A 66198-nucleotide genomic window follows, 5' to 3' on the forward strand; every position below is an offset into this window, starting at 1 on the left:
TGCTATAGAGGAAAATGATGTGGAACATGTTCTATAAAAGTGATGTGGTGAAGAAGCTGCCTCAACTAAAAGGCCTGGAGGAACCACACAGAGAGAACAACTCCTCATCTTCCCTGTAACTTCAGGGCTGGAATGTAGAGTAGGCCTAGTTGTAGAGAATGAGAGTGGATGTTCTTCTGTTTTGTGGGTCCAGGCTTTTCAAGCTGGATCTAAGGGTCCTGTGTTCTGACTGGGTTCTAATCTAACTTGTATCTGTCATTTGAATGTTAATTAAAGCATTTTGAATTATATTATTATGTATTTGATTTTGTTTAGAGTTACTTTCAATGTGTTTAGGAAAAAATGTGCTTAATTGACCAATCCCCACTTCTAAATGTTACAACATGTGTTGTTATGCTGGTTTCAGAGTGGAAAAAGTAAGTGGATCACTTTACCTCGAGCTGGTTCACTTTACCCCCTTGATTTCTCTGGTCTGTCTCACTTTACCCTGAAGCTGGGGTAAACTGAGACACAAGACCACTTTTTAAAAAACAATTACATTTTCACTGCCCTTCATCCTGAATTAATGGAAAATGTGTACATTTTACTGATATCATATATCATGTCATATCATTTTAGCTCGCTGAGAGGGCAGCAAATGTAAAAAATGTCTCACTTTACCCCACTCTCCCCTACAATTGTTTTAACTGTCAGCTGACAGAGTGTGTGTGTCTGAATTACCTGAATTTACCAGTATTCATGAGCACCTTTTTTAACCTGTTTTAATTCTTTCAGAACCGAGGGGATTTGCAGTGATCTGTTAAAGTAAGCAGTTTTTGAATTACCGTAACTCACAATGGTTTGCATTATTGACAAAATTGCATATGATGTAACAAAAATATAAATATAACAATGTCAACAACACAACATACAATGGGAAATGAAGTCAGTTAATAGTAATTAGTGAGCAAATAAGTAAACAACTTTTTTCGTTTGCACCACGTTCCCCTTTTTGTACCTCGTTTGAGTTTGTGTGTTTGAGTTTGTGATTTTGCATCATTTCTGTACTTGAAGCTGTTTTTCTTGAACTGGAGACGTATTAGGTCGTTGCCATCCGTTTGGCCCTTGTCGCCACCGTAGTATAGAAATGTTTCAATTAATCACGACATTCTTCTTTTGTCGTCCACCCAAATACCTAAAGATATAAAAATCCTAGTAACAGAATATGAAAAGATTAAAGAAAAAGACTAGTGCAAATATCTTAATGGACATGAGTGTACACAATTAAATGAAATGTGAACAGAAACAGAAACATTGTGTGAGATGATCTCGTCCATGATTTTAGTCCATGATTATAGACTCCTGTCTATAATATATACTTAGTTTAATGTCAGGGAGGAAAAGGGATTTCTTCATCAGGTCACTAGATTTCATACTCCAGCACATCAGGCCTGAGGGTAGGAGTGTGAACAGTCTGTTTGGGGGGTGGGTGGGGTCCTTGGTGGTCCTGTGGAGTCTCCTGTGGAGTCTTGGTGATCTTCTCAGCAGTCTTCATCGCTCTCTGCAGGCGTTTGCAGTCCTTAGTGCTGCTGTAGAACACGGTGATGCAGCTTGTTAAGATGCTCTGAACGATGCAGCTGTGAAGTTGCTGAGGATCTAAGGCGTCATGATGAACTTCCTCAAGGGTCCTCAAGAATTAGAGTCGCTGTTGAGCCTTCTTGACCCAGCTGTGTGGTATTCAGTGTCCAGGTGAGGTCTTCAATGATGTGGACCCTGGTAGGCAAAGTTCCTTTTTGTGAACAGCAGTGATCAGGGCTCCTCTCCTTCCTCATGGAAATTATCATTCCCTCAGTCTTGTCTGTGTTGTGGGTTGGTCGTGGGTGTACAATATTGGACAAACACAAGTGCTGATGTACCCAGTCACATACTCGCGTAGTCCTGTGTGCTAACAGAAGAGTCTTCCACTGTGGCTGCAGTTTTAAAAAAATCCAGTCTGTCCTAGAAAAACAGTCCTGCAGGGTGCTCCGGGAAAGATTAAACTTATTGGTCTGTAGGCTGGTACAGTAACAAAGAGATGTGGCCCAAGTGTCTGAAATGTCTGAAGTGGGGGGGGGGAGTGGGGGGCAGCCCTGTATGCAGCCGTATGTTACTGTGGACATGTTTCTAAGGTGTTATTCTTGGAAACATGTCCACTTGTTGGTAGTATTTGGGGAAATTTGAGTCTGTAGCCTGCCCTGATTGAAGTCCCCCTTAGTGGATAATAACGTCATCAGGATGAGCTGTTCTAAGGCGCTGATGACACATCACTAAAGTAGTGGACTGACCAACCACTGACATTAACATCGGGAGCCATGCTGCTAGTGTGGAGAAAAGAAAAGAGAAGAAGAGACAGTCATGTAGATCTGAACAATAGAAAAAACACATCAAGGAGCTGAAATATGATCCCACTTCCTCTTTTGACTCCTTCCCCTCAGCTGACTCTCTCAACGGCACACAGGTTTTTGTATTAGTCTTTTTCACTGTGTAGCAGCTACTACATCTTTGGCTCTGGAACTAAACTCATTGTAACAGGTAAGAATAAACATTTCTTTTCCTTCACTTGTTTTATTGTAGAAGCTGAAACGTGTTTAAAGTCAGTTTGTGCTGCTTCAGGTTTTACATGTTAGTTTTTTCCTCATTATTAGAGAATTCATCCTGCAGCCATTGTTACATAAGAAAAGCTCAATCACTTCTGAAAACATGTTGAAATCTCACTCAACAACTAAAGTTATTCTTTATTTCTGTAAATATTAGTGACGTTACAAACATTTAGGATTTGATCGTCTCAGTAATTCTGTTAAAAAACAAGATGATATTTGATGTTCAACTATTTCAGATTGTTTTGAAGTGTCTATCGATTGAACTGGATCATTTTGAAAGTTAGAACCTTGTCAGATCTAATCTCTGTCAGTTAATATTTATATGATGTAAATGTGTCTTTAATTGATGATGTTTTAATAGAAAATGAATAAAAACATTAAGTGAATGTGATGTTAGAATAAATAGAATTAACTCAAAAAAATGTGTTTATTACTATCATCAGCATAAAGTATTTAACTTTTTGACATGACTGACACAAACTTGTATATTGATGAGTTTTATTAGTGATTAAAGTCTGTGCTCTTAAATGTGTAATATTCAATACATGTTGTAAACACTGAAATGACAAACGTACAACTGGAAACAGAATTCAGGGATTTTAAAATTATTTTACTTTATTTTATTGAAAATATTAGAAAGACATGAAACATATTTAGGAGAAGTTGCTTTAAATTTCATGTCACAGCTAATTAGGTTAATTAGAAGTAAATGGTGGTGGAGGAGAGAGGCTTCATGACTATGTAAACGACTTTTGGACCAAATAATATTTCTCAACGTGAAGCTGAAATTAATTTGTGTATTTCATGGTCTACAGTTCATAATATCATAAAATAAAAAGCAGTGTTGAATGTTGAATGTTTGTGAACAAACCATTAACACTGAACCTTATGTAGAGGTTTTGGTGAAACAAATGTGGCTATACAGATGATGTCTTATTCTGAAAGGCCTTTCTAATTAATGAAATAAAATAAAATAAAATACAATAAAATAAAATAAAAAAAAAAAAAAAAAATTTAAAAAATATTTCACGTTGTAAACTACAATAACTCTAATTGATAAAAGACGACGTACTGAAACACAGTCGACATGCTTCCTAACTTCTTTGAAACAAATGGAAAATGCGCAAATAATGTCATTTGATTAAGATAAAATAAGATGATCCTTTATTTATTCCACCGTGGGGAAATTTTCAGTGTTGCAGCAGTAGACGTTTGGGGGACAGAGCAAGAGGGAAATATAAAGAAGTAAAAAAATGTTAAATAAATACAAATAATTATTAACTTAAATGCAATAGAAATCCTATTTACATATGTATGTATGTATATTATATATGAAAAAATAAATGATATACAAACACAAGTTGTTCCAAATGTATTAAGGATATTCCAGGTTGTGTTGTGATTGTCCAGTGTGTGTTTGTTCTACTGGGAGCAGGTTTGATTATACAACTGATGATTGATCAACTACTGTATTCTGTTCTGAATTATTTATTTATTTTATGTAAAATCAGTTATTTTAGAAACAGAAATTTACATGAAGACATATCATAATATATGATGAATATGTACACTGATCAGCCATAACATTATGACCGTTGAAGTGGTTAGACGACTGGGTTCAGAGCATGTCCAGAACTGCAGCTCTTGTGGGGTTTTCCTGGTCTAAAGTGATCAGTATCTATCAAAAGTGGTGTAAGGAAGGACAAGAACCAGAGACAGGGTGGTCTTGGGCAGCAGAGGATCATTGGACCCTTGTGGTCCGATCCAACAGACGAGCTACTGTAGCTCAGACTGCTGGAAACATTCATGCTGGTTGATGTTTGTTGTGTATTGATGAGTAGTTTAGTGATCAGAGTCCATGTAGTTTCCAGGATCAGGCTGAATCCAGACCAGTGGCTGTAAGCTGCTGTTGACTGTTGTCAATGTGTGTGTCCCTGTTTAAACTTCAGATGAGCAGGTAGTGAAGCCGTGTGTGAGCGTTTTTTTTACCCAGCAGCATCCAGACCCAACCAGGAGGGGAAGAGCTCCTGCTGTGTCTGGCCTCATCCATGTTTCCTCCTGGGGGTCCAGTTCTCCTGGAAAAGACAGAAGAAGGGCGGCTTCTGGAGGATCTGACTCGGGCTCAGGGAGATCAGCTGGAGCTCAGAGAGTCAGGACACAGAGCCTCATCAGACTGGTGGATAGAAATGATCTGCACACATACAAATACATCTGCTCCGTCAAGCACGAGGGAGGCTTTAGTGGAGGCACACGGGAAAGAAAGAGTGGAGGACAGAGTGGAGGCCAAGCACTACAAGGTAATGAAGGCTTGGTGACTGTGTCCAGCAGTGGTTCAGCTTCATGTGGAGCGCTGTCAAAGAGATCAGAGGAGCAGAGGGGCTGACATTTGTCACTGCAAGTCCAAACATTTGGGCTCCTTTTCTGTTTCAGGGGTTCCAGCTCCAGCAGCCTCCTGTCCTCCAGAGAGAGAGCCAGCAGACCTGGCAGCTCTGCAGCAAAAATCACTGTAAGATCACCTGCTGCCTCTCTGCATGGACAGCTCCAATGTCCAATGAGGACACTAGAACAACTTTACAGGGTCAATCTGCACTTGCACTAATTCATATCTGTGTGTGTGTGTGTGGTGTGTCAGTGTCCCTTTCCCGTCTCAGTGCAGGGTGAAGTTTCTTGTCTGCTGTACACAGTGCTGATAGTGAAGAGTCTGGTGTACTGCTGTGGACTCTCTCTGCTGACGAGCCCCACAAACAAGGGACCCTCCACCAGCTCCACACATGTGACTGACTGTTTTTCTGCTCCTTTTTTTCTCTCCATCACATCTCATCACTTCATCTCATTCTTCACTTTCATCAGTTTTCAGTAAATGTTGTTGAAATGTTCTTCTTTGTAATCTGTATCTGTTCATTCAGGTGTTGATTGTCGTCCTGTAAATAGAACCCCAAAATATTCACATAGAAATCTGCTCTTATGACATGTTCATTCTCTAGTCGTTTTAGTTTATTTCCACTTTTAACTGTGACTTGTATAATAATGAAAAATGAAGCTGAATATCATCAGTTTCCAGCTGTTTCTTCTTGTGTTTCTTCTTCCTAATAAAAATTTAAACTCCACCAGTCTGCTCTTTTGTTTCACTGGATCACACTCAATAAACACATTTTTATTCTTTTTATGTGTCTTAATAAAGCAAGTCAAATACTTTAGCTTGTACATTAGTGACTGTTGGATGTGATGTCTATGAACCCTGTGATAAGGGAAACCAGACTGCACTGATAAAAGATGAAGCTTGAATTTAATTTCCATGAGAAATGTTGGGGCAGTGTGGTTAATAAGGTGAACTCTGGTGAATTACAACTGATTGGGACATTCAGACTCTTTTGTCAACTACAACTCATGGAAATAATGAGACTTGAGGTGAACCAACATGGACGCCTGCTTCACAACAACAGCATGGACTTGTTTATATCGTGGGTTTGTGTCTCTGTCTCAGTGACGTTTGTGGGTTTGGTTTGATTAATGATAAAGAACAGGAAGCATCATTGTTTCATATAGAAGTTGAAAATCTTCTCATTGGATCAATTTAAACTCTTTGCAGGCAGAGTTCAACTTCTTTAAAGTTATATTCATCAGAGATAGAAAGACTTTAAAGACAACACAACAAAGTAATTAGTTTCATTTAATTGGAAAAACAATTTAACATAAAAAGAGCTGGTTCTAATTTTTAATAATGCACATGAATGTGTTTCTTGTCTCTCAGTTGAACAACACAGGTGCTTCCTGGAACGAATCTTTAACCAGAGCTGGTGGTTGAAACTGTCATTAAAGTGAAAAGCCACAGCCAACGGTGTGGAGGCTGCAGAGCACAAACCCACACAAACCCGTCTGCTGCAGGAAGGAAGTCTGATTGGCTGTCAGCAGTTTGTTTTCTGTGCTAATAACCACTGAGAACAGATTCATATCTGCTTCTGTACACACTCACTGCCTCCCCTCCCTTTCTCTTGTTTACTGTAAACCTTTTGTTCCTATCCACCTTTTTTCCTGTCAACATAATGAATCATTAAACAAGAAAAATAAATTTATTTTATAGTTGTGTTTTAATAGTACAGAATAATGGACAAACATTGTATTTGTATAAGAAAAAGAAACAGAAATCAAACATGTCTTTTATTTAAATTTCCCGGGAAAATCTAAAAGGAAAATAATTCTTTACATGGTTAAATATTTAAAAGTGACAATTAAAAGTTTTGATAAAGAAACTCTGATAAATCTTTTTTACTCAACATTACAATCAAAATATCACGACTAACATTTACTGAAAACTGATGAAAAGTGATGAATTGAGATGAAGTGGATGAGATTGTGATGGAGAGAAAAGAGGAGCAGAAAACAGTCAGTCAGCATGTGTGGAGCTGGTGGACGGTCCCTTGTTTGTGAGGCTCGTCAGCAGAGAGAGTCCACAGCAGTACACCAGACTCTTCACTATCAGCACTGTGTACAGCAGACAGAGCAGCTTCACCCTGCACTGAGACTGGAAGGACACTGACACACACACACACACACACACACATATGAATTAGTGCAAGTGTCAGATTGATCCTGTAAAGTTGTTCTAGTGTCCTCATTGGACATTTAGAGCTGTCCCTGCAGGAGGCAGCAGGTGATCTTACAGTGATGTTGCTGCAGAGCTGCCAGGTCTGCTGGCTCTCTCTCTGGAGGACAGGAGGCTGTGGAGCTGGAACCCCTGAAACAGAAAAGGAGTCAATGTTTGGAGCTGCCAGTGACAATGTCAGTCCTCTGCTCCTCTGATCTCTTTGACAGCGTCTCCACATGAAGCTGAACCACTGCTGGACACAGTCACCAAGCCTTCATTACCTTGTAGTGCTTGGGCCTCCACTCTGTCCTCCACTCTGTCCTCCACTCTGTCTTCCATAGTGGCGTTCACTGTGCCCCCCTCATGCTTGATGTAGCATTGGTATCTATATATGTACAGATCATTTCTATCCACCAGTCTGATGGAGGCTCTGCGTCCTGACTCTCTGAGCTCCAGTGATCTCCCTGAGCAGAGGTCAGATCCTCCAGAGAGCCGCCCTTCTTCTGTCTTTTCCAGGAGAACTGGACCACAGGAGGAAACATGGATGAGGCCAGACACAGCAGGGAGCTCTTCCCCTCCTGGTTGGGTCTGGATGCTGCTGGGTACACGCTCACCACTGGTTTCACTACCTGCTCATCTGAAGTTTGACAGCACACACACATTGACACAGTCAACAGCAGCTTACAGCACTGGTCTGGATTCAGCCTTTATCCTGGAAACTACATGGACTCTGATCACTAAAATACTCATCAAAACACAACAAACATCAACCAGCATTAATGTTTCCAGCAGTCTGAGCTACAGTAGCTCGTCTGTTGGATCGGGCCACAAGGGTCAATGATCCTCTGCTGCCCCCTGACCACCTGTCTCTGGTTCTTGTCCTTCCTTAGACCACTTTTGATAGATACTGATCACTTTAGACCAGGAAAACCCCACAAGAGCTGCAGTTCTGGAGATGCTCTGAACCCAGTCGTTTAACCACTTCAACGGTCATAATGTTATGGCTGAGCAGTGTACATATTCAGTATATGTCATGATATGTCTTCATGTAAATTTCTAAAATAACCGATGTTACATCATATTAATTAATTCATTAACACAATCACAACACAAACTGGAACATCCTTAATATATCCTTTATTATATGCAAGATACAAATATACACAAGTTAATAGGATTTCTATTGCATTTAATTTTTTTATTTATTTAATATTTCGTTTCGTCTTTTTATTTCCTCTGTGCTCTGTCCTCAATCTGTCTACTGCTGCAACGCTGCAAATTTCCCCACGGTGGAATAAATAAAGGATTATCTTATTTTATCTTAATCAAATGACATTATTTGCTCATTTTCCATGTGATTCAAAGAAGTTAGGAAACATGTCGACTGTGTCTCAGTACGTCGTCTTTTATCAATTAGAGTTATTGTAGTTTACAACGTGAAATATTTTCCTATTTTATTTTATATTATTTTATTTTATTTTATTTTATTTTATTTTATTTTATTTCATTAATTACAAAGGCTTTTCAGAATAGTCGTCATCTTTATAGCCACATTTGTTTCTCCAAAACCTCTACATAAGGTTCAGCGTTAATGGTTCGTTCACAAATGTGTAAGTTAATGAAGATCACCAACATTCAACACTGCTTTTTATTTTTTGATATTAGAACTGTAGACCATGAAATACACAAATTATTTTCTTCTTCACATTGAGAAATATTATTTGGTCCAAAAGTCGTTCACAGAGTCATGAAGCCTCTCTCCTCCACCACCATTTATTTCTAATTAACCTAATTAGCTGTGACATGAAATTAAAGCAACTTGTCCTAAATAGTTTTCATGTCTTTGTAATATTTTCAATAAAATAAAATAAGCAAATAATTACAAATCCCTGAATTCTGTTTCCAGTTGTACGTTTGTCATTTCAGTGATTACTACATGTATTGAATATTACACATTTAAGAGCACAGACTTTAATCACTAATAAAACTCATCAATATACAAGTTTGTGTCAGTCATGTTCAAATGTTTAAATACTTTATGCTGATGATAGTAATAAAACATTGTTTGAGTTAATTCTATTTATTCTAACATCACATTCACTTAATGTTTTTATTCTTTTTCAATTAAAACATCATCAATTAAAGACACATTTACATCATATAAATATTAACTGACAGAGATTAGATCTGACAAGGTTCTAACTTTTAGAAATGATCCAGTTCAATCGATAGACACTTCAAAACAATCTGAAATAGTGGAACATCTAATATCATCTTGTTTACACAAAATTACTGAGACGATCAAATCCTAAATGTTTGTAACGTCACTAATATTTACAGAAATAAAGAATAACTTTAGTTGTTGAGTGAGATTTCAACATGTTTTCAGAAGTGATTGAGCTTTTCTTATGTAACAATGGCTGCAGGATGAATTCTCTAATAATGAGGAAAAAACTAACATGTAAAGCCTGAAGCAGCACAAACTGACTTTAAACACGTTTCAGCTTCTACAATAAAACAAGTGAAGGAAAAGAAATGTTTGTTCTTACCTGTTACAATGAGTTTAGTTCCAGAGCCAAACATACGGTAGTTGCTCCACAGTGAAAAAGACTAATACAAAAACCTGTGTGCCGTTGAGAGAGTCAGCTGAGGTGAAGGAGTCAAAAGAGGAAGTGGGATCATATTTCAGCTCCTTGATGTGTTTCTCTATTGTTCAGATCTACATGACTGTCTCTACTTCTCTTTTCTTTTCTCCACACTAGCAGCATGGCTCTGATGTTAATGTCAGTGGTTGGTCAGTCCGCTACTTTAGTCCTCATGGACTGGATCTGGACTCAAGGATGGATGATGGATTGACATCAACCTTTCTACACATTCTTGGTCCCCAGAAAATCAACTTCATTAAAAACTTTGTTGATTCTCACTTTTTATGTAGCGCCATCAGCAGGTCAACATCTGTGGTTAGGACTGAAACATCTAAATAACTGTTGACATATTGTCATTTAAACTGGTTCATGTTCCCCTGAGGATGAACAGCATGGTCTGGCACTCTGCTATGAAAAGTAAAAAAATGGATGTAAAACGATTTGTTCCTTTTTCTGTTACATTAAAGCAATCGAGTCACTTCTCTCATCTGTTGTGATGTTGTTGTCTAAATTTAGTCAACGCTGCTAAAGTGTGTTGATGCTTTGAAGCTGTGCTTAATAACTCATTCCCACTAATGTTTCTTGAGGCTGACATCAGTTGGGTTTCTCCTCATCTTTCTGTCACCAGTTCCCACACTCAGCATGTTAAACTGATTGGACAGGGACAATATAAGTACTAAAGAGCTGCATCAGTGGACGAAAATTAAAAGAAAAAACAAACAAACAAATGACAAATATCATAAGACAACAACGCAAAGTAACAACAACAAAACACATTTTTATGTTCAAAGGGAATAGGAAGTTTTTGAGGGAGAGAGAGTTTTGGTAAGTTTTTATTTTATGTTCATTCAAGTGTTGTTTTTCTTTTTCTTGTACAACTGAGAGAAGTGACCGGAGTCAAATCCCTTGAATGTGTTCACATACCTGGTCAGTAAAACTGATTCTGATTCTGATCAATGAAGTTATTCTTATTCTTAGTTACTCTTATTTCTTAATTTACTCTCAACTTAACACTAAGTTCAGAGAACTGTAGAGGGCTGCTGTGGTTGATGAGCAAAAAAAAAAAAAAAAATCACCTTTAGGAATAAAAAGAGCAATCAATTGTATTTGCTTCAATATTTTTATGCAAGTACAGAACTGTGTGTGCTTTGCAAAAACTCAACATTTAAGATCTCTGTGAGATAATTAATGAACAACAGTGACAACTTCAATGCATGTGTTGTTATTTATCCCCTCAGTTAAGTGCTGTGTATTGTTTTTCACTGAGTGTGAGTTTGTTCTGAAACTGTGCATCATGGGTATATGTGTGGTTTTTATCTCATATCCAGTTCATAATGACCAATGATAGATTTCCAGCTCCTCCATCCTCCTGATAACCAGAACTTTCTCCTGAGGCACGTTCAGTTATATAAATATTTTACAGTTAGATGTCTATGTCCTAAAAAGATATAATATTCTTGATCTTGGTAGCTATCAAATCTTCATGGCTACCTGTCTCATCTTCAATGAATTTATCCAGAGAAACAACATTGAAGGATGAAGAATGAGAGCTCTAACTAGAGGTGACTGTAATATACCGAGGCGTAAAACAAAATTTTCCCAAACGGTTTTATCTGTAAGAGGTACACAAAGCTGGAACAAGTTACCACCACACATCGAGAACAGCAACAACTACTTACTTTTTAAAAGTGTTAGCTTTAACACTGGTTAAACACTAACCAGACATGTCCTCACATAGCCTAAAAGTTTCCTTAATCTGATGCATGCTCTCTGGATTCATGAACCAAGTCTGTTCCTTTCAGTGTGTTTCCACGTTTAAGTAGCGATGTCTTGTGTTTCCTGTTAGTAAAACACAAGTTATAATAATAATAATAGAACACGTATGTGAAACCAAGTGTTTGGGTGTGACAATTGATGACAAACTCAGTTGCCAGACAAATATCCTTTCTTCTACATGTTACTGTTCACTCATTCTGCCGTACATGGCTTTTTGTGTGGAGGTGTGGGGGAACACTTCAATAACAAAAAATGATCTGATAACCAATCAAAAAGGGCCACAAGAATGGTAAACCATTCACAATACCATGACTAAAAAAAAAAGTCTTTATTAAATTAAGAACCTTAAATTTAATGATATTGTTGAGATGAGAGCCACCTTATAATGTTCAAGGCACAAAAAATCTACTCCCCTGCTGCATTCAGAAACTTCGAAACATATGTTTAAATAAATATAAATCTTTTTTTGTATATATACACAATCATTTTCTACAATTGTATGTCATCTTGGTATGTTATTGTAATGAATCATGTATTTGATCCATGTGGAGCTTTGATTGATTGCAGTACCATCTGTTTTTGTCTTCTTTTTCTTTTATGTGGGTGAACCTGGGCTCTGGTTTACTGCTCTCTTCCTGTCACAAACACTGTTTGACATCTGTTCATCTGTTGGTTTTCGTTCAGGCTGCTCACATCATTTCTCACTGTGGGTACGACTTCTATAACAGGAGCAGTAGTAGGAGGCTGAATGATCAATTTTAACTTTCTTTCTCTCCAACTCCCAGCTGTTCTGATTATTTACTCTGCAGCCCCTGCAGCCCACAGATGAGCCGGCTGCTGATGATTGACAGCTTAGATCAAGCTGCTGTGTCCTGCGTTGTTAATGTGTGTTGATATTGTGAAGCTGAGCTGAAGTTAAATGAACTTATTCCCACTAACTAGCATATTTCCTGGATAATATTTCCTGGAGTTGACATCTGTTGGGTTTCTCCTCATCATTTCCAGGTCCCACGCTCAACATGTTAAACTGAATGGACAAGGAGAGAGTATTAAACAGCTGCATCATGTCATTTCAGTGAAGTGGTTACTAAGTTTCAGACCCCAATGTTCACAAACACTAATTCAGGCCTGCACCATTTGATTTGAATGGTTTGAGTAAATGTGTGTTTATGTTAAAATATTTTATTTTTCTATTTCAAAAGCACCCTCAAAGGTTTATATCTTTTCTGAAAATGTAATGTTGTACCTTTGTGTTAATTACTCTGTGTTTTTAATTGTATTTGTAAGTTGTGCTGTGGGACCCAAAAGGTTTGAATCAGAAGGACAATGTCACGTGACTGATCCATGTTGCGTTCCATTGTGCCTCCAACTGTTTTGAAGCATCAAAGTTCTTTTTGTTTCAGTAAAACACACGTCAGTATGCAATAATCATCTTATCCTTTTTCTAAAATTGAATAATAAACAAAATACAACCATTACACAATATTTGTATTTTATTTAGTATGAATATTCAATCAATATAAGGCTTCCCAATTGCTACCAAACAAATTCCCCTCTCAACACGATACAAAAATGAAAACCTGAGGAAGCAAACAACAAGAAACCACAGAAAAAAAGAAATGAATGATACATTCGAAAAGGAGATGACGCATCTTATTCAGTTCTTCCCCAATTCTGTTTTGTTCTCTCTTTGTTGGTTTTTGTCTTTGTGATACTTTTTACTTTAACTCAAAGTTTTTATTGAGGTCAAGACCTGCACGACTGTCCATCAGTCTGCTCTCAACGCTTCGGTACCGCTGGTTTCCTCAACGATACCACTGTGGAGATCGAGCTCACCAGGACAGCGTTTGGTCAACCGATCCAGTTGTTTGGAGCGGCATCCAAGGAACTTCCATAAGCAGATCATCACCTTCATATTTGAGAAGTGTTGATGATCGTGTCATAACTAAAGAAACTCATCTAAATCTAAATTATTCATTTAAGAAATCAGGTTGCGTTTGCCTCCTCATTTTCGTTCATACTTCTGACTTTCGTAAAATTCATACATTTCCTTATTCTCATCATATTCCATTACTCTGTTATATTATTCATCATATTGTTTATTATTCACTCTTCACCTTTGTAAATAAATCACATATTTCACTTACGTTGTTGTCAGAAGGTCCTTGTGAGCTGGAAACAGATGATCCCTGAACTGAGAGCTGACGCCTCAGATATGATGAGATTGATAATTTACTAGTAATTAATATTAATCCAATATTTATTGATTAGTTCTCACAGTGTATTGTACATCTGTGGGTGGTGCCCCCTTTTCCAGGAGTGCAGTTATTACACGTAATTGTTTAATAACTTATTTCCACTACAGGGGTGACAAAAGCCCAACCGCCATGTCCACCAGCTGCATAGGGATAGGCATTCACACAGTAGAAGCTGTACGAAGCCTTATGCTGAAATTGTGGCCTAGAACTCTGATGAATCAGATGATAACCACAGCATCTCCGACCACAGTGTAGAACATGGTCAGCACGCTTCAGATAGTGACAGTGCTTCTGAATGCCTCTCTATCTCCAGCTATCGGGAACGTTACAGCCCTGAGCCACATGTGAGGAAACTCCAAAGACACAAAAGCTCCAGAGCTTCCTCCTCACACTATAGACAGTCAAACAAATACAAGCGTAGGAGTTCTTGGTTTTCTTGCAGTTAGGATCAATATGGTTTTGTTAGTAACAGCAGTATGTCTGTGAAGGTTCTCAGTCATCCAGGTCATGTTAATCCAAAAAAGCGTTGAATAAGGTCAGCTGGACTTGTAGAATTTCTTGAAGACGTTTCGCCACTCATCCGAGTAGCTTCTTCAGTTCTGATGAACTAGTGGGAAATTGAGGTTTAAATAGGAAAAACTCTGTGGGTAGCACCCACCAGAAACTTGCTTGACCAGAAACTGGGGTCACTAATTGCCATAATGGCTGATACTTACCTGTCCTTGAATGGGGGGAACTGTGTGCCTAGGCTAACTTACCCTATGAATAGAGCTCTAACGAGGCTATTGTCCATGGGAACCTGGAGGCTCAATGTGTGAATGTTGTTGAAACTTCTTGGGGACAGAAGTCAAAACTGAATTATAAATAGTTGGTAAATTAAATCTCAGTCCACCTCCTCTGTTTAGAGAAGGTTTCTCCATTTTGACATAGATGGCTTCCTTAACTCCTCTCTCAAACCATCTGTCCTCTCTGGCCAGGACTTTGACGTTGTTATCCTCAAAGGAGTGTCCTTTGTCCTTCAGGTGGAGGTGGACTGCTGAGTCGTTTCCTGATGAGCTGGCTCTCCTGTGTTGGGCCATGCGCTTGTGTATGGGTTGTTTGGTTTCCCCAATGTACAGGTCTGTACATTCCTCGCTACGCTGAACTGCGTACACTACATTGCTTTGTTTCTGTCTAGGTGTTTTGTCCTTGGGGTGGACCAGTTTTTGTCTTAGGGTGTTTCCAGGTTTGAAATAAACTGGGATGCGGTGTTTACCAAAAATTCTCCTTAGTTTCTCTGATACCCCAGCTATGTAGGGAATGGTGATGTTCTTCCTTCTGTTTTGTTCCTCTTCCCTGTCCTTCCTGGGATATCTTTTTGAGCCTTTGACAAAGGCCCAGTTGGGATATCCGCATGTCTTGAGGGTTTGTTTAATGTGTGTTCCCTCCTTGTCCTTGCCATCCTGTCTGGTGGGGACAGTCTGTGCTCGGTGCTGGAGGGTTCTGATGACTCCCAGTTTGTGTTCCAGGGGGTGGTGTGAGTCAAATAACAGGTGTTGATCTGTGTGTGTGGGTTTCCTATATACTTCTATGTTGAGGCTTCGATCTTCTTCAACACGTACCAAACAGTCTACATCTACAAAACCAGAATAATAAACTACCTACAACAACTGGAAAAGGAGAAGGTCATCGACAGACTCCTTTATTACCGTCTGTACCCAGGGGAAGCCACACCGTGTATTTATGGTCTCCCCAAAATACACAAGGAGGGAGCCCCACTCAGACCCATTGTCAGTAGCATCAACTCTGTCACATATAACATTGCCAAGCATTTGGCATCCATCCTCTCTCCATTAGTAGGCAACACCCCACACCACATCGAAAACTCCAGGGCATTTGTGAACAAAGTCAAGGACATCACACTGGACCCAGAAGAAACCATCGTGTCCTTTGATGTCACCTCTCTGTTCACCTGCATCCCCACGAGAGAAGCCACGGATGTAGTAAGGAAAAGACTACAAAAGGATGACACCTTGGCCTCAAGAACCAACCTCACCCCAGAACAAGTCTGTGTGTTACTCGACCTGTGCCTGACCACCACCTACTTTCAGTTCAATGGAGGTTTCTACAGGCAAAAACACGGCTGTGCGATGGGGTCCCCAGTGTCACCGATCGTGGCCAATCTCTACATGGAGGAAGTAGAGACCAGAGCTCTGGACACCTTTGCAGGTTCCAATCCCACCCACTGGTACAGATATGTGGATGACACCTGGGTTAAAAACCTCAAACCTGGAAACACCCTAAGACAGAAACTGGTCCACCCCAAGGACAAAACACCTAGACAGAAACAGAGCAATGTAGTGTACGCGGTTCAGTGTAGCGAGGAATGTACAGACCTGTACATTGGGGAAACCAAACAACCCATACACAAGCGCATGGCCCAACACAGGAGAGCCAGCTCATCAGGAAATGACTCAGCAGTCCACCTCCACCTGAAGGACAAAGGACACTCCTTTGAGGATAACAACGTCAAAGTCCTGGCCAGAGAGGACAGATGGTTTGAGAGAGGAGTTAAGAAAGCCATCTATGTCAAAATGGAGAAACCTTCTCTAAACAGAGGAGGTGGACTGAGATTTAATTTACCAACTATTTATAATTCAGTTTTGACTTCTGTCCCCAAGAAGTTTCAACAACATTCACACATTGAGCCTCCAGGTTCCCATGGACAATAGCCTCGTTAGAGCTCTATTCATAGGGTAAGTTAGCCTAGGCACACAGTTCCCCCCATTCAAGGACAGGTAAGTATCAGCCATTATGGCAATTAGTGACCCCAGTTTCTGGTCAAGCAAGTTTCTGGTGGGTGCTACCCACAGAGTTTTTCCTATTTAAACCTCAATTTCCCACTAGTTCATCAGAACTGAAGAAGCTACTCGGATGAGTGGCGAAACGTCTTCAAGAAATTCTACAAGTCCAGCTGACCTTATTCAACGCTTTTTTGGATTAGTAACAGCAGCAAATTCTGCTGTTTTTCAGCCCATCCAAATTGGAGGACAAGGCCACATGGCTTCTTTGTTCCCCAAACTGGACCTTGGTAGCGATGCAAGGGCCTACCAAAGAATTTCAGGACGGAACCAACTACCACAACACAAAGTCTGCTAGTGGAGTTAACAAGCAACGGAGCCACAGAACAAAACAGAACAACCATTCGACTCATGAAGAAGAACCAAGGACCCTCCTCAACAAAACTGGGACTACACAGCCAGGACAGCTGTAGTTCATTCAACAAGGACAGCAACGACTGGACTTTGCAACCCAGCATCAGCAGGACCTGCATATCAGCACATTAACCACCATCTTCTCTTCTCCATGTGACTTGTTAAAGTAACTAGGCCTAGTTAGCTTATCTTGTACATACTTCGACTAAGCATAAGTTACTTCAGCCTGGTCAATGTATATGAAATACTTGAGCTTGTTGTTGACATTTATACCTCGACCGGCACTGTCTGTAGGAGGCAGAGTTCAATCCCCAACATAAATGCTGCTTCTGTATGAGGCATATTCTTACAAATATATTTACATCATGGTCATGCCAGAGCACAACGCCTCACAATACACACACACAGACGCGCATATGATGACAGAAGATGAGAGAGAAAGTGATTTACTGAGTATGTGATGATTGTATTTGATGAAGATTAATGTGATGCTGATGGCTACAAAATAAATATGATGCACGATGGAAAATTCTCTTTCAGGGCCTGTGTCTGGAGCTAAAGAAGGATGAATGAAAGGAGTGTAAACATACACAATACTAGGAAGGTGGTCATAATGTTATGGCTGATCGATATGGAGCTTCATCTTCTTCTGGAAAATTTGACTGAAATCATTCATTATCATGAACTAAATCCTAAAATATCTTTGTGTTCTTTTGTTCTTCTTATTTTGATTAATTTTTAATTTTTAGTGTTTGTTCTGTTGTTTTCTTATTTCTTTCTAACTGTTGAAATATCTGCTAACAACATTGTAGTATATGATCCACTTCCTGTCCCTCTTCCTGTTTTTGGGTTTGTGAAGTGTGTACAACATTTAAAGGTTATTTGTTATTATTATTTATTTCTTATTTAAAGGTAATTTACCATCTGTTGGATCATAAAATTACCAAACATAAAGAAACAAGTTTCCTTTGTTTATGAATGTGGGGTTATTGGGGATAAGAAATTAAATATAAGGAGACTGTAGGAGCTGAACGGGAGACGGGATTCAACAACTGGCACCAGAAGCTGATCTCAGAATCGCCAAGAGTTTTTGACACTGATCTTTCTTGTAATAAAGCCTTGTTAAATGCAAGTGATCACTTCTTTACATCAACACATCAATATACAACAACATTAATAAGTCTGATGTCAAATAAATAGTGAGAGCAGGAAAGAAGAATCTCCCTCAGATCAGTAGTTTGTGACTCTGTCAAAGATTGAGGTGAAATATGTGAACCTGGGCTCTGGTTTACTGCTCTCTTCCTGTCACACACGCTGTGTTGGTTTTTGTTCAGGCTGCTCATATAATGTCTCACTGTGGGTACCAACAGGAGCAGTAGTAGGAGGCTGAATGATCGACTTTAACTTTCTTTATCTCCAGCTCCCAGCTGTTCTGTTTATTCACAGCTGAGAAATCATTTTTCTGAGGATGATTATTACGTGAATCTATCTCACCGTTACGTTTATCAATACCAATAGTTCTTTTAAATGTTTCTGTTTCTTTCTTCTGGTACCAGTATATATAGTTAACACTACACTTGTTAGTTATTCCACATCTGAAGGAGACTGTTTGACCAACTCTCCTGGTCAATGTTAACTGGTCCTGGGTCAGATCTGCTGCCATGGCAACCAGGGCTGTAGAGACACAGACAGATAGATGAAGGTTAGTGAGACAGTGTTTGTTAAAGGTGGAGTTTGTTGGAAACACTCACCTGAACACAGACAGCACAGAGCAGCAGCTGGGAGGAAAAGCATTTTGTGTGGTGGTGTATCCTCTGGTGAAGCTGGGGAGAAGTGGAGCTCTGATGCAGCTGAGGCCCAACAAGGACGAGCTGTGACATGAGACGAGGCCACGTGGTTTCTAGCAGGTCCTCAAAGCTCCCATCAGCCCCTGCAGCCCACAGATGAGACGGCTGCTGATGATTGACAGCTCAGATCAAGCTGCTGTGTCCTTTCATGGTCTTGATTTGAATCTGACAGCAGATGAAAAACATCTGGGTCACATGATGCAGAAAGACTAAGAAACATTCATGTTCCCACAAACACATTCAGGTTGGTGGTGAATTTAGTAACACAGACTGTTCTCTGTTGTTGAAGAGCATTTTAAGAGATGAAAATACAAAACTACAAATCTACACAGCTCCTCAACTCCGACTGAACTCTTCAGTGAGTTTCACTTCATTCAATAATGGAAGTGAATTTCTAGTGACTTGAATTCTTTTCCCACTCTGTCTCTCTGTCCATTTTCAGCTGAGGTGAAAGTTGATACTCTTCTATGAAAGGACTGTTCTCCTGAAGCACATTCACACTTTGTACATAATCAGATCAATGACTCTTAAAGGTGATGGTGTAGCAGACAGGTGATTCCTGCTGCACAGCAGTGTGGAGCGAGAGAGTGGGAGTAGGGTAAGGGAGGAGATGGTGGTCATTAGCAATTGTTGACACCTGTGAGCTGGGTGAGCAGAAGGAGTGTAACTACCCAAAAAAAATAGTTAAAAGGAAGATATTTCTGCCAAGGGTGGAAAGAAACTCAAAGGGAACCAGAGTGAGTGAACTTCATCAGTCTTTGTACTCTGGAGCCATGGGGCCATTGAAATTCTAGGGCAGCAACAGTGAAATATTCTGCTTGTGGGCACTGAAGTCTTCTGGTACCAGATCTACCCTCCAGTCTGTGAATGATTAATTTGAATTTCCAAGAACTTTGGGGGACAGGACGTTTTGTGAGTGTCTGTTTGTTGTAAATGTTGTCCATTTTGGTTAAAGACAAAGTCAAAAGGCACATAACTGAATCTTTCACCTTCATTTCGTCTGTAGTGGACTTATTTCCTTTAGGCCTTAAATGTGTTTCTTCTACCCTGATATTTTTAATGGTGGACTCGATTGTCTGTCTGGTGCCCAAATAAATTTGAACATTAGACCTATTTTGGCCTTTAGTTACGCTACAATGGTGAGACTTGACTTGATGGATCTGATCAGCTCTGATCATTTTGTTGCTGCCTGAGGCTGAAATGAAGAAGCAAAGACAAGCAGCGTCACCCTGTGGTGAGTCACTGGAAGTACAAAGGCATCAAGACACAAATGATTCACAGTGGTTCAGTGAAACAGCTCTGAGCTCTGGATGCCACTCACCTTCAGCATAGAAACATCAAACCTTTGACACTGAACAGATGGAAGGAGACATCTCCCTCTGCCTAGGACGACCATCTAACGACCACCTTATTTTTTTTTAACCTAAAGGTTGAACAGGACAAGGATGATACAAAACAACCAGGCTGTGTTTTAATGATGGGAACTGAAAGAACATGGTTAATACATGTCTTCCAGAGACTGTCTTTGACTTTACTGCATCTCAGACTGTGTGAGGTTGGTTTATGAAATTAAATGACCAGTGACAGACTGGACATTTAATTTGAGGCTGGTAAACGGTGCAGTGGATATGTGGTGAATCTTCTGGAAGGAAAAAACTAAACTTTTACAGGAACAATTTTTGCCACAAGTTTTCCAACTCGTGGCCTAGTCTGGGACTGCGGTACTACATTTTAAATCAAACAAAGGATGTGTAGTGGCTATTTGTCTCAAACTAATAAAGAAGATGATGGAAAAAATACTTAGAGAAACTACATTCAAATCAAACTGTCAACGAACTTCTAAGAGGGTCTCTACGTTCTTCCATCAACCTTTGCGTACGCTGGTTGCGTCCGATTGGTTGGAGTTCAGAGCGTCCAAAACTGATGGGAGTGGAGGCGTAAGGATTCCTTTTGCGTCAGTATCAGACGTCTACGGGCAAATCGACGGTGGTCGAGGATTATGGGTAGTGTAGGCTTTCCCACTATCCAAAACAGAATATACGTTCATTTCTCAGAATTGAAGGAGGGAAAATTAAAAGTGATGGCCACAACATGAAGCTACTTTATTGTTGAATTAGCAGTGACACTCGAATGTGTTTGTGTTGAGAAATGTTGACGATCTCATTAAAAGAAATGCTTAAAATAGCGAGAAAAACACTTCCGGGCAGAATGTCCTCAATTCTCCAATCAGATTGAAGCTTGCAGCGTCATATTTCGCCGTGGACGGGTTATTATTGTAGTGAATGGAGGACTGGAGCCTCTGTTCTAAGCGTCTGTTACCGCCACGAGCGGGTTTACATTGAAGTCAATTGAATACCCAGAGCGTCTCTTAAAGACGTGGGAGGGTACCTAATGAGTCAGGAGCAGACGTCTAGGGGTGTGACAAATCGTTGGTATATTACGTCTTGGGAGTGAGAACAGGTTTGTCTGGCATATGGAGGGGTTCAGAGGAGCTGTCCAGTGCTGAAATTACCTCTCCTTGTGAGAGCTTGGCAGTAGAGAAGGGTTCAGAGGAACTGTCCAGTGCTGAAGTCAGAGCTTGGACAGAGAGAGGGTTTCAGCTCAATGACAAAACAAGAAGGACTGCACTGATGACACCTGTCCCCCTTGCCTTTACCTTAACACAAGTTCGGTGTGGACATTGTTGGCCAAAAGGGGAATGTCGTAACTGAGAGCACCATAACATTAACAGATAATGGCCCAGCCCACAGTTTACTTCCTCAGACATGTCCACTTTCCTGGAAGAGCAATATATACAACACATCAAGACCATGATCTACCATCTATAAGGAAAGTAGAGAGGCTGAATAGTGTGGTATCCTTACTGCTCAAAGAGAGAAATCTCCATGTCAAGCTCATATCACTGAGCCAAGGCTCCTAAGCTAAAACCAGGAAGCCTTGTAAACTCTGTCAAGAAAGGAACACAAAGATAATGTGATTGGAAATCAATGTTCTCCAACATGTATTTATGCATCTTTTCATACTGAAAAGCATCCCAAAGTTCTTTACATAAGCAGGGGCGTCCATGCCTAGGGGTCCGAGCCCCTTAACCATAGGGACGTTGCGGTAAGGATCACCCTGACTCGAGCAGAGAGGCCCCCACACCAAGGTGCAGAGTGTCTAACCACCCAGGCTGAAGGGACTCAAGGGACGGTGCCCCCCTGGGCAGACAAGGACAACCCCAAGGATGGCACCCCAGCTGTTCCACAGTCTGGGGCGAATGGTTGTTTGTCTCTATGTTAGTCCTGTGATAGGCTACATGATGTTACAACATAAAAATCATGATAAAAACAAAAATGATGACCCATTTTCAGAGACACCTTTTCTTGTTTCTTATTGTGGCAGTGAAATGTCCTCGTTAAATTGTTTTCATGATATACTTCTCTCTGCGGTTACTTTTTATCTTTAAAGTACATACTGACAGTACATTTCATGCTATCACCTCTAACCACTGATTGTATATTTACAGTCTATGGTATAAGTCCAACACCTGTGTGTCTACTGTAGTAAATCCAAATTTAATCCTGAAACCAGTTTCAGGTTTTTTTTCTGCTGATTCAGTCATAAACTGCTGCCCTGAAAAACCTTCACATGGAACATAACCTTCTTCTCTCCATAGAACATGTATTACAGCAGACATATCTGCTGAATATCATGAAAGTAGAGATCCAGTATGAAAAGAGGGAGGAATGAAATGATTTATGGAGGATGAGATTTTCATTTTCTTTCTTCCTTTCATTGATCAAACTCATCAATGGAGTTTTTCTTTGAATGGTGAAGCTGCAGATGTGAACAGCTACAGTGGTGATGAACAAGCAGCTGGCTCCATAATGACTCTGTTTGTCCAGAACATGGTGGATGTTCTGCATCCAGAGCTCAGAGCTGTTTCACTGAACCAATGTGAGTCATTTGTGTCTGGATGCCTTTGTACTTCCAGTGACTCACCACAGGGTGGCGCTGCTTCTCTTTGCTTCTTCATTTCAGCCTCAGGTAGCAACAAAATGATCAGAGCTGATCAGGTCTGTATTTATCAAACATGTCAGAGCAGGAAATCTCTTCTAACTGACCAGAATCTCTCAGAGTCACTGAGCTTTGATTCTACTTTTAGGAGTTGAAGTCAAACATTTGATCTTCTGCTTTCACTTGTCAAATTCCTCCTGTATGTCCTGAGAGATATTAAAGCTGCACATTGATGTTACATATTACACAGTAAACCTGCTCTGTGGAGGATTTTTAATGGTTTCATCTCTTAAAATGTTCTTCAACAACAGAGAACAGTCTGTGTTACTAAATTCACCATCAACCTGAATGTGTTTGTGGGAACATGAATGTTTTTTAGTCTTTCTGCATCATGTGACCCAGATTTGTTTCATCTGCTGTCAGATTCAAATCAAGACCATGAAAGGACACAGCAGCTTGATCTGAGCTGTCAATCATCAGCAGCCGTCTCATCTGTGGGCTGCAGGGGCTGATGGGAGCTTTGAGGACCTGCTAGAAACCACGTGGCCTCGTCTCATGTCACAGCTCGTCCTTGTTGGGCCTCAGCTGCATCAGAGCTCCACTTCTCCCCAGGTTCACCAGAGGATACACCACCACACAAAATGCTTTTCCTCCCAGCTGCTGCTCTGTGCTGTCTGTGTTCAGGTGAGTGTTTCCAACAAACTCCACCTTTAACAAACACTGTCTCACTAACCTTCATCTATCTGTCTGTGTCTCTACAGCCCTGGTTGCCATGGCAGCAGATCTGACCCAGGACCAGTTAACATGGACCAGGAGAGTTGGTCAAACAGTCTCCTTCAGATGTGAAGGAACTGGCCAGTGTAGTTTTAATGATGTATACTGGTACCAGAAGAAAGAAACAGAAACATTCAAACGGATTCTTCGTATTAATAAAAGCAATGGTCGAATCAACAAAGGCTATAATCATCCTCAGGAAGATGATTTCTCATCTGTGAATAAACAGAACAGTTGGGAGCTGGAGATAAAGAAAGTTAAAGTCGATCATTCAGCCTCCTACTACTGCTCCTGTGATGACTATACCCACAGTGAGAAATGATGTGAGCAGCCTGAACAAAAACCAACAGATGAACAGATGTCAAACAGTGTTTGTGACAGGAAGAGAGCAGTAAACCAGAGCCCAGGTTCACATATTTCACCTCCATCTCAGACAGAGTCACAAACTACTGAGCTGAGAGAGATTCTTCTTTTCTGCTCTCACTATGTATTTATTATTATTATTATTATTATTATTATTATTATTATTATTATTATTATTATTAATAATAATAATAATAATAATAATAATAATAATAATAATAATAATAATAATAATAATCCCTGTGTCTGTGTGGTTTTTCTCTGGGTACTCCAGTTTCCTCATGTTTGTCTCTGTGTTTGCCCTGTGACAGGCTGGAGACCTGTCCAGGGTGTAGCCCAACTCTTGACCTTTGACAGCTGGGATAGACTCCATCAACCCCCACGACCCTAGTGAGGATTAAGTGGAAGAAGATGAGATGAGAATAATAATAATATTAATAATAATACATTTTATTTTTTGGCACCTTTCAGGTCACCCAAGGTCACCTAACAGAGAATAAAAAATAGACAAAACAAAACAAAACATATAACAAAACAATCAGCAGCAAACAGCAACAACAACAAGAGTGGACAGGGAGGGTAGTGAAGGTCATGAAGCAGAGTCCAAACACAGAGTAGACCAGTTTGAACAGATCAGTTTTGACATATTTAACATCATATTTATTGATGTTGTTGATATTTCAACAGTTGAATAAAAAGAAAAACATGACAACAACACATAGAAGGGACGGCACAGTGGAGTGGTGGTTAGCACTGATGTCTCACAGTAAGAAGGGTTTGAATCCATCGGCCGACTGGGACCTTTCTGTTTGGATTTTCCATGTTCTCCTTGTGTCTGTGTGGGTTCTCTCCAGGTTCTCCAGCTTCCTCCCACCCTCCAAAGACATGAAGGTTCATTGATGATTCTACATTGGTCATAGTTATGAGTGAGAATGGTTGTTTGTCTCTCTGTGTTAAACTTGAGATAGACTGGTTTCATCTCTTAAAATGTCAAATAAATAAAATAAGACCAGAAGTTCATCTTGTTTTAAATTAAAGCAGATGTTAAACGAATCATCTAATTCAGACGTGGGCATTTTACGGCCCGCGGGCCACATACGGCCCTTTGGACATCCCTGTCTGGCCCGCGGTCTGTCAGTCACAAGCAAATGAACAAGTATTTATGCTGTGCAATACGACTGTGTTGCTTTTATTTTGAAAAGCCATGATGTATTATTTAGGTCATAGCACTGTTATAATCTGTGTTCGTTAATTATTCGAAAAGGATAATTGAAACAGCTTCGTTCCATCTATTAAACATTTATTGAGATTTATTGCGATACAGAAAATAATTCATGAAGCTACACGGTCCCTCCTTGGTGCACCGAAGCTTTCCAAAGAGGACAAAGTTTCCAACATTCTGATGCGTTATATCCAAAACTACAGATCCGTTGTGTTTTATTTTCCTCTTCGACCTACACCAAAATTCATAAATTTGAATAAATATTTACAGAATATTCTTATACTTCTGATTACCAGTAGCAGCTTATCAACATATATAATTTACTGCTTTTTACAACGGGAGAAATTTAATATTGAGAATTAAGTTCAAGTTTCCATTTGGTTCGGCCTCCAACACAGCTCAGATTTTTCATGTGGCCGTATAGAAAATTATTGCCCAGCCCTGATTTTATTCATGAATTACTATAGTTTCATGAGTTTTCAGTGAATGTTTCATGATTTAAAGTCTTTTAAAGATCTTTTCCACTCATTTGAAATAATCCTACTGTCACCTTTAAGAGTCATTGAACTGATTATGTACAAAGTCTGTGCAGATCTCCCACCACTCCCTTCACCAGTCATTTTACCCACTCAGTCACCAAATATTCACCAAACATACACCATTCCCATAATCATCAGAGTCAGACTCCATAAGTCCCGGTCCAACACTACAAATCGCAATAACTTTATACTGGTACAAACACACACATCATATAGCAGCACATCAACAAGACCTTTTAGAATGGCACTTTTTAATGTTAGTTTACTGGCTCATAAGAGTTTTATTGTAAATGATCTGATTTCAGACAATGAGCTTGACTGTTTGTTTTTAACTGAGACGTGGCTGGGCACGGACGGATCATCAGCTCTTTTAGAATCATCCCCTCCCAATTACAGCTTCTCATTCTCTAACAGAGAGAATAAAAAGGCAGGGGGTGTAGCAGCTATTTTATCATCATCACTAGATTTTAGAGAACTAAAGGTTGACAGATATCCCTCTTTTGAGCACCACTGCATTGTTTTTAACAGTCCACCTATTTTCTGCATGTGTGTTTACAGGCCTCCCAAACATTGCCCCTCTTTTATCTCAGAATTCTCAGAAATTCTTTTCATTATCCGCACCAAATTCAATCAGATTATTATTTTAATTTGCATGTCGACCATAAATCAGACTCCCTTGCAGAAGATTTTTTAAATGTTCTTAACTGTATGACTTTTACTCATCATATCACTCACCCATATCAAGGGTCATACACTGTACCTCGTTATTACCTTCGGCCTGTTAACACACATCTCCTCTGTTTTAGATTTACCTATTTCTGATCATTTCTGTGTCTTTTTTAGTGTCAGTGTTTTTAAACATGGTGATGATATTCCAGAGGAAACTGTGAGGAGGCGCTGTCTTACTGCTGAGGTGGCTGCTAATTTTATTGATATTTAAAGTGACATTCCTGCAGACTTTTTACCCTCGTCTTGTGATTTTATTGTAGATAGTTTTAATAACAAATTAAAAACAGCACTTGAAAAAGTTGCTCCATTAAAAACAAGAAAACTCACCTGCAACCTGACACTTCCATGGATTAATGATGAAATAAGACAATTAAAAAGAAAGTGTCGGGTTGCAGAGAGGAAATGGACAAAGGACAAATTACAAATAAACCTCCATGTTCTAGAGTCTGAGCTAAAAAACCTACAATAAGGCAATAAAGGAAGCAAGACGGGCACATTTTTCAAACATCATCAATGAAAACCATGATAACCCCAGAACACTTTTTCTATCATCGACAGACTAATCAACCCGATTTGTAACTTGTCTGGCAGGATGTCAACAGACTCCAAATGTGAGGAGTTTGCAGCTCACTTCAGCAGTAAAATAAAAACCATTAGGTCAGCTTTTAGTCATTCTCAGTCTTGTTTTATTACAGCTGAACCTGTGATTTTATGTGAGGAAACATTGGATAGTTTTGTCCTGGTTGTTGCTAAGGTGCTGGAGAAAGTTATCTCTCAGTTAAAACCAGCAACCTGCCTTTTAGATATTATTCCGACACCATTTTTTAAATCTACTTGCACTTTTTTAGCTGAGGATGTTTTGAATATTTTAATTTTTTCTCTTCAGACAGCGGTTTTCCCAAGTGCTTTTAAAACAGCCTTGGTCAGACCTCTTCTGAAGAGGAATAATTTAGACACTGAAATGATTGATAATTACAGACCAGTGTCTAATCTGCCATTTTTAAGTAAAATTTTAGAGAAAATGGTTTTTAACCAGTTGAATGATTTTATGTAAACTCACAGTTTGTACAAAACTTTTCAGTTGGGTTTTCAGACAAATCACAGTACTGAGACTGCCCTGATCAAGGTTTTAAATGATATCCGAATAAACATGGACGAGGGGAAACTCTCTGTCCTGGTTCTACTGGATCTGAGTGCAGCATTTGACACGGTAGACCACAACATTCTTTTAAGCAGACTGCACAACATGATCGGCCTCTCAGGTACTGTTTTTAATTGGTTCAAATCCTACCTCACTGGCAGACAGTTTTATGTTTCTATAGATGAACACTCCTCATCTGAGAGATTCAAACTAGATTGTGATGTCCCCCAAGGCTCAATTTTAGGTCCAACACTTTTTAATTTGTTCATGCTGCCTTTTAGTGAAGTCATCAGGAGACCCGGAATAAGTTTTCACAGCTATGCTGATGATACACAGCTATACATCTCCTGATGACCCAGGACCGATTGATGTCCTTTTTAACTGCATTTTAGATATTAAGACATGGATGACAGAGAACTTCCTACAGCTCAACCAGGACAAAACTGAGGTTTTAGTTATCGGTCCTGAGGCTCAGAGAGAGAAACTTTTACCAAAACTGCAGACAATTTCTGTGTCTCCCTCGGAACAAGTAAAAAATCTGGGCGTTATTATTGACTCGGAGCTTGGTTTCATCCCTCACATTAAAAACATAGTAAAAAGTGGATTTTGCCCCCTCAAGAACACAGCCAGAGTCCACCCGTTTCTTTCTCGAGCAAACACAGAGATGCTGATGTTTTTATCTCTAGTCGTATTGACTATTGTAATGCTCTCCTTTCTGATCTTTCCAAAAAGAAAGACATAAATCCTTTACAACTACTTCAAAACTCAGCTGACAAAGACCACAAAGACAGAGCATATTGAACCTGTTTTAAGATCGCTGCATTGGCTCCTCGTGTGTTTCAGGATCGATTTTAAGGTTCTTTTATTGGTTTATAAATGTCTTAATGGTCTTGGTCCCTCATATTTATCAGATCTGCTTTTACCATATCGGCCTCTTGCAGCCCCGAGATCCTCTGTTAGCAGCCTCCTAGTGGTTCCTAGAGTTAAGACAAAGAAGTACGGGGAGGCATCTTTTCAGTTTTATGGCCCACGCCTATGGAACAGCCTGCCGGAGGAACTCAGGGCTGCACAGAGAGTTGATATTTTTTAAAAAGAGACTCAAGACCGACCTTTTTAGCTTTTAGCCAATCGTCCATTTTAGTTTTATTTTAGCGCCATGTTGTCCCCTCGCTCAGCGCTCAGGGCTTGTGACCAGCTCCTAGAGTGGACGGTCCTCTGCGATGGTGTCTCCTCACTAGTCTGTCCGTGCTCAGCCATGTCATTCCTTTTATCTGTGCTTGCTTGTGTGTGTGTGTGTGTGTGTATGTCTGTGTGTGTGTGTGTGTGTGTGTGTGTGTGTGTGTGTGTCTGTGTGTGTCTGTGTGTGTGTGTGTGTATGTGTGTGTGTCTGTTTGCGTGGGGGTGGGAAGTGGGAGGTTTCTGTGGGCTTGTTTTATATATGTTTTGTTCTATGTTTAAAGCACCTTGGGCTGCAGTTCATTTGTACGAAAGGTGCTATATAAATAAAGTTGATTTGATTTGAAAGTGTGAATGTGCTTCAGGAGAACAGTCCTTTAATAGAAGAGTATTAACTTTCACCTCAGATGAAAATGGACAGAGAGACAGAGTGGGAAAAGAATTCAAGTCACTAGAAATTCACTTCCATTATTGAATAAAGCGAAACTCATTGAAGAGTTCAGTCAGAGTTGAGGAGCTGTGTGGATTTGTAGTTTTGTATTTTCATCTCAGCTCTTCAACAACAGAGAACAGTCTGTGTTACTAAATTCACCACCAATCTGAATATGTTTGTGGGAACATGAATGTTTTTTAGTCTTTCTGCATCATGTGACCCAGATGTTTTTCATCTACTGTCAGATTCAAATCAAGACCATAAAAGGACACAGCAGCTTGATCTGAGCTGTCAATCGTCAGCAGCCGTCTCATCTGTGGGCTGCAGGGGCTGATGGGAGCTTTGAGGACCTGCTAGAAACCACGTGGCCTCGTCTCATGTCACAGCTCGTCCTTGTTGGGCCTCAGCTGCATCAGAGCTCCACTTCTCCCCAGGTTCACCAGAGGATACACCACCACACAAAATGCTTTTCCTCCCAGCTGCTGCTCTGTGCTGTCTGTGTTCAGGTGAGTGTTTCCAACAAACTCCACCTTTAACAAACACTGTCTCACTAACATTCATCTATCTGTCTGTGTCTCTACAGCCCTGGTTGCCATGGCAGCAGATCTGACCCAGGACCAGTTAACATGGACCAGGAGAGTTGGACAAACAGTCTCCTTCAGATGTGAAGGAACTCATCAGTGTGATGATGATGATATATACTGGTACCAGAAGAAAGAAAGAGAAACATTCAAACGGATTCTTGATATCGCTAAAAGTGATGGTCAAATTTATAAAGGTTATGGTCATCCTCAGAGAGATGATTTCTCATCTGTGAATAAACAGAACAGTTGGGAGTTGGAGATAAAGAAAGTTAAAGTCGATCATTCAGCCTCCTACTACTGCTCCTGTTATAAAAGTGATACCCACAGTGAGAAATGATGTGAGCAGCCTGAACAAAAACCAACAGATGAACAGATGTCAAACAGTGTTTGTGACAGGAAGAGAGCAGTAAACCAGAGCCCAGGTTCACATATTTCACCTCCATCTCAGACAGAGTCACAAACTACTGAGCTGAGGGAGATTCTTCTTTCCTGCTCTCACTATTTATTTGACATCAGATTTATTGATGTTGTTGACAAATGTTTTAACAGAAAAAAAAATGGAAAAAACAAAAACAAAAAACAGAACAAACACCAAAAACATGAAGTCAATTAAAACAAAAGAATTCAACAAAAGAGCAAAAGAACACAAAAATATTTTAGGATTTAGTTCATGATAATGAATGATTTCAGCCAAATGTTCCAGATGAAGATGAAGCTCCACAACGATCAGCCATAACATTATGACCACCTTCCTAGTATTGTGTATGTTTCCACTCCTTTCATTCATCCTTCTTTAGCTCCAGACACAGGCCCTGAAAGAGAATTTTCCATCATGCATCATATTTATTTTGTAGCCATCAGCATCACATTAATCTTCATCAAATACAATCATCACATACTCAGTAAATCACTTTCACTCTCATCTTCTGTCGTCTTTCTCAAACTCTCTGTATGTCCTGAGGATGTCTTCTTACTGTCCACAGAGTCTCTCTGATCCAGATCTGTCCTCAGCCTCGTTCACCATCAGTCCTCTGCTGTCTTCTGTCCACCCTGGTTATTCTAGACTTTTGGACAGTCTCTAACTCAATGCTGATTACTGACACAAACTAAACAACCAGCTCTTCCTCCTCTTTCTCATCCTCTCCTTCCACACCCAGTCCAGAGGTCCCTGCTGTGTTTGTCCTTCATAGACTGCAGATGGTTGAACCTGCAATTGTAGAAATACTCTCACACCTCCCAAAAACCAAAGACACAGAAATAAAGCTTCATTCAATAGTTCATGTTCCTCTTTGTAGCATCCATGCTAACTAAATCACAACATGTCATCACACAGTCAAGAGGACTGGTGGAAGATAAATCATAAATCATTTGATTTGGAATAAAGTCTAAATAATGTTCCTGAACATGAATTAAATCTCTTAACTTAATAAGTGTAGTATTCTTGCCTTTTTGCAGAAAAACACCTGTTTAGGACAAACCCAAAGTAAACTGAATGATGTTCATGAATAGTTTGGAGCTCATTCATGGTCTTGGTCTCTTCTGAAAGCTGAACTCTGAAATTCATAACAGAAAAGTAAGAATCACTCTAAATGGTTTTGTTGTTGAAGAATCAAAGTTGGCACACAGTTAAAAATAAGAAGTTGTTGGGTTCGCCTGATTTTTTTTTTTTATTATTATTTATTTTTTGCTTTCTGATGCCTTCAGAGGAAACTGAGGACAGATCTCATCTGGATAACACAAAATTATCAGGACAATTATCAGGATTTCTTTTACTCTTTTTTTGTAGTGTATATCCAGGTGTTTCCAAACTGTACCATTTAGACACATTTCAAATAAAAAAGCCATAACTTGAGCTCCACTGAAAGGTGACACTCAGAGGAATTATATTTTATAATCAGATTCTCTATTAGAGAGCAAGTAGCATATCGTTGTTTAGAGCAGCTCATTGGCTTCATGAAACATCAATCATTCACTAAATTGACTGCAACTGGTTCAGTCTGTGGATGAAAGAAGGGGGGGGGGCTTCTTTCCAGGCGCTGACTCTCATTGGCTTCTAAAGGCTGTTGACGGGAACAAGTAGCTCTGAATTGGTTCATTGAGGTGTCAATTAAAATGTCAGAGTTCAGCGGCCATTTTAAAAACAAACACATTTTAGTTTCATTTAATCTCTTTCTTAAACACAGTGAACCCAATCCTCAAACCCTTGAAGGTCATGATTGTCATTATCAATAGACTCACCATTTACTGAGGTATTTTGAATCTTTTTGTGAATGATCAGTTTAACAATTGTTACTAAACAGGAACTCAGAAAAACCAAGAAAAACCCTTTGATATTATCAGAGAAATGAACAAAACCAGAACCCATGATCCAAACAAATCTACTCAAAATAAATGTGACTGATTTGTAGCTTTGCCTGTTTAATGAACCAGAGTCTGTTGTTATGTCAGAGATGTAAAAATAAATACGGAGCAATTTTACTTCATACAGAGAAATAAATGATTAGGAACCTGAACAACTTGCAGGAGAAACCAAACAGACAGAAAGTCAGAGTGATGTAAGTTTTACAGATATTTGGTCATAAATCAAAATATGAGACAAATTAAATGTTGATCTGATGATGGAGTTAGTCAAACAATCACCAGTGTAGCACCTGTCCCATGTAGCTGAAAATACATGGAGTTAATATAGTTTTGGTGTTATACTACTATGGTTGGAGCCCTGGGCTCTTTAATGTTGTGCTTCATCATATTAACAAGAACTTATTTAGTTTTTATCTTTAATGGAATAATACAAATAAATGAATTGGTTGGTGTCTGTAAATGCATCTGTTTTAAATACTCTCCTCTCATCAAACTATAAACTCAAGTGACTCAAACACTGAACTTTAAATGCAATATTTAAAATACTGCAACAGTTAAAATAAAAAGATAACACCTTATATGCTGCTTTTGAAATATGAAAACTAAATATTTTAACTTAAATCCACATTCACTCTACACTAAACAAAAAATAAAATGAATGTCATGATCATGTCTGTCCTATGGTTTGAGTTTCCTGTTTTATTTTGTTGTTGTTGTTTCACTTGTGTCTCATCATCCCTCTGCCCCTGTGTGTATTTATAGTGCCTCACACATTAAAAGGAAAAAATAAAAAGTTTCTCATTGAGGTCAGACATGTTCCTGACTAGCTCCCTCTCCATAGAAAGCATGGTCAATACATTTAGACCTTCCTGACTCACTGAGTTTCAGACAAGTTTGATGGGTTTCAAGAGTTCCTGATCATTGAAACTGTGTGTGTGTGTGTGTGTGTGTGTGTGTGTGTGTGTGTGTGTGTGTGTGTGTGTTGTTAATCCTCAACATGAACGTCTAAACCAGTTTCAATAACAATCCATCCATCAGTCCTTGATCTTCTGGGGACCAAGAATGTGTAGAAAGGTTGATGTCAATCCATCATCCATCCTTGAGTCCAGATCCAGTCCATGAGGACTAAAGTAGTGGACTGACCAACCACTGACATTAACATCAGGCCATGCTGCTAGTGTGGAGAAAGAAAAGAAAGAAGAGACAGTCATGTAGATCTGAACAATAGAGAAACACATCAAGGAGCTGAAATATGATCCCACTTCCTCTTTTGACTCCTTCACGTCAGCTGACTCTCTCAACGGCACACAGGTTTTTGTATCAGTCTTTTTCACTGTGTAGCAGCGGCGATGAGTACTACATCTTTGGCTCTGGAACTAAACTGCATGTAACAGGTAAGAACAAACATTTCTTTTCCTTTACTTGTTTTATTGTAGAAGCTGAAACGTGTTAAAAGTCAGTTTGTGCTGCTTCAGGCTTTACATGTTAGTTTTTACCTCATTATTAGAGAATTCATCCTGCAGCCATTGTTACATAAGAAAAGCTCAATCACTTCTGAAAACATGTTGAAATCTCACTCAACAACTAAAGTTATTCTCTATTTCTGTAAATATTAGTGACGTTACAAACATTTAGGATTTGATCGTCTCAGAAATTCTGTGTAAACAAGATGATATTTGATGTTCACCTATCGACTCTATTGATTGAACTGGATCATTTCTGAAAGTTAGATCCTTGTCAGATCTAATCTCTGTCAGTTAATATTTATATGATGTAAATGTGTCTTTAATTGATGATGTTTTAATAGAAAAAGAATAAAAACATTAAGTGAATGTGATGTTAGAATAAATAGAATTAACTCAAACAATGTTTTATTACTATCATCAGCATAAAGTATTTAAACATTTGAACATGACTGACACAAACCTGAGTTTTATTAGTGATTAAAGTCTGTGCTCTTAAATGTGTAATATTCAATACTTTAATTTTATTGAAAATATTACAAAGACATGAAACATATTAAGGAGAAGTTGCTTCAATTTCATGTCACAGCTAATTAGGTTAATTAGAAATAAATGGTGGTGGAGGAGAGAGGCTTCATGACTCTGTGAACGACTTTTGGACCAAATAATTTTTGTAAACGTGAAGCTGAAAATAATTTGTGTATTTCATGGTCTACAGTTCAAATATCATAAAATAAAAAGCAGTGTTGAATGTTGGTGATCTTCATTAACTTACACATTTGTAAACGAACCATTAACACTGAACCTTATGTAGAGGTTTTGGAGAAACAAATGTCGCTATACAGATGATGTCTTATTCTATCTATCCTTGGCATTATTGATAAAATGAAATGAAATAAAATAAAATAAAATAAAATAAAATAAAATAAAATAAAATAGGAAAATATTTCACTTTGTAAACTACAGCAGCTCTGATTGATAAAAGACGACGTACTGAAACATAGTCGACATGTTTCCTAACTTCTTTGATACAAATTGAAAATGAGCAAATAATGTCATTTGATTTAGATAAAATAAGATAATCCTTTATTTATTTCACCGTGGGGAAATTTGCAGCGTTGCAGCAGTAGACAGTTTGAGGACAGAGCACAGAGGAAATATAAAGAAGTAATAAAATATTAAATAAATACAAATAATTATTAACTTAAATCCAGTAGAAATCACATTTACGTATGCATGCATGTATATTGTATATTTTAAGAATCAAGGATATACAAACACAAGTTATTCCAATTGTATGAGGGATATTCCAGTTTGTGTTGTGATTGTCCAGTGTGTGTTTGTTCTACTGGGAGCAGGTTTGATTATACAACTGATGATTGATCAACTACTGTATTCTGTTCTGATTCATTTATTTATTTTATTTAGCATCAGTTATTTTACAAATTGAAATTTACATGTAGACATGTTATAATATATACTGATTATGTACACTGATCAGCCATAACATTATGACCGCTGAAGTGGTTAAACGACTGGGTTCAGAGCATCTCCAGAACTGCAGCTCTTGTGGAGTTTTCCTGGTCTAAAGTGATCAGTATCTATCAAAAGTGGTCTAAGGAAGGACAAGAACCAAGACAGGGTGGTCATGGGCAGCAGAGGATCATTGACCCTTGTGGTCCGATCCAACAGATGAGCTACTGTAGCTCAGACTGCTGGAAACATTAATGCTGGTTGATGTTTGTTGTGTATTGATGAGTAGTTAGTGATCAGAGTCCATGTAGTTTCCAGGATCAGGCTGAATCCAGACCAGTGCTGTAAGCTGCTGTTGACTGTGTCAATGTGTGTGTGCTGTCAAGCTTCAGATGAGCGGGTAGTGAAGCCCGTGGTGAGCGTGTACCCAGCAGCATCCAGACCCAACCAGGAGGGGAAGAGCTCCCTGCTGTGCCCGGGCCCCTCATCCATGTTTCCTCCTGAGGTCCAGTTCTCCTGGAAAAGACAGAAGAAGGGCGGCTCTCTGGAGGATCTGACCTCTGCTCAGGGAGATCAGCTGGAGCTCAGAGAGTCAGGACACAGAGCCTCCATCAGACTGGTGGATACAGATGATCTGTACATGTATACACATTACTGTTACATCGAGCATGAGGGGGGCACAGTGAACACTACTATTGAAGAAAAAGTGGAGGACAGAGTGGAGGCCCAAACACATCAAGGTAATAAAGGCTTGGTGACTGTGTCCAGCAGTGGTTCAGCTTCATGTGGAGACGCTGTCAAAGAGATCAGAGGAGCAGAGGACTGACATTTGTCACTGCAGCTCCAAACATTTGACTCCTTTTCTGTTTCAGGGGTTCCAGCTCCAGCAGCCTCCTGCCTCCAGAGAGAGAGCCAGCAGACCGGGCAGCTCTGCAGCAACATCACTGTAAGATCACCTGCTGACTCTCTTGCATGGACACTCCAATGTCCAATGAGGACACTAAACAACTTTACAGGATCAATCTGAAACTTTGCACTAATTCATATCTGTGTGTGTGTGTTTGTTTGTCAGTGTCCTTCCAGTCTCAGTGCAGGTGAAGCTGCTCTGTCTGCTGTACACAGTGCTGATAGTGAAGATTTCTGGTGTCTGCTGTGGACTCTCTCTGCTGACGAGCCTCACAAACAAGGAACCGTCCACCAGCTCCACACATGCTGACTGACTGTTTTCGCTCCCTTTTTCTCTCCATCAGATCTCATCACTTCATCTCATTCATCACTTTCATCAGTTTTCAGTAAATGTTGTTGAAATGTTCTTCTTTGTAATCTGTATCTAATCATTCACTGTTGATTGTTTGTCCTGTAAAAGAAACACATATATTCACATAGAAATCTGCTCTTATGACATGTTCATTCTCTAGTCGTCTAGTTTTTTTTCCCAAACTTTTAACTGTGACTTGTATAATAATGAAAATGAAGCTGAATCATCATCAGTTTCCAGCTGTTTCTTCTGCTCTTGAGTTTTTTCTTTCTAATAAATGCAAACTCCCCCAGTCTGCTCTTTTGTTTCACTGGACACACTCAATAAACACTTTTTTTATTCTTTAATTTTGTCTTAATAAAGCAAGTCAAATACTTTAGCTGGAAATATTAGTGACTGTTGGATGTGATGTCTATGAACCCTGTTGAATGAAGCACAGACTGCACTGATAAAAAATTAAGCTTGAATTTAATTTCCTGAGAAATGGGGGTTTCATGTGGTTAAAAAGGTGAACTCATGGTGAATTACAACTGATTGGGACATTCAGACTCTTTTGTCAACTATAACTCATGGAAATAATGAGACTTGAGGTGAACCAACATGGACGCCTGCTTCACAACAACAGCATGACTTGTTTATAATCGGGGGTTTTTGTGTCTCTGTCCTCAGGGGACGTTTGTGTTCGATTCTGATTAATGATAAAGAACGGGAAGCATCATTGTTTCATATAGAAGTTGAAATCTTCTCATTGGATAAATTAAACTCTTTGCAGGCAGAGTTCAACTTCTTTAAAGTTTATATTCATCAGAGAGAGAAAGAGGATGAAAGATTTTAAAGACAAACACAACAAGTAATTAGTTTCTTTTAATTGGAAAAACCTTTTTAACATGAAAAAAAACTGGTTTCTAATTTTATAATGCACAAAAATGTGTTTCTTGTCTCTCATTTGAAGAACACAGGTGTTTTCCTGGAACGAATCTTTAACCAGAGCTGGTGTTGAAACTGTCATTAAAGTGAAAAGCCACAGCTAACGGTGTGGAGGCTGCAGAGCACAAACCCACACAGCCCGTCTGCTGCAGGAAGGAAGTCTGATTGGCTGTCAGCAGTTTGTTTTCTGTCCTAATAACCACTGAGAACAGATTCATATCTGCTTCTGTACACACTCACTGCCACCCCTCCCTTTCTCTTGTTTACTGTAAAACTTTTGTTCCTATCCACCTTTTTTCCTGCCAACATAATGAATCATTAAACAAGAAAAAAAACTTTATTTTATAGTTGTGTTTTAATAGTACAGAATAATGGACAAACATTGTATTTGTATAAGAAAAAGAAACAGAAATCAAACATGTCTTTTATTAAATGCCGGAACATCTAAAAGGAAATTAATTCTTCAACTGGTTTGATATTTAAAAGTGACAATTAAGAGTTTTGATAAAGAAACTCTGATAAATCTTTATTACTCAACATTACAATCAAAATATCACGACTAACATTTACTGAAAACTGATGAAAGTGATGAATGAGATGAAGTGATGAGATGTGATGGAGAGAAAAGAGGAGCAGAAAACAGTCAGTCAGCATGTGTGGAGCTGGTGGACGGTCCCTTGTTTGTGAGGCTCGTCAGCAGAGAGAGTCCACAGCAGTACACCAGACTCTTTACTACACACTGTGTACAGCAGACAGAAACACTTCACCCTGCACTAGAGACTGGAAGGACACTGACAGACACACACACACAGATATGAATTAGTGCAAGTGTCAGATTGATCCTGTAAAGTTGTTCTAGTGTCCTCAATTGGACATTGGAGCTGTCCATGCAGAGAGGCAGCGGTGATCTTTACAGTGATGTTGCTGCAGAGCTGCCAGGTCTGCTGGCTCTCTCTCTGGAGGACAGGAGGCTGCTGGAGCTGGAACCCCCGAAACAGAAAGGAGTCAAATGTTTGGAGCTGCAGTGACAAATGTCAGTCCTCTGCTCCTCTGATCTCTTTGACAGCGTCTCCACATGAAGCTGAACCACTGCTGGACACAGTCACCAAGCCTTCATTACCTTGATGTGTTTGGGCCTCCACTCCGTCCTCCACTCTGTCCTCCATAGTGGCGTTCACTGTGCCCCCCTCATGCTTGATGTAGCATTGGTATCTATATATGTACAGATCATTTCTATCCACCAGTCTGATGGAGGCTCTGTGTCCTGACTCTCTGAGCTCCAGCTGATCTCCCTGAGCAGAGGTCAGATCCTCCAGAGAGCCGCCCTTCTTCTGTCTTTTCCCAGAGAAACTGGACCACAGGAGGAAACATGGATGAGGCCAGACACAGCAGGGAGCTCTTCCCTCCTGGTTGGGTCTGGATGCTGCTGGGTACACCCCTCACCACGGGCTTCACTACCAGCTTATCTGAAGTTTGACAGCACACAACACATTGACCCGTCAACCAGCAGCTTACAGCACTGGTCTGGATTCAGCCTGATCCTGGAAACTACATGACTCTGTCACTAAACTACTCATCAATACACAACAAACATCCCAAACCCGCATTAATGTTTCCAGCAGTCTGAGCTACAGTAGCTCGTCTGTTTGGATCGGACCACAAGGTCAATGATCCTCTGCTGCCCATTGACCACCCTGTCTCTGGTTCTTGTCCTTCCTTAGACCCCTTTTGATAGATACTGATCACTTTAGACCCGGAAAACCCCACAAGAGCTGCAGTTCTGGAGATGCTCTGAAACCAGTCGTCTAACCACTTCAACGGTCATAATGTTATGGCTGATCAGTGTACATATTCAGTATATATTATAACTGTCTTCATGTAAATTTCTGTTTCTAAAATAACTGATGCTACATAAAATAAATGAATAAATCAGAACAGAATAAAGTAGTTGATCAATCATCAGTTGTATAATCAAACCTGCTCCCAGTAGAACAAACACACACTGGACAATCACAACACAAACTGGAATATCCTTAATACATTTGGAATAACTTCTGTTTGTACATCCTTTATTCTTTCATATACAATATACATTTATGCATATGTAAATAGGATTTCTATTGGATTAAAATTTCTATTTTATTTAATACTTTATTCCTTTTTATATTTCCTCTGTGCTCTGTCCTCAAACTGTCTACTGCAACGCTGCAAATTTCCCTATGGTGGAATAAATAAAGGATTATCTTATTTTATCTTGATCAAATGACATTAATACAATGTTATAAGACTTCAGCTGCTTAATTTATTTTATTTTATTTTATTTTATTTTATTAATTAGAAAGGCCTTTCAGAATAAGATGTCATCTGGATAGCAGCATTTGTTTCTCCAAAACCTCTACATAAGTTTCAGTGTTAATAGTGGGTTCACAAATGTCACAAACACTCAACACTGGTTTTCATTTGATGTTATTATTTGGTCCAAACGTCGTTCACAGAACAGTGAAAAATCTTGCCTCCAACACCATTCATTTCTAATTAACCTAATCAGCTGTGACATGAAAATAAAATAAGCAACTATTCCTTTAAAAAGGAAAATATTTTATTTATTTGTTATATTTTTTAAAAAAAACAACAACAAAAACAACAAATACTTAAATAACAAATCCGTGAATTCTGTTTACAGTTGTACGTTTGTCATTTCAGTGATTACAACATGTATTGAATATTACACATTTAAGAGCACAGACTTTAATCACTAATAAAACTCATCAATATACAAGTTTGTGTCAGTCATGTTCAAATGATTAAATACTTTATGCTGGTGATTGTAATAAAACATAGTTTGAGTTAATTATATTTATTCTAACATCACATTCACTTAATGTTTTTCTTCTTTTTCTATTAAAACATCATCAATTAAAGACACATTTACATCATATAAATATTAACTGACAGAGATTAGATCTGACAAGCTTTTAACTTTCAGAAATGATCCAGTTCAATCGATAGACACTTCAAAACAATCTGAAATAGTTGAACATCAAATATCATCTTGTTTACACAGAATTACTGGGGACGATCAAATCCTAAATGTTTGTAACGTCACTATAATTTACAGAAATAAAGAATAACTTTAGTTGTTGAGTGAGATTTCAACATGTTTTCAGAAGTGATTGAGCTTTTCTTATGTAACAAAGGCTGCAGGATTTAATTCTCTAATAATTTAGGAAAAAACTAACATGTAAAACCTGAAGCAGCACAAACTGACTTTAAACACGTTTTCAGCTTCTAAAATAAAACAAGTGAAGGAAAAGAAATGTTTGTTCTTACCTGTTACAATGAGTTTAGTTCCAGAGCCAAAGGTATCCACACAGTGAAAAAGACTAATACAAAAACCTGTGTGCCGTTGAGAGAGTCAGCTGAGGTGAAGGAGTCAAAAGAGGAAGTGGGATCATATTTCAGCTCCTTGATGTGTTTCTCTATTGTTCAGATCTACATGACTGTCTCTTCTTCTCTTTTCTTTTCTCCACACTAGCAGCATGGCTCTGATGTTAATGTCAGGGGTTGGTCGTCCACTACTTTATGGGTGTGTCATCAGCGCCTTAGAGACAGCTCATCCTGATGACGTTATTATCACTAAGGGGGACTTCAATCAGGGCAGGGTACAGACTCTATTCCCCAAATACTACAACATGGGACATGTTGCAAGAATAACACCTTAGTCATGTCCAAAAGTAACATACGGGTGCATACAGGGCTGCACACTCCCCCCAAATTCAGACACTTGGACCACATCTCTTTGTTACTGTACCAGCCTACAGACCCAAAAAGTTTAATCTCTGGAGCACCCTGCAGGACTGTTTTTCTAGGACAGACTGGGGTGTGTTTAAAGCTGCAGCCACAGTGGGAGACCTTCTGTTAGCACACCGGACTAACGCTGAGTATGGACTGGATACATCAGCACTTGTGTTTGTCCAATATTGTACACCCACGACCAACCCACAACACAGACAGACTGAGGAGATGTAATTTTTCCCTGAGGAAGGAGAGAGCCCTGATCAGCTGCTGTTCACACAGGGACTTTGCGTACCCAGGGGTCCACATCATTGAAGACCTCACCTGGACACTGAATACCACACAGCTGGTCAAGAAGGCTCAACAGTGACTCTAATTCTTGAGGACACTGAGGAAGTTCAGCATGATGCCTTAGATCCTCAGCAACTTCTACAGCTGCATCATTCAGAGCATCTTAACAAGCTGCATTACAGTGTTTTACAGCATCACTAATTACTGCAAACGTTTGCAGAGAGTGATGAAGACTGCTGAGAAGATCACCAAGACTCCACAGGAGACTCCACAGGAGACCTGCATCCATCACCAAATTCCATTGGAATTTACGTCCCTCTCTCACAAGTACAAGTACAAGACATTCGACACGATCCATCCTGTTGCTATGCAACTGGTCAAACACCTCGGACGCTATTTTTGCTAACTTGTATATAGGCCTAATGCTAATTCTGTAAATTTTTTGATTACATTGTTTATTTTAATTTTTCTTTAATTAGATCTCATTTGTTTTATTTTTCTTGTGTTTTTTGTGTTACGGTGGCAAAGTAATCTCGGAAAGTTCTCGGAAAAACACATGTACAAATACACACACACGCACACACTCAGTTTCCAGGAAGGGCTGAATGTACTGACCATGCTTTCTATGGAGAGGGAACTAGTCAGGAACATGTCTGATCTCAATGAGAAACTGATCATCTGTTGTAATGTTGTAGCTTAATGTTACTGAACGTTGCTAAAGTGTGTTGATGCCATGAAGCAGTTTTTTCCTTGAGCTGACATCCGTTGGGTTTCTCCTCATCTTTCTGTCACCTGTTCCCTCATCATTTCCTCTCAGTTCCCATGTTCAGCATGTTAAACTGAATGGACAGGGAGAGAGTGAGTGCTACAAACTTCAAACTTTATTTATTATCACTTTTCATACTAAAAAGCAACCCAAAGTGCTTTACATAAAAAAAAAACAAACAAACAAAGAAAATATATAAAACATTACAACGAGCCACACAAACACATAAACAATAGACATACACATGGTCACATGCATACACACACGCCCCCACACAGCATATACACAGGCACACACACGTCCACACTCACACCAGTATACACACTAAGAGTTGTCAGCAAGACATGGCAGGACACCGAGGCTTGATGCAAGAAAGACTAAACAACATCATTTTATTTTGTTGTTCAATCTGTGAAGTGTTCACTAAGTTTCAGACCCCAACACTCACAATCATTGACTCAGACTTGCACTGTTTTATTTGAATAGACTGTCTTTTTATTTTTTGGTTCAGTGCAGAGTTGGTTGACTTGGTGACAACATTTACTTTACCATAGCCATTACAAAAATGAGGAGTGTTGTCGGGTTTTGGGACCAACACACAGGGAGAGCTCCACGCACTCATACTGGGCACAGCTACACTATATTGAACAAGATAGCTCAACTCTTGTTGCATCACAGCCCGTTTAGTGGGATTGGCTCTATAGGCATGTTGCTCAATGGATTTATGGCCCTCCACGCCGATGTTGTGATACAAGACAGAGGCTTGACAGGGATGGTCAGAAAAAAAGCAACAAGTTGTCTTCAATCAAGGCAAGGAATTTTCCCATTGAAATGAGTAGAGAAGCCTGAAAAAGTCACAAACATTCTGAGATCTACTCACTTGCTTTGATGAAAGAATACTCAGCCTGGCTTTGGAGTAGAAAAATTAGAAAAAGTCTATATGAGGCACGACAAGTGTGGCTTTCTTTGCCACAAAACTGTGTTTCAATACCTGATATGGTTTGGTCGTGGCTGCAGTTTACATTTTGGTGAAATTTTGGAGAAAATGCTTAAAAATCTCATTTAACATGAGTGTGTATTGCTTCACTCTGCCGTGCACTGCAGCGAGGGGAGTTCTCTGTTTTAAACAAAACAAAGTGTTCAAAGTTGTCTTGTGGCCATAATTTTTAAGCTACGGAAATAAAAACGTAGAAATCTTCGTTGGCTTTCCGATGGTGTGGCTCTGATTCCTGTAGGTCCTCCAGTGTGGACTCTAGACTCAGTTGAACAAGGAGAGCAGTTTCTGAACTTTTTCTCCGTTCATGTGTATGTGGTAGTTTTTTCCCGTTTTCTGAGAAAAACAAGAAGGAGGCAGAAAAAGAAGGGGGCAGATCTGACATTGGCACCATTAGGGGGAGGGCTCAGGAGGGCAGGAGGGCAGATCTGACTTCATAACCCCCCACACGTACAACACGCCCAAACTCTCTATCCATGTTCCTCCCAGCCACAGTTTACACTCTACACACATGATTTTTTCCACGGTTGTAGATAAACTCGTTCTGTCTCTCACAATGAGCTGGGGTCCGTTTCACAAAGCAGCTTCAACAAACTCCGAGTCTAAACTCTGAGTTGATCTACTCTGAGTTAGAAAACTCTGAGTTTCCGGTTTCTGAAGAGCAGATTTGAGTTGGTTTAATCAACTCAGGGTAGTTTGACCCGCAGTTAAGCGCATGCACCACAACTATAAAAGGCCAGAATCAATGGAGCCCAGGTTCAATGATTCACCATGGCAACGTGGAAGTGGAGGGCTACGAAGTAGAAAACCTAATGCACTCTTACAGCGAGTTTCAACACGTTTTTAGAAAGTCCAACATCGCTGCAACTGCAAAAGGGAGGGAGACAGCGTGTGAGAACATTGCTGCTCGGGTCAATCCGTAAGTTTAAATGTAGTCCTTTACAATCACGATAATATTACTGGGGAAACTGCTTGAATGGGAGCCTATTCATTTATTTCATAGGTGCAGTCCTGCAGGGGAGAAGCCACTTGGCAGCAGCTTAAGATGAAATATAAAAACATTGTTCAAACAGGTCAGACCGCAGCATGGAGGGATCTCATTATGATCATGTTTTACTCTGTGAAGTAAATATTACGTGGCTATTTGACTGTGCAGTTGTTTTATCCCCAACATGATGCTGTTGTCACACACATAAATGTTTGTTAAATAATTCAGCCTGTTTAAACTGACACAGACTTCTACTCAGCCAACAAAAAGAAGGCAGATGGGTGGTGGTCCAGCACCTCCACCTCTAATGGAGGCATAGGAGCCCTAAGCCAGAATATTGGAAGGCTGAGGGAATCCCTGGAGGGAGCTCATCCTCTGAGTCCACCCCCCAAGACACAAGTGCCTTCATAAAACGTAATAGGCTGTTGTATATTGATGTGTTGAAGTGTGCCGAAGAAAGAAGTGATCACCGCTGACAAGTCTTCTCTTGCATTTAAAAAGGTTTATTACAAGAATGAACAATATAAAAAACTCTTGTCGAATCTGAGGAATCTTCTGGCCAATTGTCGAATTGTTTCAGCTCCAACAGTCCCCTTATATATGATGCTCATCCCCCAAAACCCCCATTCATAAACAAAGAGAACTTATGTCCTTACGTCTAGTTAGTTTTACGAGCTGGCATCTGGTAAATTACCTTTTGACCTTTAAATTTTGTACACATCCCAAACACCCAAAAACAGGAAAAGGGACTGAAGAGAAAAGACCATAAACTACAAGGCTTGAAAATATATTTTTCTAAGTCTATTCATATAATGCTAAAACATCTATGTGTGGTCTGATAACCATCTCCCGACGAATATTTCATTCTCTGCGCAGTAATGCTGCACTGCCATGTTTGTGAAAAAAAAACGTCACCTCCTACTGTGCCTACTGGATTTCTGATATAGCCTAGTGACTTTTATTTTTTTTTAATGATTTCTGACAGACGGCAGAACAAGGCTACACCAAAAAGCTGAATGAATGAACAAAAGAGGAAATCAAATGTCTTGTGTGGCTGAAAGAGGGCGGAGATAGAGAGAAACGAGGTTCATTGAGTAAAACTCAGAGTTTCCCTCATTTCAGGGTTATTAAACTCAGAGTTGTCACTAAACCTGCTTTGTGAAACGGATCCCTGGCCTCGTTCTTATCCTGTGAGTTTTTAAGCCATGTTTCTGTAGTTTATGTTTAGTTCTGGATCACCTGCCATCCGTAGTGCTTTTTGTTTCCCCTTTGTTTTATTTTTTATTAAATACCCTTTCCCCCGGATTCCCTGTCTCCTCATCTCTTGTCCTGCATTTGGGTCCTCACTGCTACACTATCCTGACAGATGCATGGTGGAATGGAAAATGTACGGCCTGTGTCTGAGGTACAGATTAATGAAAGAAAGGAGTGAACAAATTCATAGAGCCGCCTCCCCTCAAAGGCCCCAACTAACAACATCCGGTAACACTTTCTATGAAGGTTGTACTTATAATGCCCTATGAATGCACTTATAATGTTTTATAAGGTGTCTATAAAGCATTATAATGGTCATTATTACCATCTATGCATATTCACAAGTCGTCATAACCAACTTCATGATGCATTATGACAACTGGTTATGAATGATTATAATTTTAATCTCAATAGTGCATTATAAATATGTCAATATCTGCCTAGTCACTTGTTAATGTTATGATGCATCATAAGTACTTTGCTTTGCTAAATGTGTATAGTGATGCATAATGAGTTTTGACTTCGCCTATAGTGCTTTATATCTGTAGTTATAAGTATATGTAATAAAGTTATAATAATGTATACATCTCCCTACAGCACACAGTTATAAACAGCTATGCAATATCATAAGTGCTATTTGTCAGCGCTAAGTAAAGTGACAAGAATATGACACTATTATTAACAGATATAAGTTACTATGAGTAATTAAAAGGTGCAATGAACTAAGTCCTGAGTCTGGCATCTTTACCCCATATGCACAATGTTAATATCATAGGTTTTATTTGTCAGCTTTAGGTAAGTTAGTGCAAATGAGGTGTTGTGGATATAAGACTATTATAAACAAATATGAGGCACAATGAAATGAGAGCCTGGACAGTAAAGACAAAAGGAATGTATTTAGTTCACTTTATTTTCATTTAAACCAACACACATAATCAGAATGATTATCAATGCTCTGACATTACACAAACACATGAAACACATGAAACAGGCTACAAAAGTGGCACGGCGTGGTCCTAGAGATGTGGCTCTTAAAAGTGCCTTTGGGTTGGTGAGGTGATTCAGGGTCAGAGGTCAGGAGATGGTTTGACAGCAACTACAAGAAGAACAGAGGCAAATCTTTAGTGCTCTAGCTGGGTTTGTTTTTTATGCAGAAAGGTTTGATTGAAAACACATAAACAGATCACGTGTTTTTGTTTAAAGCAGCGTAATGAGACATTATGTTACCGCATATCATGCAGGCAGCGCAGATTACCTGTAGATGGCTTAAGCTAGCTAGACGAAAGTTACCAGACACGGCTAGTTTTAACTCACAAATTCGATCATTTTCATATTCTTGAGAGGACTCAGCGGAGAAAGGAAAGAAAAGCCACTTTACGACTAGTACATACAATCAATGCTTTACGACAGTGGGTGGAGCTGGAGAGGGAGGTGGGTGGGGTCAGAGGTAAGGGGTCAGGGGTCATGGACTAAAGAATGACATTTCTACAATAATAATAATATTGATAAAAACGATATCAAAATAATATCTGATGGCATTCAATAAATGCGGACATTTCTAGAGATCCTGTATAAAGATGCGGTTAAGTCCCAACCCGGTCTAACAGTGGATGTGAAACTGAATTAATCTATTGTTTGGTGCCTGCGGATTTTTCTCAAATTTTCATGCTGCTCGAAACGAATTTCAAACTGATGTATTTCAATTGGAAGTTGTTTCGTGCTATGAGGACGACTGTCAATGGGACACTGCGCAATGAAGAGGTTTGATTTTATTTCATTTAGACTAGATTTGTAATGGTCTTATTTCGGTTTTTAATGTAACGTCAATTTTGCTGCAAGATTCGGCACTTTGAGATTCGAAAAAAAATTAATGGTTATTTGTTATATCGGTCTCTTATACAGGATCGCTAGAAATGTCCGCCTTTATTGAATGCCGTCAGATATTATTTTGATATCGTTTTTATTTATATTTATTATTATTGTAGAAATGTCATTCTTTAGTCCATGACCCCTGACCCCTGACCTCTGACCCCACCCACCTCCCTCTCCAGCTCCTCCCACTGTCGTAAAGCATTGATTGTATGTACTAGTTGTAAAGCGGCTTTTCTTTCCTTTCTCCGCTGAGCCCTCTCCAGGACAGGTAGGTTGTCTCTCTGTCCTGCTAGTGTTTTGTGAGCTAATGCCTTACTTTGCTTACATGAAGCACATCGTTTACATATTAAAGCAATGATTTCGAATGGTTTCAATCAAACGATCTAACTTGTGAGGGAAAACTAGCCGTGTCTGGTAACTTTCGTCTAGCTAGCTTAAGCCACCTACAGGTAATCTGCGGTGCCTGCACGATATGCGGTAACATAATGTCTCATTAGGCTGCTTTAAACAAAAAAACGTGATCTGCTTGTGTGTTTTCAATCAAACCTTTCTGCATAAAAAACAAACCCAGCTAGAGCACTAAAGATTTGCCTCTGTTCTTCTTGTAGTTGCTGTCAAACCATCTCCTGACCTCTGACCCTGAATCACCTCACCAACCCAAAGGCACTTTTAAGAGACACATCTCTAGGACCACGCCGTGCCACTTTTGTGGCCTGTTTCATGTGTTTCATGTGTTTGTGTAATGTGCTCAGAGCATTGATAATCATTCTGATTATGTGTGTTGCTTTAAATGAAAATAAAGTGAACTAAATGCATTCCTTTTGTCTTTACTGTCCAGGCTCTCATTTCATTGTGCCTCATATTTGTTTACAATAGTCTTATATCCACAACACCTCATTTGCACTAATTTACCTAAAGCTGACAAATAACACCTATGATATTAACACTGTGCATATGGGGTAAAGATGCCAGACTCAGGACTTAGTTCATTGCACCTTTTAATTACTCATAGTAACTTATATCTGTTAATAATAGTGTCATATTCTTGTCACTTTTCTTAGAGCTGACAAATAGCACTTATGATATTGCATAGATGTTTATAACTGTGTGCTGTAGGGAGATATATACATTATTATAACTTTATTACATATACTTATAACTACAGATATAAAGCACTATAGGCGAAGTCAAAACTCATTATGCATCACTGCACATTTAGCAAAGCAAAGTAGTTATGATGCATCATAACATTAACAAGTGACTAGGCAGATATTGACATATTTATAATGCACTATTCAGGTTGAAATTATAATCATTCATAACCAGTTGTCATAATGCATCATGAAGTTGGTTATGACGACTTGTGAATATGTATAGATGGTAATAATGACCATTATAATGCTTTATAGACACCTTTAAATACAGCCTTCATAGAAAGTGTTACCCAACATCCTATTACAAGACACCACAGGACACCCTCACAAGACCCATGTCCATTCTTTGAGTCCGAGACACAAGGGAGGGTTGACCTACCCAATATTAAGAAGGTGGTCATAATGTTATGCCTGATTGATATCGAGCTTCATCTCAGTAGTTTGTGACTCTGTCTGAGATGGAGGTGAATTATGTGAACCTGGGCGCTGGTTTACTGCTCTCTTCCTGTCACAAACACTGTTTGACATCTGTTCATCTGTTGGTTTTTGTTCAGGCTTCTCACATCATTTCCCACTGTGGGAACCCACAGGAGCAGTAGTAGGAGGCTGAATGATCAACTTTAGCTGTTTCTAACTTCAACTCAAAAACATTCTGATTATACGCAGCTGAGAAATCATCTCTCTGAGATGATTGTAACCTTTATAAATTTGACCATTATTTGGATAAAAATTAAGAATCAGTTTTAATGTTTCTGTTCCTTTCTTCTGGTACCAGTATATATAATTATTATTACACTTGACAATGCCTCCACATCTGAAGGAGACTGTTGACCAACTCTCCTGGTCAATGTTAACTGGTCCTGGGTCAGATCTGCTGCCATGGCAACCAGGGCTGTAGAGACACAGACAGATAGATGAAGGTTAGTGAGACAGTGTTTGTTAAAGGTGGAGTTTGTTGGAAACACTCACCTGAACACAGACAGCACAGAGCAGCAGCTGGGAGGAAAAGCATTTTGTGTGGTGGTGTATCCTCTGGTGAACCTGGGGAGAAGTGGAGCTCTGATGCAGCTGAGGACCAACAAGGACGAGCTGTGACATGAGACGAGGCCACGTGGTTTCTAGCAGGTCCTCAAAGCTCCCATCAGCCCCTGCAGCCCACAGATGAGACGGCTGCTGATGATTGACAGCTCAGATCAAGCTGCTGTGTCCTTTCATGGTCTTGATTTGAATCCGACATCAGATGAAAAAACATCTGGGTCACATGATGCAGAAAGACTAAAAAACATTCATGTTCCCACAAACACATTCAGGTTGGTGGTGAATTTAGTAACACAGACTGTTCTCTGTTGTTAAAGAGCATTTTAATAGATGAAACCATTAAAATCCTCCACAGAGCAGGTTTACTGTGTAATATGTAACATCAATGTGCAGCTTTAATATCTCTCAGGACATACAGGAGGAATTTGACAAGTGAAAGCAGAAGATCAAATGTTTGACTTCAACTTCTAAAAGTAGAATCAAAGCTCAGTGACTCTGAGAGATTCTGGTCAGTTACAAGAGATTTCCTGCTCTGACATGTTTGATAAATACAGACCTGATCAGCTCTGATCATTTTGTTGCTGCCTGAGGCTGAAATGAAGAAGCAAAGAGAAGCAGCGCCACCCTATGGTGAGTCACTGGAAGTACAAAGGCATCCAGACACAAATGACTCAGTGTTTCAGTAAAACAGCTCTGAGCTCTGGATGCCACTCACCTTTAGCATAAAAATATCACACCTTCAACATTGACTACACGGAGGGAGACATCTCCGCCTGCCTGGGACAACCATCTTATGACCAGATTAGTTTGTCAACCTAAAGGTTGAACAGGAGTCACAGGACAAGGAGAATACAAAACATTTGTGTTTTAATTATGGGAACTGAAAGAACATGGCTTATACATGTCTTCCAGACTGTAAGACATGTATAGACATGTATAGAAACTGGCAATGTATCATCGACTTTACTGCATGTCATACTGTGTGAGGTTGGTTTATAAAAATGAAATGACCAGTGTCAGACTGAACATTCAATTTGAGGCTGGTAAACGGTGAAGTGGATATGTGGTGAATCTCCCGGAAGCAAAAAACTAAACTTTCACAAGAACAAATTTTCACACAAGTTCTCCAACTCGTGGCCTTGTCTGGGACTGCAGTACTACATTTTAAATGAAACAAATGATGTGTAGTGGCTATTTGTCTCAAACTAATAAAGAAGATAATGAAAAAAATACTTAAAAAAGAAACTACATTCAAATCAAACAGCCACCACTGTACTCACTGATTAAAATCAGGTAGGAATTGAGAAAAAAGTGCTTTGCCCAGGCAAATAAATAAATTTGGTGTGGTTTATTTTAATTGACAAAGAGCAAACAAACAGCAGTGGCTTCTGTTGCCTCTCACCCTGATAAAAACAAAAAACATAACCCTGCTCAGAGCCTAGCTCACATGTCCCATTCTTCCTTTATATATAAACTGTCCAAATAAACATGAATAATTTGGTATTATCGTCATTATTAAAAATAAACATGTTTTGTTTGCGTTTAACGTAGCATTTTAAACATTTACTGCCTTCTACTGGTCAATCGGAGAAACTGCAACACTTAGGTTACCATAGAGCATAAAGTAGATATACAGTCAATAGTGAGATGTGATAGAATAAAATGCACTTCCTCTATGGACTTAAAGAGTATCTGCACAGACAAGTATATCGTGAATAATATCATTTATTTTGATATATTATAGCTTTCAAACTTATGGAAAATGGTGAAAAACATTTAATACTATCTCCCAGAATGCTTTACTTTACTCAAGTTTTCAAAATGGTTGCCAAGCCGTTTCCAAGCCTCTCCACTGACAAAATTGATGCTCAGATGTAGTTTCAAATACCATTGAAGGCATTTCATTTTGGAGGGAGTTTTACCCTTTGATAACAGATCACTCTCTGTTTTGGCATTACAGATGTTGGTGTATTGTTGCAGTAAGTCTTTGCTGTATTAGATTTGGTTTGAGGTGAAGTGGCTGTGGGAGTTTGTCCTTGTTTTCCCATTAACAGGATTGACTTTGACTTTACTTGGTGGAGAGTTTTTGGCTACGCCTGAAGTGGCACTGATTCACATTAGACAGCCTGCAAATGAGCTTGCATGGAAGTTTGCAGCAGTTCCTTTTATTTCTTAGTGTTCTTCACAAGTTGCAGAGGATGTCACAAGTTCAAAGACAGTTTCTTGCTTAGAGCAACTGCCTTTATCTTGTGAACTGGGCAAATAGGTGATGGTAGTATAGCTTGTTTACTTGAAGCAGATGGTTTCAATCTTTGACAAAGGATAATTCTGGGAGGGGCTGCTTGCTTGTGTGTATATGTCTGGCATACGGAGGGATTCAGAGGAGCTGTCCAGTGCGGAAGTTACCTTTTTTAAGGTTCTTTTGGTAGTTTTTTAGTAGTTTGTAAATGTCTTAATGGTCTTGGGCCTTCTTATCTGTCTGACTTGCTTTTACGGTATCAACCCTCGCAAACCCTGAGGTCCTCTGGCACCGGCCTTTTAACCAACCACAAGTTAGATCTAGGACACACAGGAAGGCAGCATTCAGTTATTATGGCCCTCGACTGTGGAACAGCTGGAGAACCTCAGGGCCACAGAGACTGTTGATACTTTTAAAACGAGTCTCAAGACTCATCTCTTTAATCAGGCTTTTACATGATTTTATTTTATTTATTTATTTATTTATTTATTTACTTGTGTTTTTCATGTATTTTAATACTTTTATTTCACTCTTCTTAGTACTTACTCATTTACTTACGTTTATGATATGTTTGTATTACTTTCTTGCTTATTTAATTTAATTTACTTATTTTATTAATTCTTATCCCCACCACATCTTACTGTCTTAGTCTTTTAATTCTCCAGTGTTTCCTCGTGGGGGCCTGCCACACTCACTGGGTGAGCCTCGCGGCGGCACCCCCTTGGTTGCATGGACGGCCCCCTAAAGGTAGATCCCCCTTTTTCTTAACCCTCAGGGGGCCCTCCCAAATTTTCCAACAGCTTTACTTTGGGCATATGGGTGTGGTGGTGTGTGTGTGTGTTTTGTGTGGGGGTGTGTTTTGTGTGGGTGGGGGAGGGGCGGGTTTGCTTTTTGTTTGTTTCTTGAAATGTTTCAGTAGAGAAGAAAAGGGTTTCCGGGAAAAACGGCCAGTGCTGAGTCAACCCTTTGGGGTAGAGGGGTTTCAAGGGAGCTGCCCAGTGCGGGAGTTACCTTCCTGTGAGGCTTGGACACGGGAGAGGGTTTTGTTAGATCCCCACAGGTAAAAAAGGTTTAAGACAGCTTCTCCTTTTTAAAATGGGGGGTTAGGCTTAGTCAGGGGGAGAAATTTCCTCAACTAAACTCAGTGTTTCCCTGCTAAAAGGGGGGAGGGGGGGGTTAACTCCCCGGTTTCCCTAACCCCCCTTTAAATTCGGGACGTCCCCCCAATTTCCCTAAACGCCCCCCTAAACCCCCCAAAGTAGGGGGGGCTTCCCCCCGCGGGGGCCCAAAAATTGAGTCCCGTCATTGTGGTGGCCCCCCCCTAAGGGGTTCTGTGCACGGTTTATTCGTTTAATCGAGCAAAGTCAATTAAGCCGTGCGTTTTTAAAAAAAAACTAAGCGCTCACCCCAAAGGGGGAAACCCATGGTTTTAAAGACGGGGTGGTTTTTTTACGGGCTTTTCGGGGGGTGGGGCTGCATGTGTGCTGTGTTTTTACTTTTTTTCTGATCCCTATTAATAATAAGCTGTGCCAGGGGTTTCTTGGGAAAAGGGGCCCACACCAAAACTTGTGTTTTGGCTCCCAAACGGGGATGCTCCCCCAGCCTCAAAGGAACAAGTTGTCCCCGTCGGGGGGCCAGCGGGTCCATCCTTTTTCATCCTCCTCTTTCCCCCAACAGGAACAAAATTGTACCAAAGCTTGATGGGATTTTTTAGTTACCCTTTGAATACATTTTAGGTTTTGAAATATTGGTTTTTTTTTTTTTTTCAATAAAGGGACAAAATGTATTCACTCTTTTTTTAAAACCATTTTTTTAAAAATCATTGTGGTTATAGAAAGTTTTTTTTTTCTTTTAAAATTAGGTCATTGTCTTCTATAACAGTCGACATTTTTGGGTTGCCCCAAAATTAGAAAATATGGGAAAAGGGAAACCCCAAAGGATTTTACCCCCTGTTTAACCAGCCCTTACAGTGGGACACCGGTGGAAGTAGTGATGGAAAAAACCGAAGCTTTCTAAAAACCATGAATAAACCCTGAAGAAAATTTGTTAAAAAAATTCAGTTTTTTCAAGTTTTGATAAATTAAATGTACCCACATTGGGGAGAAAAAAGTATGTTGCATACTTTGTGAGCGAAAAGGGGTTTTGTAAAACAGGGGAGACATGTTTAAATTTCCCAATATTTTTATTTATTTATTTATATACCCTTTTTTTTTCAATTAAAAAAAGCATCCAAAAGTGTTTTAAACATAAGCAGGGGGGGCCCACGTTAGGGGGTCCCGCCCTTCCCCCTGGGACGTTGCGGAAAGGCCCCCCGGCCCCGGAGCAGAGGGGCCCCCCACACCAAGGTCCCGAGTGTCAACCCCCCAGGCGGGGAAGGGACCCAAGGGACGTTCCCCCCCCTGGCCCGAAAGGAAAAACCCCAAAGGTTTGGCCCCCAGCTTTTTCCACAGTCGGGGGGGAAAAGGGTTTGTTTGTTCTGGGTTGGGCCCTGTGATAGGCTGGAGACTTTTCCGGGGTTGTCCCCCGCCTCTCCCCCAAATGCCAGTGGGATAGACTCCAGAAACCCCCGTGCCCCTAGTGAGGCTTAAAGGGGTGTATGAGATGAGATAAAAAAGTGAAATGTTTTTGGAACTAGGGAGTGTTGAAAACAATGTTTGTATAAAATACTTGTTCCTCCATTTTGTGCTTAGTATTTTAGGGTATGTGGGATTTTTAAGTCTTTTATATTTTAAAAATGGTGAATCCTATGTGCCAATGGGGTTTGGGGGAACGGGGGGTTTGGGAAAATTTTTTAAAGGGATGAACTAAACACATTGGCCTTTAGTTTTTTTAGAATCAGGCAGAAGAGAAATATGACTTTTAAACAAATAAAATTAAAATTTCAATGTTTTAAAATAATCTTTCAATGGGGAAATTTTTGGGAAAATTAAAAAACAATGAAATGAAAAATTTTTGATTATATATTATTTTATTTTATTAAACCAAAAAGCATCCCAAGTAATTCTATCTTTAGAAAATATATGAACGAGAAGAGCTGAAAACACTAGAAAAACAAAAATTGGGTCATTTTTCCAATTAAATAACCGTGTTACATGTTTGGTTAAAAACTAAAAAACATTAAAACAGGGGACCCCTTTTTCAGTGAAACCTTTTTTGTTTCTTGTTGTGGCGTGATGCTCTGAAATGCCCCTTTTAAATATTGTTTTTATGAATACTTCTCTGTGTGGTTTTTTTAATTTTAAAGTCCTAGGGACAGTACATTTCAGCTTCACCCAACCACGGATTGTATTTTACAGTTATGGAAAAGTCCAACACTGTGGGGTCTACGTGGAACCCAAAATTTTTAATCCTGAAACGGGTTTTAAAACCACTTTTTTTTCTGTGATTCAGTCTTTTAATGCTGCCTAAAAAAACCTTTTCCCATGGAACATAACTTCTTCTCTCCATGGGAACATGTTTTTCCAGCAGCCCATATCTGTGAATATCATGAAGTGGGAGATCCATTTTATGAAAAGAAGGAGGAATGAAATGTTTGTGGGGGGTGAGATTTTCTTTTTCTTTTTTCCCTTTCATTATAAATATCATTGGAGTTTTTTTTGAATGGTAAAGTCCCAAGATTTTGAAAAGCTAGGGGTTTAATAAAACAAGCAGTGGCTCCAAAATGACTCTGTTTGTCCAGAACAGGGGGATGTTCTGCTTTCCAGAGTGGGAAGCGGGTTTTACTAAAAACCTGAGCCCTTTGTGTCTGGATCCCGGTTGAAATTCCCAAAGAAAACTCACCACAAGGGTGCCCCGCTGCTTCTCTTTGTATTTCGTTTTGGGCCCTCAGGCAGCAACAAAATGATCGGGAGCTGATCAGGTCTGTTTTTTTATCAAAAGTCGAGCAGGAAATCTTTTTTAAACTGCCCCGAATTCTCGGTCACGGGAGTTTTTGATTTATTTTTTTGGAGTTAAAGTCAAACTTTTGGGATCTTCTGTTTTCATTTTGGTCAAATTTCTGTTGTCCGGGAGAGATTTTAAAAGGCCCCAAATTGATGTTACATTTTAAACCCGAAAAACCGGGCTCTGTGGGGAAATTTTAAATGGTTTCATCTTTTAAAAATGTCTTCAACAACAGAAAACCAGTTGTGTTAAAAATTCACCCCCAACCTCAATGTGTTTGTGGGGAACATGAATGTTTTTTAGTTTTTGTCATGGGGAAAAAGATGTTTTTAAATTTTCTGTCAGATTCAAATAAAGGCCCATGAAAGGCCACAGCAGCTTGATCTGAGTTTGTAAATTTCCAATCAGCAGGCCTCATCTGTGGGTGCGGGGGTTTATGGGAGCTTTGGGGACCTGCTAAAAAAACCACTTTTTGGGCCTCGTTCATGCCGGGTGCCCTTGTTGGGCCCTCAGCTGCACCCAGGCCCCACTCTCCCCGGGTTTCCCAGGGGATACCCCACCACACAAAATGTTTTTTCCCTTTCCAGTTGTGCTCTGTGTGTCTTTTGTTCGGGTTGGTGTTATCCAACAAACTCCCCCTTTTAAAAACAAACATTTTCCCCACTAACCTTATTATCTGTCGGGTGTCTCTAAACCCCGGGTTTGGGCCTTTGGCAGCAGTTCTGACCCAGGACCAGTTAAAAAGGCCCAGGAGGTTGTTTAAAACATTTTCCCCTTTCAGATGTAAAGGGAAAATTAAAACCCAGTGGGGATTTTGTGTCCCTTTTTGTATTTGGTCCCAGAAAAAAAGAATCAAAAAATTTTCCAAATGATTTTTTCTTTTTGTAAAGTTTTGGTCAATTAAAAAGGGTTTAAAAATCATCTCGGGGGAAAAAGGGATTTCTCGGAATAAACGAACTTTTGGGGAGTTGGAGATAAAAAAATTTAAAAGTCGTCATTCAGTTTTTCCTACTACTGTTTCCTGTTAAAGGTTGATACCCACGGGGTGAGAAATGATGTGGCCCCTGAAAAAAAACCCAAACAATGAACAGATGTAAAACGGGTTTTTGGGTGACAGAAAGAGAGCATTTTAAACCAGGGCCCGGGTTTCACTTATTTCACCTCCATCTCAGACAAGTCACGGGATACTGAGCTGGGGGTTTTTCTTTCCTGCTCCCCTTTTTTTTAAAATAAATAAAATAAAAAATTAAAATAATAATAAAAACCAAAAAAAATGATGATAATAATAATAATAATAATAATACTATACTCCATTTTCCCCCCCCCCAAAGCCCTGCTCATTGGGCTGATTAGTGACTCAAAATTTGGCCCCTAGGTGTGATTTGTGGGGTGTGAATTTTGGGTTTGTCTCTGGTTTCCCTGTGCGGCGGGAGACCTGCCCAGGGTGTACCCAAAAAACTCTTCCCTTTGACTTTTGGGGAATGACTCATAAACCCCCCACGACCCTAGTGAGGATTAAGTGATGGGAAGATGAGAGGGAAAATTTTAAAATTTAATATTAAAAATAAAAATTTTTTTTTTGGGACCTTTGGGGAAACCCCAAGGGTCCCTTTCCAGAAAATGAAAAAAAAGAAAAAAACAAAAAAAAAATAAAAACCCAAAACCAAAAAAAATCAGAAAAAAAACAACAAAACTTTAAGAGTGGACAGGGGGGGGTTTGTAAAGGGGTCATGAAGCGAGTCTAAAACAGAGTGGGCCCATTTTTAAAAAAGGACCCAGTTTTGACTTTAACATCTTATTTTTGATGTTGTTGATTTTTAAACCCCATTTAAAATTAAAGAAAAAAGGCAACAACACATTAAAGGGAGGGGCCCAGTGGAGTGGTGGTTGCACGGGATGTCTCACAGAGAAGGGTTTGAACCCGGATGGGCCCCTTTCCTTTTTGGTTTTCCCATGTTCCCCTTGTGTTTGTGTGGGTTTCTCCCCCGGTTTTCTTTCCCCTTCCACCCCCCCCAAAGCCTGAAGGTTCATTGATGATTCTACATTGGTCATAGTTATGAGTGGGGGGGGGTTTGGGTTTGTCTTGTTTTTTAAACGGGAGTTTGGGATGGTTTTCATTTTTAAAAATATTAAAAAAAATAAAAAAAAAAAAGCCAGAAGTTCTCTTTTTTTAAAATTTTTAAAGAGATTTTAAACGAAAAACTAATTCGGGGTGGGCTTTTTAGGGCCCCGGGGCCAATAGGTTTGGACACCCCCTGTCTGGCCCACAGCGGGCCCAAGTCCCCAATCAAGGGAACAGTATTTTGCTGTGCCTTAGGGACGGGTTTTGCTTTTTTTTTTAAAAAAACCTTGATTTATTAATTACGTCAGGGCCCACTGTTATAATCTGGGGTTCTTTTAATTATTTAAAAGGGAAATGATTAAAAACAGCTTCGTTCCATCTTTTAAACATTTATTGAGATTTATTGCGATACAGAAAAAAAATTCTTTGTGGGACACGGTCCCCCCCTTTGGTGCCCCGAAGTTTTCCCAAAGACGACAAAGTTTCAAACTTTTTCCCAATGCGTTTAACCCAAAAACTACGATCCCCGTTGTGTTTTTTTTTTCCCTCTTGGGCCCTTTAACCCCAAAAATACAAAAATTTTTTTTCCCTAAATTTTTTACAAAATTTTCTTATATTTTGGGGTTCCCAGTAGCAGTTTTATCAACATTATAATTTACTGCTTTTTACAACGGGGAGAAATTTAATATTGAAAATTTTAAGTTCAATTTTCCGTTTGGTTGGGCCCTTTCCAACACAGTTCAGTTTTTTTTTCATGGGGGGCCCCCTGTAGAAAATAATTGCCCGGGCCCTGATTTAATTCATAAATTTATTTAGTTTCATGAGTTTTCGGGGTTGATTGTTTCAGGGAAAAAAAGTTTTTTTTAAAGTTTCTTTTCCCTTCATTTAAAAAACCCTTCTGTACCTTTAAAGTATTAAAAACTGATTATGAAAAAAGTGTGAAGTGCTTCAGGGAAACAGCCCTTTTAATAGAAGAGTATTAATTTTCACCTCAGCTGAAAAGGGGGACGAGGGACAGAGGGGGAAAAATAATTAAAGGGTCACTAAAAAATTCACTTCCTTATTGAATGAAGTAAAACAAAATTGAGTTTTTTCAGCCCAGAGTTGAGGACCCTGTGGGGGAATTTTTTGTTTTGGGTTTTATCTCGCTTTCAACAACAGAAAACCCGTTTTGTTATAAATTCCCACCAACTAAAGTGTTTTTTGGGAACATAAATGTTTTTTAGTCTTTCTGCTCTTTGTGCCCCAGTTTTTTTTTCATTGCTGTTCAGATTCAAATCAAGCCCATGAAAGGAACACCCGCTTGATCTGGCTGTCAATAATCAGCACCCGCCCTCATTGGGGGCCCTTGCGGGGGCCTGATGGGAGCTTGAGGATGTAAAACCCCGGGGCCTGTTCTTTGTCAAGCTGTCCGGGGGGGGCCCTTTCAGTGACCCAGAGCCCCATTTTCCCCCCGGGTTCACCAGGGAAAAAACCCCCACACAAAATTTTTTCCCTCCCAGGCTGCTCTGTGCTGTCTGTGTCAGGTGAGTGTTTCCAACAAACTCCCCTTTAACAAAAACAGTATCATTTAACCTTAAATCTATCTGTCTGGTCTCTACACCCCTGGTTGCCATGGCAGCAAAAGGGACCCAGGACCTTTTTAAACATGGACCAGGGGGTTTGGGTTTAAAACCCAGTCTCCTTCAGAGGTAAAGGGAAAACGGGCCCAGTTTTTGGAAATTTATTTTTTTACTGGTCCCAAAAGGGAAAAAAACAAAAAACATTAAATGATTCTTCGTTTTTATAAAAGCGGGCGGTAATTTTGGAGAAAAAGGATACGTTACCCTCAAAAAAATGATTTCTCTGTTGTAAATTTAACAGTTGGAGATAAAAAAAAAGTTAAAGTCGATCATTCGGGCCTCCTACTACTGTACTTTTGGGTTTCCCACAGGGGAAAAATGATGTAAAGCGGGCCTGAACAAAAACCCAAACAGATGAACAGATGTCAAACAGTGTTTTGACGGAAAAGGGGAGAAAGAAAACCCAAGAGCCCAGGTTCACATATTTACCTCCATCTCGGGACGGGAGTAAAAATTACTGAGTGAGGGAGTTTCTTTTTTTCCCCTGTTTCTCATATTTTTTTGACATCAGTTTTATTGATGTTGTTGATTTTTTAAAACAGAATAATCACAAACAATAAAAAAATAAATTCAAAAAATTAAAACCCGAAAGGGGCCAAAAAAAACACAAAGATTTTTCGGATTTAGTTCATGATAATGAATGTTTTCAGACAAATTTTCCCAGATGAAGTAAAGGGCCCCAACCCCGATCGGGAACATAACTTTATAAACCACCTTCCTGTATTGTTTTGGTTTACACTCCTTTCATTTTTCCCTTTCTTTAGCCCAGACCGGCCCCTAAAAGGGAAAATTTTTTTCCCATCATTCATATTTTTTTTGTAGCCATCAGCTCACATTAATCTTTAAAATTACAATCTTTTAAATTTCCAGTAAATCATTTTTTCTCTCTTCTTTCTGTTTAAATTGAATTTTAATTTTAGTCTAAATATTTCCCAAAATAAAAAAAGGTTAGTAAAATAAATTCCCCCATTGTATTCGGGTTTTTTTCCTGGTCTCTATTTTAAAATGTTGAAGACTTAAACATAGCCTGCGCAAAAAAATTAAAAGCTTGGGGCAGTTTAATTACCGAAACCAGTGATTGACATAATTCAAAGTGTGGCGGGCCCACAACACCCCAGTGTTCAGCCACAAAATTTTAGTGAAAAAACCATTTTTGAGATAGGGTGATTAAAATTGCTGCATGATTTTAGTTTTTAAAAGGGTTAAAGGAGTCATTTTTGGGGGAAACCAGAATAAAAAAACTTTGATTGAGGTAAATCGAAATACCCCCTCAGAGTTCATTATAAAACACATCTTTTTTGGGTTGGTTCCTTTTTCAAATTGATCAGGGTTTTAAACATTTTCTTCTTATTTTCATTTAATCTCTTTCTTCATCACAGGGGAACCCCCAATCCCCCCAAACCCTTGAAGGTTGTGTCATTATAAATAGACCCCATTTACTGGGGTGATAAATTTTTTTTTGGGGAACGGTCTTTTTAACTTGGGTTACTAAAAGGAACTCAAAAAAAACCAAGAAGAACCCTGTTATTATCGGGAGAATGAAATGAAAAAAAATATGTTGTTTTCAAAAACATAAAAAAGGTTTTTTTTCCCCCAATCTTATTTTTAATAAAATTTAAATTTTAAATTGCATCTGTTAAAAAAAACTTCCTTTTTTTAAAACCCCAAAAACTCAAGTCTCTAAACTTAATTTAAAAATTTAAAACCTATTTTAAAACTATCTTAATTTGTAATAAAAAAAATTTAATGCAACAGTTAAAATAAAATTAAAAACCAACATGAAAGAAAAAACTTTTTCAATTGAACACACAAATACTTCCCTTAAATAACAAAAAATTTAATAATAATAATAATTTTTAAAACAACAATAATAATAATAAAAAACCACTCATGATGATTGTACAAAATAAAAAAATTCAGTTGTTTAGTTCTCACTCTCTCTCTGCCCTTTTCAGTTTTAAAATGTTTAAAACGGGGGAAAACGGGAGAGGAAATGATGAGGGAAAAAGGTTGACAGAAAGATGAGAAAAAAACCCAAATGGATGCAGCTCGGGAAAAATTTTGATGTAGTTAGGGGGAATGAATATTGGGCTTTGCCCCAACTTCACCCCAAAAAACCCCCTTTTAGCAATTTCCCATTTAACTTTAAAGCTAAAAACTTTACAACGGGTTTTGGGTTTTTCAGTTTTCATTGAGGTCAGACTTTTTCCCTGACTATTTCCCCCTTTTCCTTTCATGAGAAAAAAAAAAATAAATAAAAAAAAATAATTTTTTGGGATACAAAAACATATTTGTGAAATAAAAAAAAAATTTGACTTCATTATAAAATTTATGGTTTTTTTCCCCAAAATTTAAAAATTAAAAATTTAATTGTTGCAAATTTCACAAGATTTTGGGGTTTTTTTTTACATTGGTTTTTTTAAAATTTAAATAGAAACATTTGGACTTTAAAACCAAAGGGAAAAAAAACCTATTAAATTTTGGTGAATAAATTGTTGTGATAGGGTTTTCTGCAGTCTATCCCAGCTGGGCTTCGGGCGAGGGGGGGGGGTCCACCCTGGACAGGTCACCAGCCTAAACACAGGGGTTTAAAACGGGGGGACAAAACATTTTGCCGGGGCGTTGAAAGTCTTTCTGTCTCCACCCCACTGTGCCGTCTATTTTTTTGTTTTACATTCAAAAAATATTATTCACAAAAATTTTTAATGGGCCGTTTTTTTGTTTGCGGGGATCCCACCTGATTTACTCACCAGTTTGTTTCTTGCTGAAGCAGCAAATGGCAAAAAAGTAGTGGCTCCCCTTTAAACATTTTAAATTGGGGGTGTTTGTAGCTCTCTTGGGAGTGCTGAGGCAAAATAAGCAAATGCTTATTTTTTGGCTGCAGCGCCCCCAAATTTAAAAACCCTTGTTCTGCAAATCCCCCAAATCCTTTTTTTGCATGCTAAACTTTTTCCCCTTTTTCCCGTTGTCCTTTCAAAATTTAAAATTTCAGTTATTAAAGGGGAAAATTTTTGTAATTCAATAAAAAACAAATTTTAGGGAAAAAATTTTCAAATTTTAAAACCCTTCCTTTTTTTATTAGTCTCTCAGTAAAATTTTTTTTGATTTCTTTTTTTTTTTATTTTATTTTTTTATTCTTATTTTATTTTTTTTTTTATTTCTTAATTTTTTTTTTACAGGGGTTTCTGTTAAGCAGCCCCGTCGGTTTGGGAAATGTGCCTTCCCCGAAAGAGTGGGGGGGACCCAAAAATTTTCTATAAAGGGGAAAAAGATGTGGAAAATGTTCTATAAAAGTGATGTGGGGGAAAGAAGCTGCCTCAACCTAAAAACCCGGGGAACCACCAGAGAGAGAACTCCCCATTTTCCCCCTCACCCTTTTAGGGCTGGGGGAATTTTAGAGGGAGGCCTGTTGTAGGAATGAGAGCGGATGTTCTTCCTGTTTTGTGGGTCCCAGGGTTTTTAAGCTGGTTTTAAGGGTCTTTGTTCTGACTGGGTTTAATCTAACTTGGATCTTTCATTTGATGTTAATTAAAAAATTTTGAAATTTTATTTTATGTATTTGATTTTGTTTTAGAGTTACTTTCAAGTTTTTTAGGGGAAAAAAAGTTTTTAATTGACCCAAACCCCCCCTCAAATGTTACAACATGTGTTGTTTGCTGGTTTCGAGGAAAAAATAAGTGGATTCCCCCTTTACCCGGCTGGTTCCTTCCTCCCCCTTTATTTCTTGGTCTGTTCATTCACCTGAAGCTGGGGTAAACTGAGAAACAAGACCACTTTTTTTTAAAAAAAAACATTTTCACTGCCTTCATCCTGAAATTAAAAGGAAAAAAGTTGTAATTTTACTGATATCATTTTCATGTCCTATCATTTTAGCTCGCGAGAGGGCAAACAAAAAGTAAAAAATGTCTTCACTTTACCCCCCTCTTTCCCCCACAATTGTTTTAAATGTCCGCTGACAGAGTTTGTGTGGGCTGAATTCCTGAGTTTACCAGTTTCATGAGCACCCTTTTTTAAACCCGTTTTAATTCTTTAGAACGAGGGGGTTTTCAAAGGGGTCTGTTAAAATACACGTTTTTGAATTTTTCCCTAAACACAATGGTTTGCAAATTTTTGACAAAAATTGCATATGAGTAACAAAAATATAATAAACAAAGTCCCAAAAAACACAACAACAATGGGGAAAAGAAGGGCAGTAATAGTAGTTAGTTTTGGGAATAAGTCAACGACTTTTTTTTTTTGGCCCCCCGTTCCCCCTTTTTGGGATCTCGTTTGAGTTTGTGTGTTTGAGTTTGTGAATTTTTCATCGTTTCCCGTACTTGAAGCTGTTTTTTTGAACTGAGAGTTATTAGGGGCGTTGCCCTCCGTTTGGCCCTTTTTGCCCCCGTTTGTATAGAAAAAGTTTCCCCTTTTTAACCCAAAATTTTTCTTTTGTCGTCCCCCCAAATTTCCCAAAATTAAAAAACCCTTTGTTACCGAAATTAAAAAAATTAAAGAAAAGGCCCAGTGCAAATATTAAAAAGGACTGAGTGTACACAATTTAAAAGAAATGTGAACGAAAACCGAACAAATTTTGTGAGATGATCCCCATCCCTGATTTTGTCCCCTGATTATAGCCCTCTGTCTAAATATACACCTTTGTTTAAGTCAGGGAGGAAAAGGGGACTTCTTCATCAGGTCACTGCATTTCCTACTCCAGCCTCAGGCCTGGGGGGGGGTAGGAAATGTGAACAGTCTGTTTGGGGGGATGGGTGGGGTCCTTAAAGGTTGGGGCCCCGTGGGTCTCCCATGGAGTGTTTTGGGGACTGTGTAAACAGTAGTGATAAAAGGGTCCTTTCCTTTTTTATGGGGAAATTTTTCATTCCCCAGTTTTTTCTGTGTTGGGGTTTGGGGTGGGGTGTACAATTTTGGCAAAAACAAATGCTGATTTACCAAATCAAAATACTCCGCGTGTTTTGTGCTAAAACAGAAGAGTCTCCCATGTGGTGCAGCTTTTTAAAAACTTCCCCCGGGCTGTCCTAGAAAAAAAGTCCCCGCAGGGTGCTCCAGAGTTAAATTTTTTTCTGTTGGCTGGTACCCGTAACAAAGAGTTTTTGGTCCAAGGGGGTCTGAAGTGGGGGAGGTGCAGCCCCGTATGCAGCCGTTGTTACTGTGGACAATTTATCTAAAGGGGGTTTTTCTTGAAATGTCCACATGTGGTTTTGTTATTTTGGGGGAAAGGTCTGTAGGCCCCCCTGAAATTTAAGTCCCCTTGGGTAATAACGTTTCAGGAAAGAGCGTTCTTAAGGCGCTAAAGACACATCACTTTAAAATAGTGGGACTGACCAACCATGACATTTAAGTCAGGCCTGTGCTGTGTGGAGAAAAGAAAAAAGAAAAAAGGAGACATTCCCTGTAGATCTGAACAATAGGAAAACATCAAGGGCTGAATATTTAAACCCCCTTTCCCCTTTTGACCCTTAACCCTCAGTGACTCTCAACGGCACACAGGTTTTTGTTTTTTTTAGGGCTTTTTCTGTGTGGGGTGCCTTTGGCTTGGAACTAAAAATGTAGTAAAGGGGAAGAAAAAAACATTTCTTTTTCCCTTTACGTTTTTTTGTAGAAGGGTTTAAAAAATTTTTTAAAAACGTTTTTTGCTGTTCGGTTTACTTTTTGTTTTTTCCCCCTTATTAGAGAATTTATCCCGAAGCCCTTTTTACCTAAGAAAAATAATCACTTCTGGAAAAAAAATGTTAAATCTCACTCAAAACTAAAGGTTTTTCTTTATTTCTGTAAAATTAGTGACGTTACCCAAAAATTTAGGGGTTTGATTTGTTCGTAATTCTTTGTAAAAAAAGATGATTTGATGTTCAAATATTTCAGATTGGGTTTTTTTGTGTTTCGATTGAACTGGATCATTTCGAAAGTTAGAACCCTTTTCAGATCTAATCTCTGTCAAATTAATATTTATATGATGTAAAATTTTGTCCCCTTTTTAAATTTATGATGTTTTAATTTGAAAAAAAATAAAAACCCTTTAATTTAATTTTGAAAGTTAGGGAAAAAATTTGAATTAACCCCAAACAATGTTTTATTATATCCTCAGGATAAATATTTAAAATTTGAAAAATGATGACAAAACTTGTTTCATTGATGAGTTTAAATTTTTTGGTTTTAAAATTTGTGCTCTTAATTTTGTAATATTCAATACATGTTGTAATCCCTGAATGACAAAAAAAATTTTATAATTTTATTTCATTGAAAATTTTTACCAAAAAAACCCGAAAAATTTTTAAGGAGAAGTTGCTTTAATTTTTATGTCACAGGCCCAATTTGGTTAATTTTGAAATAAATGGTTTGGGGGAGAAAGGCTTCTTGACCCCTTTTGACCAAATAATGTTTTTTTAATGTGAAGCTGAAAAAAAATTTGTGATTTCATGGTCTACAGTTAAATATCTAAAAAAAAAAGCAGGGATTGAATTTTTGGTGATCTTCCTTAACTTAAACATTTTTGAAAAAAACCATTAACGCTGAACCTTAGGGAGGGTTTTGGGAAACAAAAGTGGTTTTACGATGACGGGCTTATTTTGAAAGGCCCCTTTTTAAATTAATGAAATAAAATAATTTAAAATAAATAAAATAAAATAAAAAAAAATAAAATAAAAAAAAAAATTTAAAAAAGGAAAATATTTCACGTTGTAAATACAATAACTCTAATTGATAAAAGACGACGTTTCTGAAAAAAACAGTCGAGTGTTTCCTAACTTCTTGACAAAAATTTTAAATTGAGAAAAAAATGTAATTTGATTAAGATAAAATAAAATAAAGTTTATTTTTTCCCAACCCTGGGGAAATTTGCAGGAATTTCAGCAGTAGACCCGTTTTAGGGAAAAGAGCCCC

General features: G+C 38.9%; 1 protein-coding gene and 2 pseudogenes across 1 annotated transcript; 1 reads left to right on the forward strand and 2 right to left on the reverse strand.

Moving 5' to 3' along the window:
- Positions 1–7002: 7002 nt before the first annotated feature.
- On the reverse strand, positions 7003–18870 carry LOC125011027 (annotated as a pseudogene).
- A 4693-nt stretch (positions 18871–23563) lies between these two features.
- LOC125010608 (immunoglobulin lambda-1 light chain-like) lies at positions 23564–36400 on the forward strand. Its single transcript, XM_047589360.1, has 7 exons — positions 23564–23606; positions 23684–23991; positions 24372–24388; positions 33589–33638; positions 35573–35920; positions 36053–36099; positions 36278–36400. Exons 1-7 carry the CDS (start codon positions 23564–23566, stop codon positions 36398–36400), a joined length of 936 nt encoding a protein of 311 aa, XP_047445316.1.
- Positions 36401–38244: 1844 nt separating this feature from the next.
- Positions 38245–49491, reverse strand: LOC125011040 (annotated as a pseudogene).
- Between the last annotated feature and the right edge of the window lie 16707 nt (positions 49492–66198).

This window comes from Mugil cephalus, chromosome 7 (assembly GCF_022458985.1).
Source record: "Mugil cephalus isolate CIBA_MC_2020 chromosome 7, CIBA_Mcephalus_1.1, whole genome shotgun sequence".
In the NCBI taxonomy this organism is placed as follows: Eukaryota; Metazoa; Chordata; class Actinopteri; order Mugiliformes; family Mugilidae; genus Mugil; species Mugil cephalus.

Bases quoted from the DNA above. Each gene is read 5' to 3' on its own strand.
- LOC125010608 (XM_047589360.1), top strand. From the start codon at position 23,564: ATGCTTTTCCTCCCAGCTGCTGCTCTGTGCTGTCTGTGTTCAG. The intron at 23,607-23,683 runs GTGAGTGTTTCC...GTGTCTCTACAG, and splicing joins TCTGTGCTGTCTGTGTTCAG to CCCTGGTTGCCATGGCAGCA. The intron at 36,100-36,277 runs ACCGGGCAGCTC...TCAGTGCAGGTG, and splicing joins TCCAGAGAGAGAGCCAGCAG to AAGCTGCTCTGTCTGCTGTA.